We start from the raw sequence: 72,089 nt of genomic DNA, 5'->3' as shown, positions 1-72,089 counted from the left end.
TCTACCGGAGAATCACGACGAAAACGTGTGCCAACCCCTATGCATAGGTTCCCAATGTCACGAAACCCGCAAGTTGATCACCTTAACATACATCAAGTGGCACGGGGTATCCCATTGTCACCACAGATATTCACGGCAAGACATACATCAAGTGTTCTCAAATCTTTAAAGACTCAATCCGATAAGACTACTTCAAAGGGGAAACTCAATTCATTACAAGAGAGAAGAGGGGAGGAGAAACATAAGATCCAACTATAATAGCAAAGCTCGCGATACATCAAGATCGTATCATCTCAAGAACACGAGAGAGAGAGAGAGAGAGAGAGATCAAACACATAGCTACTGGTACATACCCTCAGCCCCGAGGGAGAACTACTCCCTCCTCATCATGGAGAGCACCGGGATGATGAAGATGGCCACCGGAGAGGGATTGCCCCCTCCGGCAGGGTGCCGGAACGGGTCTAGATTGGTTTTCGGTGGCTACAGAGGCTTCTGGCGGTGGAACTCCCGATCTATTGTTTTTTCTGGAAGTTTTAGGGTATATGGAGTTATATAGGCAGAAGAAGAACGTCAGGGGAGCCACGGGGGCCCCACGAGACAGGGGGCGCGCCCTAGGGGGTGGGCGCGGCCCCCACCCTCGTGGGCAGCTCCCGTATCTTCTGACGTGGGGTCCAAGTTCATCAGGTGTGTTTCCTTCCAAAAATAACTTCTCTAGTTGATTTTGTTCCGTTTCGACTCTGTCTGATATTCATTTTCTTCAAAACACTTAAATAGGCATAAAACAGCAAATCTGGGCTGGGCCTCCGGTTAATAGGTTAGTCCCAAAAATAATATAAAAGTGGACAATAAAGCCCAATATTGCCCAAAACAGTAGATAATATAGCATGGAGCAATCAAAAATTATAGATACGTTGGAGACGTATCAAGCATCCCCAAGCTTAATTCCTGCTCGTCCTCGAGTAGGTAAATGATAAAAAAGATAATTTTTGATGTGGAATGCTAGTTGGCATAATTTCAATGTAATTCTTCTTACTTGTGATATGAATATTCAGATCATAAAGATTCAAGACAAAAGTTCATATTGACATAAAAATAATAATACTTCAAGCATACTAACTAAGCAATTATGTCTTCTCAAAATAACATGGTTAAAGAAAGCTATCCCTACAAAATCATATAGTCTGGCTATGCCCATATTCACCACACAAAGTATTTAAATCATGCACAACCCCGATGACAAGCCAAGCAATTGTTTCATACTTTTGATGTTCTCAAACTTTTTCAATCTTCACACAATACATGAGCGTGAGCCATGGACATAGCACTATAGGTGGAATAGAGTGGTGGTTGTGGAGAGGACAAAAAGGGAGAAGATAGTCTCACATCGACTAGGCGTATCAACGGGCTATGGAGATGCCCATCAATAGATATCAATGTGAGTGAGTAGGGATTGCCATGCAACGGATGCACTAGAGCTATAAATGTATGAAAGCTCAACAAAAGAAACAAGTGGGTGTGCATCCCACTTGCTTGCTCACGAAGACCTAGGGCATTTTGAGGAAGCCCATCATTGGAATATACAAGCCAAGTTCTATAATGAAAAATTCCCACTAGTATATGAAAGTGACAGAACAAGAGACTTTCTATCATAAAGATCATGGTGCTACTTTGAAGCACAAGTCTGGTAAAAGGATAGTAGCATTGTCCCCTTTTTTGGCCTTTCTTTTTTTGGACTTTTTTATTGGGACAATGCTCTATTGAATGATGATCATCACACTTCTATTTATTTACAACTCAATGATTACAACTCGATACTAGAACAAAGTATGACTCTATATGAATGCCTCCGGCGGTGTACCGGGATGTGCAATGATGCATGAGTGACAGGTATGAAAGAATTATGAATGGTGGCTTTGCCACAAATACTATGTCAACTACATGATCATGCTAAGCGATATGACAATGATGGAGTGTGTCATAATAATGGAACGGTGGAAAGTTGCATGGCAATATATCTCAGATTGGCTATGGAAATGCCATAATAGGTAGGTATGGTGGCTGTTTTGAGGAAGGTATATGGTGGGTTTATGGTACCGGCGAAAGTTGCGCGGTACTAGAGAGGATAGCAAAGGTGGAAGGGTGAGAGTGTGTATAATCCATGGACTCAACATTAGTCATAAAGAACTCATATACTTATTGCAAAAATCTATTAGTTATCGAAACAAAGTACTACGCACATGCTCCTAGGGGGATAGATTGGTAGGAAAAGACCATCGCTCGTCCCCGACCGCCACTCATAAGGAAGGCAATCAATAAATAAATCATGCTCCGGCTTCATCACATAACGGTTCACCATATGTGCATGCTACGGGAATCACAAACTTCAACACAAGTATTTCTCAAATTCACAACTACTCAACTAGCATGACTCTAATATTACCATCCTCATATCTCAAAACAATCATCAAGTATCAAACTTCTCTTAGTATTCAACACACTCATAAGAGAATTTTATTACTAATCTTGTATACCTAGCATATTAGGACTTTAAGCAAATTACCATGCTATTTAAGACTCTCAAAATAATATAAGTGAAGCATGAGAGCAAATGACAAACTACTCCGAAAGATATAAGTGAAGATCAATGAGTAGTCGAATAATTATGCAACTATGTGAAGACTCTCTAACATTTAATAATTTCAGATCTTGGTATTTTATTCAAACAGCAAGCAAAGCAAAATAAAATGACATCTAAGAATAGCAAACATCATGTGAAGAAGCAAAAACTTAGGATCAACCGATACTAACCGATAGTTGTTGAAGAAGAAAGGTGGGATGCCAACCGGGGCATCCCCAAGCTTAGATGCTTGAGACTTATTGAAATATTATCTTGGGGTGCCTTGGGCATCCCCAATCTTGAGCTTTTGTGTCTCCTTAATTCCTCTCATATCAAGGTCTCCCTAAATCTCAAAAGCTCCATCCACACAAAACTCAACAAGGACTCGTGAGATAAGTTAGTATAAACCATTGCCAAAACCTTATCATATTCTACTGTATAAAATCACTAAAATTATTATTCAACATTGCATACTAAATGCCTCTGCATATTTAATAGTCCTATCCTCAAATAGAATCATTAGAGAAGCAAACAATGCAAACATAACAGCAATCTGCCTAAACAGGATAGTCTGTAAAGAATGCAGCAACATCCATACTTCCTAGCTCCAAAAATTATGAAAGAAAATTCCCACTGTAGTAAATTTATCAGATCTTAATATGCAAAAGGTTTCAACATTTTATCACATTCTGACTTTTCTAGGGAATTATTGCAACAGAGGTAAACTTTCTGTTTTCAAACAGCAACATGAAGACTTGTAACATAGGCATAGTAAAGGCTATCAATGACACTTTTATTGAAATAAAAGATGCAAAACATTGTTCTAAATAACAGAAAGCAAATCCTAACAAAATAAATTGACGCTCCAAGCAAAACACATATCATGTGGCGAATAAAAATATAGCTCCAAGTAAAGTTACCGATGAAGGAAGACGAAAGAGGGGATGCCTTCCGGGGCATCCCCAAGCTTAGGCTCTTGGATATCCTTGGATATTACCTTGTGGTGCCTTGGGCATCCCCAAGCTTAGGCTCTTCCCACTCCTTATTCCATAGTCCATCGAATCCTTACCCAAAACTTAAAACTTCAGAACACAAAACTTAACAGAAAACTCGTAAGCTCCGTTAGTATAAGAAAATACATCACCACTTCAAGGTACTGTAATGAACTCATTCTTTATTTATATTGGTGTTAAACCTACTATATTCCAACTTCTCTATGGATTATAAACTATTTTACTAGCCATAGATTCATCAAAATAAGTAAACAACACAATGAAAAACAGAATCTGTCAAAAACCGAACAGTCTGTAGTAATCTGAATCAAACGTATACTTATGGATCTCATAAAATTCTCAAATAAATTTCTGGACCTGAGTAATTTATCTATTAATCATCTTCAAAAAGAATTAACTAAATATCACTCTCCAAATAAAAATGGCAGCAATTCTCGTGATCGCTAAAGTTTCTGTTTTTTACAGCAAGCTTAACAAGACTTTCCCCAAGTCTTCCCAATGGTTCTACTTGGCGCAAACACTAATTAAAAGCATAAAACCACATCTAAAAAGAGGCTAGATGGATTATTTATTACTAATCAGGAGAAAAAAGCAAGGAACTAAAATAAAATTTGGTTTCCTCCCAACAAGCGCTATCGTTTAACGCCCCTAGCTAGGCATCATGATTTCAATGATGGTCACATAAAAGATAAGAATTGTAACATAAAGAGAGAATCATGAACAATATGACTAGCACATTTAAGTATAACATACTTCCTATGCATAGGGATTTTGTGAGCAAACAATTTATGGGAACAATAATAAACTAGCATAGGAAAGCAAAACAAGCATAACTTCAAAATTTTAAGCACATAGAGAGGAAACTTGATATTATTGCAATTCCTACAAGCATATATTCCTCCCTCATAATAATTTTCAGTAGCATCATGAATGAATTCAACAATATAACCAGCATCTAAAGCATTCTCTTCATGATCTATAAGCATAGAAATTTTATTACTCTCCACACAAGCAAATTTCTTCTCATGAATAGTAGTGGGAGCAAACTCAACAAAATAATTATCATGTGATTGAAAATTAAGATCAAGATGACAAGTTTCATGGTTATCATTATTCTTAATAGCATACAAGTCATCACAATAATCATCATAGATAGCAACTTTGTTCTCATAATCAATTGGAACCTCTTCCGGAATAGTGGATTCATCACAAAATAAAGTCATGACCTCTCGAAATCCACTTTTATCAATATAATCATCATAAATAGGTGGCATGCTTTCATCATAATAAATTTGCTCATCAAAACTTGGGGGACAAAAAATATCATCTTCATCAAACATAGCTTCCCCAAGCTTGTGGCTTTGCATATCATTAGCATCATGGATATTCAAGGAATTCATACTAACAACATTGCAATCATGCTCATCATTCAAATATTTAGTGCCAAACATTTTATAAATTTCTTCTTCTAGCACTTGAGCATCATTATCCTTTCCATCATACTCACGAAAGATATTAAAAAGGTGAAGCGTATGAGACAAACTCAATTCCATTTTTTTGTAATTTTCTTTTATAAACTAAACTAGTGATAAAACAAGAAACTAAAAGACTCGATTGCAAGATCTAAAGATATACCTTCAAGTGCTAACCTCCCCGGCAACGGCGCCAGAAAAGAGCTTGATGTCTACTACACAAACTTCTTCTTGTAGACGTTGTTGGGCCTCCAAGTGCAGAGGTTTGTAGGACAGTAGCAAATTTCCCTCGAGTGGATGACCTAAGGTTTATCAATCCGTAGGAGGCGTAGGATGAAGATGGTCTCTCTCAAGCAACCCTGCAACCAAATAACAAAGAGTCTCTTGTGTCCCCAACACACCCAATACAATGGCAAATTGTATAGGTGCACTAGTTCGGCGAAGAGATGGTGATACAAGTGGTATATGGATGGTAGATAAAGGTATTTGTAATCTGAAATTATAAAAACAGCAAGGTAACAAGTGATAAAAGTGAGCGTAAACGGTATTGCAATGTGTGGAAATAAGGCCTAGGGTTCATACTTTCGCTAGTGTAAGTTCCCTCAACAATACTAACATAATTGGATCACATAACTATCCCTCAACATGCAACAAAGAATCACTCCGAAGTCACTAATAGCGGAGAACAAACGAAGAGATTATGGTAGCGTACGAAACCACCTCAAAGTTATTCTTTCCAATCAATCCGTTGGGCTATTCCTATAAGTGTCACAAGCAGCCCTGGAGTTCGTACTAGAATAACACCTTAAGACACAAATCAACCAAAACCTTAATGTCACCTAGATACTCCAATGTCACCTCAAGTATCCGTGGGTATGATTATACGATATGCATCACACAATCTCAGATTCATCTATTCAACCAACACAAAGGACCTCAAAGAGTGCCCCAAAGTTCTACCGGAGAATCACGACGAAAACGTGTGCCAACCCCTATGCATAGGTTCCCAATGTCACGAAACCCGCAAGTTGATCACCAAAACATACATCAAGTGGATCATAGAATACCCCATTGTCACCACAGGTATCCCACGCAAGACATACATCAAGTGTTCTCAAATCCTTAAAGACTCAATCTGATAAGATAACTTCAAAGGGAAAACTCAATCCATTACAAGAGAGTAGAGGGGGAGAAACATCATAAGATCCAACTATAATAGCAAAGCTCGCGATACGTCAAGATCCTAACACCTCAAGAACACAAGAGAGAGAGAGAGAGAGATCAAACACATAGCTACTGGTACATACCCTCAGCCCCGAGGGAGAACTACTCCCTCCTCGTCATGGAGAGCACCGGGATGATGAAGATGGCCACCGGAGAGGGATTGCCCCCTCCGGCAGGGTGCCGGAACAGGTCTAGATTGGTTTTCGGTGGCTACAGAGGCTTCTGGCGGCGGAACTCCCGATCTATTGTTTTTTCTGGATGTTTTAGGGTATATGGAGTTATATAGGCAGAAGAAGCACATCAGGGGAGCCACGGGGGCCCCACGAGATAGGGGGCGCGCCCTAGGGGGGTGGGCGCGCCCCCCACCCTCGTGGGCAGCTTCCGTATCTTCTGACGTGGGGTCCAAGTCCATCGGGTGTGTTTCCTTCCAAAAATAACTTCTCTAGTTGATTTCATTTAGTTTCGACTCCGTCTGATATTCCTTTTCTTCAAAACTCTGAAATAGGCATAAAACAGCAAATCTGGGCTGGGCCTCCGGTTAATAGGTTAGTCCCAAAAATAAGATAAAAGTGGATAATAAAGCCCAATATTGCCCAAATTAGTAGATAATATAGCATGGAGCAATCAAAAATTATAGATACGTTGGAGACGTATCACCGCATCAAGTTGCCGCTTCAGCTCGGCAAACTCACCAGTCCGGCTAGCCACTGGACCTTCAGCCATCTGCACATAAAGGCAGCTTGATTATTACCTGGGACTATGATCCTCTGTTCGCCGCCGTTCTCGACGGCAACCAGAGTCTCAGGGGCTACTATCTGCATAGGGCACACCTAACGTGTGCGGTACTGTCAGAAACATACACTATTCCACGTACCTCAAAGCCTTTCAGCAGACTCATAAAAGCTTCATGCAACCCACTTTCGGCGGATGAAATCCTCTCAATCACCATACCCATTAGCGTACGATGCGCCTCTGAGATGGCCGCTTTCTCCAGAAGATCCTTCAGTGCGTCTGATCGCACACCGGACAGTTCCGGACTCTTTCTGTTGATCTCTTTAGGAGCCGAATACTGAGGACTTCGGGTGGCCGAAGGATTACCCTCTGTCCTTGGCGGATCAGGAGAAACCCTCCGCGACGACACTTCAGGGTCGCCCACCTCATGAGGCGGGGTGGCATGGGGAGGTGTTTCACTCTCCATCATCTCCGTAAGAAGATCCCCCGAAGACGAACTCTGTCGAGAAGGGCTATGATCCGAACTACAAGATATATGCTTAGGTTATTGTCTTCAGAAGTAATGCAGGATATTTTTACTATTAAAGCACTTTTTGTTTACTTACAGCTCGGTAGAGGCCTGACCCCCTTGTGGGCACTGTGCGGCAAGAGTACCCTCCGAGGCAGGACCCTCTGGCGAAGATTTCTTCCCCTGTTTGGAAACCTTTGTTTTCGGGTCTTCAGAGGTGGTCCTCTTCCTTCCTTGTGGAGAGGGAATTTCAGATTCCTCTCCCTGGTTATCCTCCTTCGCGGAGGCGCTAATTCCCCAGGTTTGGATGAATGGTGAGGGAGGCATGCTTTCAGCCTCTTTATTCCCCCCTTTATCTTCCCCTGACGGCGCCTGATAAGGCGCTGGCTCGAGCATTCTGGCTAGTACTGGATTGGCCGAGCCTTCAGGAAGGGGGGCTGAACACCTGATCATCTTCGCCTTTGTTACCCAGTCCTGGTCAAAGAGCGACTTTTCAGAATGATGTTGTGATAAATAAAAAGACAGCGTGTTCGGCCACGGGATTACTTACTTGGGTATCTGGGCGATTACAGCTCAGACCTGCATCCTCAGCGGTGTCCGGACACTTTATTTGTGGTCCGAAGAACAATTTGTACATCTCTTCGAGCGTCATGCCAAGGAAGTGCTGAATAGTTCGCGGTCCTTCCGGGTTGAATTCCCACATGCGGAGGGGTCGACGTTTGCAAGGCGGGACTTGATGAACTAGCATGACTTGCATTACCGTGGCCAGGCTGGCGTCTCTCTCTAAGAGATCTCGGATGCGACTCTGCAATATTGACACATCATTTACTGGCCCCCAGTCCAGCCCCTTGTTGATCCATGACGTCAGTTGTGGTGGGGGCCCGAGCGAAAGGCTGGGGCGGCTACCCACTTGGTACTCCGGGGAGCTGTGATATAAAACCACTCATGTTGCCATAAACTGGACACCTCAGGGAAGGAACCCTCTGGCCATGGAACATCAGCGCTTTTGCTTATTACGGCACCTCCGCACTCTGTGTGTCGCCCCTCGATCATATTCGGCTTCACATTGAAAGTCTTGAGCCACAGGCCGAAGTGTGGGATAATGCGGAGGAAGGCCTCATACACGACGATGAACGACGAGATGTGAAGGAGGGAATCCGGGGCCAGATCATGGAAATCCAGCCCATAATAGAAAATGAGCCCCTAACAAAGGGATCCAGAGCAAGGCCTAGCCCTCAGAGGAAGTGAGAGATGAACACAACACTCTCGTTTTGTTTGGGAGTGGGGATGACCTGCCCTCGGGCAGGCAGCCTGTGTGAGATTTCGGCGGTCAGATACCTGGCCTCTCTTAGCTTCTTGATGTCTTCCTCTGTGACAGAGGAAGGCATCCATCGACCTTGAAGGTTGGATCCGGACATGGTTGAAGGTCCAAAGCGCCTGACCTGAGCCTTGGGTGTTGGAACTCGAGGTGGGGGAAGGATTCGATTGAGTACGAGAGGGAAAAAAGGACGGGCCTTGGCCTCTTTATAAAGAGGGTGAATATCAAGCGTCCTCCTCGTGGCCGTTTGGGACTTGCCTAAAATCGAGGAGTCATACCAACGGGCACGATTGGGCTACCCACGTCCGTATTAATGAGAATCCCATAATAAGGGGGACAAGATCTCTACTTCGACAAGATGTGTCGAAAAAACTGCCTCGCGATATGTGCAGTGCTGGTTGAGAAAAGCGGTTCGAATAATGACCGGGCCGTGGTGTGATGTCATGCTGCCAAATGTGTCAGCAGATTAGATTTGTGGAAATATTATTCTCTCTACGGTGGTATGTGGAACTTGTTTTGCAGAGCCGGACACTATCCTTGTGTTCAAAATCTTCTATGGAGTATTCGGAGGAGGAACCCGCCTTGCAATGCCGAAGACAAATCTGCGCGCCGGACTCATCGTCATTGAAGCCTGGTTCAGGGGCTACTGAGGGAGTCCTAGATTAGGGGGTCTCCGGACAGCCTGACTATATCCTTTGGCCGGACTGTTGGACTATGAAGATACAAGATTGAAGACTTCGTCCCGTGTCCGGATGGGACTCTCTTTGGCGTGGAAGGCAAGCTTGGCAATACAGATATGTAGATCTCCTCCCTTGTAACCGACTTTGTGTAACCCTAGCCCCCTCCGGTGTCTATATAAACCGGAGGGTTTAGTCCGTAGGACAAGATACAATCATACCATAGGCTAGCTTCTAGGATTTAGCCTCTACGATCTCGTGGTAGATCAACTCTTGTAATACTCATATCATCAAGATCGATCGAGCATGACGTAGGGTATTACCTCCATCGAGAGGGCCCGAACCTGGGTAAACATTGTGTCCCCTGCCTCCTGTTACCATCCGCCTTAGACGCACAGTTCGAGACCCCCTACCCGAGATCCGCCGTTTTTGACACCGACAGGAAGGAAAGCAACCCGGGAGACTTGGAGTCCACGTCAAGGAAGCTTCGAGGAAGCCACGAGGTAGGGGACGCGCCCACCGCCCTGGGCGCGCCCTCCACCCTCGTGGGCCCCTCGTGGCTCCCCTGACGTATTTCTTCCGCCAATATATATCCATATACCCTAAAACTATCGGGGAGCACAATAGATCAGGAGTTCCACCGCCAGAAGCCTCCATAACCACCGAAAACCAATCTAGACCTGTTCCGGCACCCTACCGGAGGGGGCAATCCCTCTCCGGTGGCCATCTACATCATCCCGGTGCTCTCCATGACGAGGAGGGAGTAGTTCACCCTCGGGGCTGAGGGTATGTACCAGTAGCTATGTGTTTGATCTCTCTCTCTCTCTCTCTCGTGTTCTTGAGGTGTTAGGATCTTGACGTATCGCGAGCTTTGCTATTATAGTTGGATCTTATGATGTTTCTCCCCCTCTACTCTCTTGTAATGGATTGAGTTTTCCCTTTGAAGTTATCTTATCAGATTGAGTCTTTAAGGATTTGAGAACACTTGATGTATGTCTTGCGTGGGATACCTGTGGTGACAATGGGGTATTCTATGATCCACTTGATGTATGTTTTGGTGATCAACTTGCGGGTTCCATGACCTTGGGAATCTATGCATAGGGGTTGGCACACATTTTCGTCTTGACTCTCCGGTAGAAACTTTGGGGCACTCTTTGAGGTTCTATGTGTTGGTTGAATAGATGAATCTGAGATTGTGTGATGCATATCGTATAATCGTACCCACGGATACTTGAGGTGACATTGGAGTATCTAGGTGACATTAGGGTTTTGGTTGATTTGTGTCTTAAGGTGTTATTCTAGTATGAACTCTAGGGCTGTTTGTGACACTTATAGGAATAGCCCAACGGATTGATTGGAAAGAATAACTTTGAGGTGGTTTCGTACCCTACGATAATCTCTTCGTTTGTTCTCCGCTATTAGTGACTTTGGAGTGACTCTTTGATGCATGTTGAGAGATAGTTATGTGATCCAATTATGTTATTATTGTTGAGAGAACTTGCACTAGTGAAAGTATGAACCCTAGGCCTAGTTTTCTAGCATTGCAATACCGTTTGTGCTCACTTTTATCATTAGTTACCTTGCTGTTTTTATATTCTCATATTACAAAAACCTTTATCTACCATCCATATACCACTTGTATCACCATCTCTTCGCCGAACTAGTGCACCTATACAATTTACCATTGTATTGGGTGTGTTGGGGACACAAGAGACTCTTTGTTATTTCGTTGCAGGGTTGCTTGAGAGAGACCATCTTCATCCTACGCCTCCTATGGGTTGATAAACCTTAGGTCATCCACTTGAGGGAAATTTGCTACTGTCCTACAAACCTCTGCACTTGGAGGCCCAACAACGTCTACAAGAAGAAGGATGTGTAGTAGACATCAAGCTCATCACATAAAGCAAAGCATTCATGATCTTTAATCTTAATTTTAATAGTAGGTTCCCACTCATCATGAAGTTTTCTAGGGATAGAAACTTCCAATTCAAGCTTTTCTTCATAAGATTGCATTAAAGCATCAACGATATGTTTAGTAAAAGCTTTATTTTGACTATAAGCATGCGGATAATTTAGCACGGATTGCAACAAGGAAATACAATCTATCAAAGAGCAATTATCATAATTAAATTCCTTGAAATCCAAGATAGTGGGTTCATTGCTATTTAAAGTTTTAACCTCCCCAATCCCACTTTTATCAATTTTTGCATCAAGATCTAAAAACTCCAAATCATTGGGATGCCTTCTAACTAAATTTGACTCATCTCCGGTCCCATAATTATCAAGATTCATATTGTGAAACAAATATTTAATAGGGGACACATCAATAACTTTTAGATCTTCATCTTTATTATCATGGAAACTAGAAGAACACGCTTTCACAAAGCAATCTTTTTTAGCACGCATCCTAGCGGTTCTTTCTTTGCACTCGTCAATGAAAATTCTCATAGCTTTGAGAGACTCATTGATATCATTCTTAGGTGGAATAGATCTAAGTTTTAAAGAATCAACATCAAGAGAAATTCTATCCACTTTCATAGCCAACTCATCAATCTTAGACAATTTTTCTTCAATCAAAGCATTGAAACTCTTTCGCGAACTAATAAACTCTTAAATATTAGATTCAAAGTCAGAGGGCATCTTATTAAAATTTCCTTTTGAATTTTTGTAGGAATTACCATAATTATTAGAGGAATTACTAGGAAACGGCCTAGGATTAAAATTACCTCTATACGCGTTATTAACAAAATTGTTCCTACCAACAAAATTCACATCCATAGATTGATTATTATTCTCAATCAAAGTAGACAAAGGCATATCATTAGGATCAGAAGAAACACTTTTATTAGCAAACAATTTCATAAGTTCATCCATCTTTCCACTCCAAACATTGATTTCTTCTATAGCATGCACCTTTTTATTAGTAGATCTTTCAGTATGCCATTGAGAAGAAGGTAACCATAATATTATCTAGGGGTTTAGTTAGCTTCTCATAAAGTGATTTCCATAAAAGTGCCTCCTGCGGCCGAATCTAAAAGATTTCTAGAAGCAGAGTTCAATCCGGCATAAATTTTTTGTATAATCATCCAAAGATTCAAACCATGTGTAGGGTAATTACGTATCATTAATTTCATCCTCTCCCAAGCTTGTGCAACATGTTCATGATCAAGTTGCTTAAAATTTATAATATCGTTTCTAAGAGTGATGATCTTAGCGGGAGGAAAATACTTAGAGATAAAAGCATCTTTGCACTTATTCCATGAATCAATACTATTTTTAGGCAAAGATGAAAACCAAGTTTTAGCACGATCTCTAAGGGAAAACGGGAATAGCTTCAGTTTAACAATATCATTATCCACATCTTTCTTCTTTTGCATATCACACAAATCAACAAAGTTGTTTAGATGGGTAGCGGCATCTTCACTAGGAAGGCCAGAAAACGGATCTTTCATGACAAGATTTAGCAAGGCGGCATTAATTTCACAAGATTCAACATCGGTAAGAGGAGCAATCAGGGTGCTAATAAAATCCTTATTGTTGGTATTGGAAAAGTCACACAATTTAGTATTATCTTGATCCGTCGTGACAAGCAAGCAATCCAACACACAAGCAAACAAGAAACAAGCAAAAAGAGACGAACTAGAAAAGAGAAGATGAACGGAAAAGAGGGTGAATAAAACGGCAAGGGTGAAGTGGGGGAGAGGAAAACGAGAGGAAAATGGAAAATAATGTAATGCGAGGGATAAGAGTTTGTGATGGTATTTGGTATGTCTTGACTTGTGCGTAGAGTCCCCGGCAACAGCGCCAGAAATCCTTCTTGCTACCTCTTGAGCACTGGGTTGGTTTCCCTTGAAGAGGAAAGGGTGATGCGGCAAAGTAGCGTAAGTATTTCCCTCAGTTTTTGAGAACCAAGGTATCAATCCAGTAGGAGGCCACACGCAAGTCCCTCGTACCTACACAAACAAATAAGAACCTCGCAACCAACGCGATAAAGGGGTTGTCAATCCCTTCACGGTCACTTACGAGAGTGAGATCTAATAGAGATAATAATGGTAAGATAAATATTTTTGTTATTTTTATAATATAGATTGAAAGTAAAGATTGCAAAATAAAATAGATTGGAAACTTATATGATGGAAAATAGACCCGGGGGCATATGTTTCACTAGTGGCTTCTCTCAAGATAGCATAAGTATTATGGTGGGTGAACAAATTACTGTCGAGCAATTGATAGAAAAGCGAATAATTATGAGAATATCTAGGCATGATCATGTATATAGGCATCACGTCCGCGACAAGTAGACCGACTCCTGCCTGCATCTACTACTATTACTCCACACATCGACCGCTATCCAGCATGCATCTAGAGTATTAAGTTCATAAGAACAGAGTAACGCCTTAGGTAAGATGACATGATGTAGAGGGATAAACTCAAGAAATATGATATAAACCCCATCTTTTTTTATCCTCGATGGAAACAATACAATACGTGTCGTTTCCCTTTCTGACACTGGGATCGAGCACCGCAAGATTGAACCCAAAGCTAAGCACTTCTCCCATTGCAAGAAAGATCAATCTAGTAGGCCAAACCAAACTGATAATTCGAAGAGACTTGCAAAGATAACCAATCATGCATAAAAGATTCCAGAGAAGAATCAAATATTGTTCATAGATAGACTTGATCATAAACCCACAATTCATCGGATCTCGACAAACACACCGCAAAAAGAGTTACATCGAATAGATCTCCAAGAAGATCGAGGAGAACTTTGTATTGAGATCCAAAGAGAGAGAAGAAGCCATCTAGCTAATAGCTATGGAGTCGAAGGTCTGAAGTAAACTACTCACACATCATCGGAGGGACCATGGAGTTGAAGTAGAGGCCCTCCGTGATCAATGCCCCCTCCGACGGAGCTCTGAAAAAGGCCCCAAGATGGGATCTCTTGGGTACAGAAGGTTGCGGCGGTGGAAATAGGGTTTTGTGGTGCTCCCAGATGTTTTGGGGGTATGTGAACATAAATAGGAGGAAGAAGTAGGTCGGTTGAGCCACGAGGGGCCCACGAGGGGGGGAGGGCGCGCCCCCTGCCTCGTGGACACCTCGTCCGTTTCTTCACGTCCACTCCAAGTCCACTGGATAACGTTTGTTCCAAAAATCACGCTCTTGAAGGTTTCATTCCGTTTGGACTCCGTTTGATATTCCTTTTCTGCGAAACACCGAAATAGGCAAAAAACAGCAATTTTCACTGGGCCTTGGGTTAATAGGTTAGTCCTAAAAATAATATAAAAGTGTAAAATAAAGCCCATTAACATCCAAAACAGATAATATAATAGCATGGAACAATCAAAAATTATAGATACGTTGGAGACGTATCAGCAATCTATCCTAGCATTAACAGTATTCAAGAAGGGTTTACCAAATATAATGGGACAAAAGTCATCTTGTGGGGAACCAAGAACAAGAAACTCGGCAGGATATTTAACTTTCCCACACAAGACTTCAATATCTCTAACAATCCCAACTGGTGAAATAGTGTCTCTATTGGCAAGCTTAATTGTAACATCAATTTCCTCTATCTCAGCGGGTGCAATATCATGCATAATTTCTTTATATAAGGAATGAGGTATTGCACTTGCACTAGCACCCATATCACATAAGCCATGATAGCAATGATCTCCTATTTTAACAAAAATAACCGGCATGCCCACAACAGGTCTATGCTTATTTTTAGTATTAGGTCTAGCAATTCTAGCAGCTTCATCACAGAAGTAAATAACATGCCCATCAATATTATCAGCCAAGAGATCTTTAACCATAGCAATACTAGGTTCAACTTTAATTTGCTCAGAGGGTGTAGGTGTTCTAGTGTTACTCTTACGAACTACAGTTGAAGCTTTAGCATGATCCTTTATTCTAACAGGGAAAGGTGGTGTCTCAATATAAGTAGTAGGAACAATATGATCATTGTAAGTGATAGTCTTTTCTTCAACTTCAATAGGTGCAACTACTTTTACTTCAATGGGAGGATTATATTTAAACCACTTCTCCTTAGGGAGATCAACATGAGTAGCAAAGGATTCACAGAAAGAAGCTACTATCTCAGAGTCCATTCCATATTTAGTGTTGAATTCACAGAAAGCATCGGTATCCATAAAAGATTTAACACAATCAAACTTAGGTGTTATACCTGACTCCTTACCTTCTCAAGATCCTAATCTTCAGAGTTGCATTTAATTCTTTCCAATAGATCCCATTTGAATTCAATATTCTTCATCATAAAAGAGCCAGTACAAGAAGTATCAAGCATGGAGCGATTATCGAGAGAAAGCCGAGCATAAATTTTTTGAATAATAATTTCTCTTGAGAGCTCATGATTGGTGCATGAATATAACATTGACTTAAGCCTCCCAAAGCTTGAGCAATGCTTTCTCCTTCGCGAGGCCAAAAATTATATATATAATTACGATCACGATGTACAAGATGCATAGGATAAAACTTCTGATGAAATTCTAGTTTCAATCGGTTGTAGTTCCATGATCCCGTATCATCACGTAGCCTAAACCATGTCAATGCCTTTCCCTTCAAAGATAAAGGGAAGAACTTCTTCTTGATAACATCCTCGGGCATACCTACAAGCTTAAATAATCCACAAACTTCATCCACATAGATTAGGTGCAAATCGGGATGCAATGTTCCATCTCCTGTAAAAGGATTAGCTAGCAGTTTCTCTATCATATCCGAAGGAATTTCAAAGTAAACATTTTCAGTAGGTTCAGTAGGTTGAGGAGCAACTATTTGCTCTACTGGTTGTGGTAAAGATACCCCGAACAAGCCCCTCAAAGGATTATGTTCCATAGTAACAAGTGACAGTAAATTTCAGCACACTATATAAATTTTTCCTTACCAAATTCCACCTACCAAAGGCGCTTCACTCCCCGGCAACGGTGCCAGAAAAGAGTCTTGATGACCACAAGTATAGGGGATCTATCGTAGTCCTTTCGATAAGTAAGAGTGTCGAACCCAACGAGGAGCAGAAGGAAATGATAAGCAGTTTTCAGTAAGGTATTCTCTACAAGCACTAAAATTATCGGTAGCAGATAGTTTTGTGATAAGGTAATTTGTAACGAGTAACAAGTAATAAAATTAAATAAGGTGCATCAAGATGGCCCAATCCTTTTTGTAGCAAAGGACAAGCCTGGACAAACTCTTATATAAAGGAAAGCGCTCCCGAGGACACATGGGAATTATCATCAAGCTAGTTTTCATCACGTTCATATGATTCGCATTCGGTACTTTGATAATTTGCTATGTGGGTGGACCGGTGCTTGGGTACTGCCCTTCCTTGGACAAGCATCCCACTTATGATTAACCCCTATTGCAAGCATCTACAACTACACAAAAAGTATTAAGGTAAACCTAACCATAGCATGAAACATATGGATCCAAATCAGCCCCTTACGAAGCAACTCATAAACTAGGGTTTAAGCTTCTGTCACTCTAGCTACCCATCATCTACTTATTACTTCCCAATGCCTTCCTCTAGGCCCAAACAATGGTGAAGTGTCATGTAGTCGACGTTCACATGACACCACTAGAGGAAAGACAACATACGTCTCATCAAAATATCGAACGAATACCAAATTCACATGACTACTTATAGCAAGACTTCTCCCATGTCCTCGGGAACAAACGTAACTACTCACAAATCATATTCATGTTCATAATAAGAGGGGTATTAATATGAATAAATGATCTGAACATATGATCTTCCACCGAATAAACCAACTAGCATCAACTACAAGGAGTAATCAACACTAGTAGCAACCCACAGGTACCAATCTGAGGCATTGGGACAAAGATTGGATACAAGATATGAACTAGGGTTTGAGATGAGATGGTGCTGGTGAAGATGTTGATGGAGATTGACCCCCTCCCGATGAGAGGATCGATGGTGATGACGATGGTGATGATTTCCCCCTCCCGGAGGGAAGTTTCCCCGGCAGAACAGCTCCGCCGGAGCCCTAGATTGGTTCCGCCAAGGTTCCGCCTCATGGCGGCGGAGTTTCGTCCCGTAAGCTTGCTTATGATTTTTTCCAGGACGAAAGACTCCATATAGCCAAAGATGGGCATCAGAGGGCTGCCAGGGGCCCATGAGGCAGGGGGCGCGCCCAGGGGGTAGGGCGCGCCCCCACCCTCATGGACGGTGGGTGGCCCCCCTCTGGTACTTCTTTCACTCAATATTTTTATATATTCTGAAACGTGCTCCCGTGAAGTTTCGGGACTTTTGGAGTTGTGCATAATGGGTCTCTAATATTTGCTTCTTTTCTAGCCCAGAATTCCAGTTGTCGCCATTCCCCCTCTTCATGTAAACCTTGTAAAATAAAAGAGAATAGGCATAAGTATTGTGACATAATGTGTAATAACAGACAATAATGCAATAAATATCGATATAAAAGCATGATGCAAAATGGGCGTATCAATCTTCCACCAAGTGAACCAACTAGCGCCAACTACAAGATGTAATCAACACTACTAGCACCCCTAGGTACCAATATGAGGTTTGATACAAAGGTTAAGCACAAGAGATGAACTAGGGTTTGGAGATGAGATGGTGTAGGCGAAGATGTTCATGAAGATGAGGCCTCCCACGATGAGAGGGGCGCTGGTGATGACGATGGCTTCGATTTCCCCCTCCCAGAGGGAAATATCATCGGCGGAATCTCTCCGTCAGAGAGCAAAAGTGCTCCGCCTCTGGTTCCGCCTCAAGACGGCGGCCGCTGGTCCCGAAAGTGTTCTCTTATTTTGTTTCTAGGGTAAATGGCTTCATATTGGAGAAGCCTGTCAATAGTGGGCCTCTATTGGCCCCGCGGACCACTAGGGCGTGCCCAAGGGGTAGGACGCGCCCCATTCGTTTATGGGCTCACCGAGGGTCTTCTCCGGTACTTATTTATTCTAGTATTTTTTTATATTCCAAAATAAATCCCATAAATTTTCACGTCATTTTGAGCTTTGGTGAATTGCTATCTCTGTTCTAGCCTTTTCATATCAGAATTCCAACTCCAGAAAATCTCTCTCTTTTGATGTATCTTGCATTTTAAGAGAGAAAAGGCATTATAATTGCATAATAATATGGAATATAACTTTAAAACAATATAAATAACAATAGGAAACATGATGCAAAATGGATGTATCATCGGCCTATGCATAGTTCTCTTCAACATACAACTAACCCTAAAGTGCGATCCATATACGTGCGCGCTCATATGATGGGCACCAAAGGACAAAAAACATGCAATTCAAACCAATCACGATCACTAGTTAACACTACTCAAATATAATAGCGATGAGAAAAATCACTCGGTAATAATTTATAGCATCAAAAACCAGGTTCGAGTAGAGGATCACAGAGGTTTGCGGGAGAGTGGACCACTATATATAGAGGGATAAAGTTGATGAAGGTGTTGATGAAGATGATGGAATTGACGGAGATGATTGTCGTGACGATGATTCCCTCAACAGTGCTTTGGCGCCACCGGGAGAGAGGCACCATCCTTCTTCTTCTTTGCTTGGCCTTCATGGCCTCCAAGGGGCGAGAACTCGCTAAACTGGATCTTGGTTTTGGTGGGCAGTTCTTTTGGGCGCTGGAAATCAGATCCCCTTAACCTTTAAATAGGCCACGAGAGGTCTTCACAAAATCGCAAAAGTTTTATGCCGGTTCCACAAGTTTCGTCCCAAGATGCCCTCGAAAGCACACCTCAATCGAAGTTGAAGAACTATCCTTTTGTATTTTTCTTTTAGCCTTTTTTCTGAGCACAAAGAATCTGAGTCCCGTCACAATCATATTTGTTTTCTTATATCTCTGATGTCAGGAAAATTCTGAAAAATAGGGTTGGTTCTTGAAAGTGCAACTAATCCCCGGGTGGTTTTGGTAATTCATAACAACATATAGCTCATTGAACTAATATCCATTCAAGTTTAATATTTTAGAAAGTTCAATGAATGGCATGGCATGGGGAAGAGATGTGGACCCCTCAAAATGCTAAGGACACATATTGGCAAAAGCTCAAGACTCTTCATTTCTATTTTAGTGATCCAAGATCACATTGAGTCCATTGGAAAGCTAATACTATTAAAAGGGGATGAGGTGTTGCTTAATAGCTCAGTGATATTGCTCCAAATTCCTCAACCACTTTCTCATTCCAAATATGACAAAATCCCAAACTCCAACTCAGCCCCACCGATTCATTCCATCTAGAGCCACCAAGTTCATATGACATAGCCACTACCAGAAACCCTAGCAGTTCGGTCACACCGATACGGATCTTGGTCTCACCGAGATGGTCTTGCCAATGCTCTGTGACTTGTTGCATTTATTTCGGTCTCACCGAGTTATGCAATCGGTCTCACTGAGTTGGCTTGACATTTTCTCTGATGCCTTATTGCTTCACTTCGGTCTCACCGAGTTGATGCAATCGGTGCCACCAGTTGATGTTTGCCCTAAGCCATAGCACATCGGTCCCACCGAGATTCCTAACGTTCACATTTTGAACTAAATTGGTCTCGTCGAGTTCTTCTATTCGGTCTGATCGAGTTGGGTCAAATGTGTGTAACGGTTGGATTTTGTGTGGAGGCTATATATACCCCTCCATCCCCTTCTCCATATGTGAGAGAGCCATCAGAACATGCTTACACTTACAGCATACATTTTTTGAGAGAGAACTACCTACTCATGTGTTGAGATCAAGATATCCCAATCCTACCATAGGATTCCTGGTTTCTAGCCTTCCCCAAGTTGCTTTCCACTCAAATCATCTTTCCACCATATCCAAATCTGTGTGAGAGAGTTGAGTGTTGGGGAGACTATCATTTGAAGCACAAGAGCAAGGAGTTCATCATCAACACACCATCTATTACCTTTTGGAGAGTGGTGTCTCCTAGATTGGTTAGGTGTCGCTTGGGAGTCTTCGTCAAGATTGTGGAGTTGAACCAAGAAGTTTGTAAGGGCAAGGAGATCGCCTACTTCGTGAAGATCTACCCGGGTGAGGCAAGTCCTTCATGGACGATGGCCATGGTGGGATAGACAATGTTGCTTCTTCATGAACCCTTTGTGGGTGGAGCCCTCCGTGGACTCGCGCAACTGTTACCCTTTGTGGGTTGAAGTCTCCATCAACGTGGACATATGATAGCACCACCTATCAGAACCACGCAAAAAGTCTCCGTGTCTCCATTGCATTTGCACTCTCCAAACCCTTCCCTTTACCTTCATATGCAATGTTTTATTTTCCGCTGCTACACTCTTAGAATTGCATGTGTAGGTTGATTGCTTGATTTGTGTTAATTGCTAAAATTTGTCCACAACTAAAATTGGGAAAATGTTAGACTTTTATTTGGTCAAGTAGTCTAATCACCCCCTCTAGACCTATTTTCGATCATACAGTTCTCCAACTTTGCATCCAAGATACTCAAATAAATTTGTGAATCATTGGGCGCGTAAGGTAGGTAAACAAATTTGTACTTTCTGTCCTAAAAAATTCCCGTAAAGCACCAAAACAGTAGAAAATAGAAACTAACATTTGACACTGGATTAAGAGATTAGTCCAAATAAAAATAATATAAATTTTTGCCAGCATTATGTAAAAACGGTATGATAATAACATGAGACAATAAAAATTATATATACATCGGGGGCGTATCACCCCCTAACCCCAGAACTGGGCAGGCGCTAGCTCGTCAAGCATTACGCTCCCGGCTCAAGGCTGGGCGAGGTAGCCACTAGCACAATTGGCCCTGACACCATCACGAGGAGGACATCGACAGCAGCACCCCCAGTTGTGCCCTCGAATCGGCCTAGAGAGCCCCGTTGGTCCCAGATCTGAACTGCATTGAGCAGCCTGTTGGCGAGCTCCCATGTAAGGCGCGGTGCATCCCGATCATCCTAGCCACGAGCACCACCACCGGGGGCCACGAACTTCCATGAAATGACATGAAGGTCCCACCAGCGACACCCATGCCACCCGTAAGCCCCGGACAACCGGATCTAGCCCATCCAGATCGAAACCGCTATCGCTATGGGCGACCACACCACGCAGTCCACCGCGTACAGACTACCATTCGCGATCATGCCATTGCGTACCACGCCTGTGCGCGGCCACCACCTGACACCGCCAACCCACATGAGTCATCACCGAGCACGGGGAAAGGAGAACCCGGTGTGGCTGATGCCGGCCGGGCTTCGCCCGGAGGCGACGTGGAGAGGGAAGGGGACGGAGGCCGATGGCTCCGCGGCGCTAGGTTTTTCCCTCCTGGTCGCTCGCGGAAGCGTCGCACACTTCATACTTATAGTATAAAAATACCTTTAGGAAAATATTCTTTGCTTTTCCTAAGATACAACCAATGAACCAATTAGGGTCGGCCGGCAAAATCCGGGGCCCTGTGCGAAACTACGGAACAGGGCCCTATCACACTAAAAAAAATGAACTCACGAGCAGTTATAATGTATATATGTATCTCGCAAAATATATTTATAATATATAATTGTATATAATATAATGTTTCCAATCGAGGGGCTGCCAGAGGACTGTCGCCAAATCGCCGATCGATCTTCCTATAGGCTGTAGCAACGGCGACGTGATCGATGTTTTGCGATCGATCTGACTACCTATGTTAAACGGATACGGTAGGTATATTTATGGGTAGAGGATAAATAAAATGGTTCAACAGTGCATTAGAAACTAAATTAATAAATTACTTATGTCTTATAAATTTTCAGGAGCACTGAAAGTACGAACAACTTCCCTTATAGACTGTAGTTTCCCGTAAGTCCTGTGTAGTTGCATACTCCCTCCGTTCGAAAATACTTGTCATCAAAGTAGACAAAAAGGGATGTATCTAGAACTAAAATACATCTAAATACATCCCTTTTTATTCATTTTGATGACAAGTATTTCTGGACGGAGGGAGTACTAGTTTGTTTATGTTTTTTCTGTTGATGGATCTGAGTGTTCGTATGGAAGAAATCTGAATGCAAATTCTCCTCAATAGTTTCTCTCACATAAATCCCCAGCACTAGCAGCATGGATGGGGTACAAAATAAGAGCAAAGAGGATGGATCAATGGAGCTTACTTGTGATTGCGTGATGGATCGGCGAGACGCTGCGTCGCTGCCGGTGGCGCGGAGAGACCGGCAGATGGCAATGTGGCAACTGCCAGGTGACGGCGGCGCCGATATGTACCAGTTGTTGTGCGCGAGGGTTTGTGTTAGCGATCAGAATTGAAGCAATCAGACGGCGATAGACTCCTGTCGTGAAGATCCCGTTTTTCTTTTTCTTTTGAAGGTGGGACAAGGTTATGAACGAGCAGCGTGGGATCGCCTGAGATCGAGCAGCGACCTGGTTCGCGCGTAGACTCACGCGGAGTCGTGGACGCCAACGGCCCAGGCCCAGGAATAACATTTTTTCTGAGAAATATACATACTAGGCCTATAAAAATTTGGGGCCCCAAATTGTATGGGCCCTGTGCGGGCTGCACACTCTGTACCACTATGGGCCCGGCCCTGGAACCAATCAGACCAAAAATATGATGGTACTATATCGAAAATGCTGGAAATTAAAACCCTGCAGCCTTTCTATTTATGCGTTTTGGAATCTTCAAATGAAAGAGACCCTAGGTGTAGTGTGATTGGTGATGATAGAGCCGTTAATATCGGCAGCACTAGCAAAATTCTCCTGCTTTCAGAGGTCACCATCAGTAATGGAAAGTATCATATACTAATATCATGCATATGATACTAGTGTATGATACTACATCTGTAATGCATAGTATCATATGTTGGTATTATAGAGAACTACATTTATTGTCATGCATGACACAAAGTAGCACATCATTTAATATGATACGGTATCATGATATGATACTCAATCATCTTTTTCTTTATTTAATTCTATGCCACCTCATCAAAATTGCGTAGTTGGCATATATGATACTACATATGATACTCCCATTACGGACAGCCTCACACCACAGATGCATCCAAGGAGAGCGCGGGACCATTTTTGTGATCCCATCGCGCTGTCCGGCATGCAAGCCTCGCCACAGCGGCCCTTGCCTTACACGGCATCCTTATCCTCGAGAAATTTAACCACTTTCGGCTCATTGGTTCTCACCGGGGCCCGGGCAGATATTTCGGCGGCCCAGGTGCCGTACGTCCTAGCTGGAGCCCTCCGCTTCCACACACACGTTCCAATCCGACTCGGCCCTGGTTTTTCACAGCGTGGATAAGGATGGGTGCAGTGGTCGTGCAGGAATAGTAGTGTGGTGCACTGGCGCCCGCCCCTGTTTGTTTGAAAAGGCTAGTGGGGGCCAGGTTCACCCCCGGCATTCCTCATCTGGGATTTACCAAGTTTGAGCGGGGGTGCGGTCCAAGATCAACGAATTATATAAGTAAATCAGTGGCCTCATGGATTCTCTGGGTCGCCGTCTCCACGTTTTCTTTACGACCATTGGCGGCCACGGGGGAGGTGTACGGTGATTCGTCTCCCCGACGGACCCGTCCATCTCTTTCCCCCGCTCCCCTGAGCAGTGGAGTCCCCTCGCTCCGGCCACACTCTCTCTCCCTGACACCCTGACCCCTTTCCGTCCACCGAGATAAACGGTGAGAAGAGAGACACGACAGAAGCGGAGGAGAGGAGAAGGCTGGTGGGGATGGCGCGGCGCGGGCGTGTGGAGCTGCGGCGGATCGAGGACCGGACGAGCCGGCAGGTGCGCTTCTCCAAGCGCCGCGCGGGGCTCTTCAAGAAGGCCTTCGAGCTCGCGGTCCTCTGCGACGCCGAGGTCTCGCTGCTCGTCTTCTCCCCCGCCGGCAGGCTCTACGAGTACGCCTCCTCCAGGTGCATGCCGCTCGCCGACCCCCGCACTCTGTTTTGGTTACCTGCTCCAAGTACTTACTCCTCCGCAATTCCGCCCAGTAATTAGGATCGCTAGATTCGCTCCGATTCAAATGTTTGAATCCTTTCCCCCCCTTGGCTTCTCGTAATTAGTGAACCAAGGCTGCACGCCTACCGCCTTGCACGAACCTGCTTAGGATCTCTGGGTTGGTTTCTCACACTGCTAGTATCGGCACCACCACCTTGCAGTTGCACATGAGCAGGAGCTCTGCTTTTTAAGTACTAGTCCATGATAGCAGTAGTGTTTTTCTAGAAAGCAATAGAAGTAGTGTTTTTGGTTCGTTCGGGAGAAAACTAAGCGTGGTCTTGTACTGCTCCATGGAAGCTTCTCTAGTGGCGTTGACCCTGTGTCCGTATTGTTCCGCGTAGCATAGGAGACGGCAAGGACGCTTGAGCCCGTTGGCTTTCGCATCGGCACTTGCTCCACCGCGCTGCCTCTGTTCTAATAATATATGTTCGTTTTCTTAAAGTCAACATTTTTATGTTCGACTAAGTTCATAATAAAATATGTTAACATCTACAGTCCTAAATAAGTACTGTAAAAAATATTGACGAATCTCGCGATCATAGTATATTTTCTCTCTATGGACAAAACTAAGAAGTTTGACTTTTCAGAAAAATAATATACTGTACTTAATATTTGGACCGGTGCATATTTGATTGTCTGTGCTGAGTAAAAGAACCAACTATACGTTCTACTAAAACGACAACAATACTCTTTCGCTACATTGAGTCTACTCAATCGGCATATGAGATTAAGATAAGTAACTTGCACAAGTAAAAGAAATTAAGGATGTGTCTAGTTGAGTTGTGGATTCTGAGAAAGATGTTGTGAGCTAAGAATTATGACAAACATGGAAATTATTTTGGGGTTTCTTTCGCCCTCGGCGTCTACATCAAGCGATGCACAAAGTCATTTTTATTATAATATTATTCAACGGAGTTCAACAAAACAAATACATGGATCAACTTAATGCCACCTTTATGAAACCAATAGTTGCTACACCTATAAGCTTGATGATGTGCCTTGACCTTGATTCAACACACATCATCTAATCCGGCCTCATCAAGCCGCCCACCGGCAAGCCGAGAGCATCAATTGGTCAAGTGGACCCTCTGCGCGTACTGCATGCACACGCTCTAGAATAGGCCGCAACCATCTTCCGCCATCCCACCTTCAAGGGCGATCAACGTGTTCACCTTGCCAGTCCCGAAGGCATCTTCATCGTCCGATTCGAGAAACCCTAGGTTTCCCCCGGAGCAGTCGGAACGAGGTGGCGACGATTGCAACCGACGATGCCTTCAACAAGGAGATGATGGCCAAGATGTCGCCAACGTCAGCCATGGCCGAGGTCGACATGGTTTTCACCCGCATTTGTGCCACTCCGAACCAGTAGCTGCCCTAGTCCGCGTGCAGCTACCGAAACACCGGCAGGGAACCAGCATCCCTTGTCGACCCCTCCACCGACGACGGTTCTTGGCGGAGACCAGATCCACGGCCATCGTCGCGCCTTCCATCACCAGAGAACACCCGGGCTCCTGCGGGCCATGGAGGCGAACGCTGCCTCCGCACAACCATGGAATGTTGCCCTGGGAACCTCCATGAAAGAAATCGACACCATGGCCACAGGGGTGAGGCGCTACACCGATGTTGCGACAACCCTACAACCGGCCAAGTCACCCCATCTGATTGCAATGTTGTGCTCCAGTTGCCCACTGTTAGACGACCACAAGCCTGAAGATTGCATCCGAGATAGGTAGTTTTGGGACGACAAGGACAACTCCACAAGCTGCCGCTCAACACCAGAAACTGAAGATGAGAAACCTCTCCAATCCATTACCTTGGAGCAGGTCCTCATGATAGTTGGGCACAGGCAACACTAGCAATACCCCCACCCCCCCCCCCATCCTGTGCCACCTAGCCCAGTCGGTACGCCTCTCATCAGAAACCTCAGCAGGCCCGTTCCCACGAGCACCATCCCTCCAGCTATAAGTAACCCAGGATCTATCCCACCGGGCTCCACCACTAAGGGCTAATTTGGTAGCCTGGGATCCGGGGGGATCCCCACTTATTCCCTGGCCCGAGAAACCACGGGTCGGAGCAGCCCTGAAAAAATCCATCATGCCATTTGGGCACCCATGTGGGGGAGGGACCCTGACCCTTTTGACGTACTTTCCCCGGGAGAGAGTTCCAGACCTTTGTACATTGGATAGGAAAACCCTCGCTCAGTTGCTCTTGCGATCGAAAGGCAACGGCGCATCGGCGGCGCCTCTCGAGTTTCTCTCTCTAACGACCAGACCAACATGCCCCACTTCCCTCCGCATCGGCCCCTAATCTCTACACTTGCATGCTCCTCTGCTCTCCGGCGATGGTGGCACTTTCGACTCCGGCTTGGCGTTAGTGTTTCTCCTTCTCACAAGATAAACTACATTCAAATCTTTGTCCCGTCCGGCAACGACAATGACTGGCGTTCGTGTTCCTCTTCCTTCGACCAAGGTAAGCCCCCTCCTCCTCCTCCTCCTCCTCTTTCCCTCCCCTGCCCCTCTCCCATTTTTTGGTGTCCAAACTACAATGGGGAATTTACCTGTGGTGGTATGGGGATTCCAATTGAGCAGGGAAATCCTCCCTTTGGGGTTTCCTGCCCATGGTTTATCATAACCAAATGAGCCCTAAGGGTACGATCCCATCAGGCTCCACTCCTTAGGGCACGGTCCCTCCGTCCACCACTCCTTTGGGGTCTGGACCTCCCGGCTTCATAGCCTTGGGCACCGGCACCCTATACTTGACAGCGGTACCGGACCCTTGGGCTTCATGGCACCATCCGCACTAGTGTTTACGGAAACCGCACTCCACCTCCTCCATGTCTCTAGTTGGGGAAGACCCAACTACGAGGACCATGGAGGCCATCAGGAAAGCTACTATAGCCGCTCACTTGCAACTACAAAAAATTCGAGGCCACTGCATGGCAGGCCCAAATGATGGAAACCATGATGAAGGAACATCCTCGACGAGCGTGACACCAGTCCCTCGCCATGATGGCCGGCATCGCAGCGTGCGGACACAAGATGGACAACGACGGCGAGCCCGAGGTCATCCAGACTCCAGCTTGCAACTTACTGGCAACGCCAGCCCTTGCAGATTGACTGCGGGTCACGCCGGGTCTGTCGGGTGCGGACATCATCGTTCCTCTCCAAACCCTGCTGCACATCACCGTTGACCTCCTAGAGAACATAAGCAGATCGAGGCTTCGCCTCAGCAACACGGATAATGTACTTTCACTGCAGGTCACCCCTCGGAAGCTTAGAGCATCTCCAGCCGTTCGCCCCCCCACCCCCCAGGATGCATAAAAATCGCCTCCTGGGGGCGAGCCGGCGATACAATCGGCGCTGGGGGCGGTTTCACGCCCAGTCGTCGCCCCCAGCTCGCCCCCATGCGCCGATATTGGCCCACTTTTTAGCCCCATTTCGACGAATAGAGGGCCCATATGGGCGACAATAGGCCCATATTCAGCGTGGTTCGCCGTTGTTCGGCGTTCAATTATGCGCATAATTTTTTTATCACATATTTCATCACAGAAATATCAAATACTTCAACAAAATAGTACAACAACAAATAGTTCAATACAACTTATATATTTCAACAAATAAAAACTCATATTTCATCACATGTCGCGCCCGGCGTCGCCCTTGAGCCTCCATAGATGCTCTATCAGATCTTGCTGCAGTTGATGATGCACCTGTGGGTCTCGAATCTCCTGACGCATACTGAGATAGGCAGTCTAGGTTGCCGGTAGCTGGTGATCAACTTCGGCTAGAGGACCCTGCCTGTAGTATGGTTCAGTGTCAAACACTGGGTCTTCTTACTCGCTCTCGATGATCATGTTGTGCAAGATGACACAGCAAGTCATAATCTCCCACATTTGATCTTTCGACCAGGTCTGAGCGGGGTACCGGACAACAGCAAATCGAGATTGGAGCACACCAAATGCCCGCTCGACATCCTTCCTGCAAGCCTCCTGAACCTTCGCAAACCAGGCGTTCTTGCCTCCTGGCACAGGGTTTGAGATCGTCTTCACAAATGTCGACCATCTCGGATAGATGCCATCAGCTAGATAGTACCCCTTGTTGTAGTGCCGCCCATTGATCTCGAAGTTCACCGGAGGAGAATGACCTTCAACAAGCTTGGCAAAGACAGGGAGAGCACTACAGCATGTTGATGTCATTGTGAGTTCCTGGGATACCAAAGAAGGAGTGCCAAATCCAGAGGTCCTGTGTGGCCACCGCCTTTGGCGCCTTTGTACATCCCCTGCCAAGCAAATGGGCAATTCTTCCATTTCCAATGCATGCAGTCGATGCTTCCAAGCATCGCAGGAAATCCTCTTGCTGCATTCTGTGCTAGGATCCGAGCAGTGTCTTCCGCATTGGGTGTTCTCAAGTATTACGGTCCAAACACGGCCACCACTACCCGACAGAACTTGTAGAAACACTCTATGCTGGTGGACTCGGCCATGCGCCCATAGTCGTCGAGTGAATCACCGGGAGCTCCGTATGCAAGCATCCTCATCGCTGTCGTGCACTTCTGGATGGAGGTGAATCCAAGGGCGCCGGTGCAATCCATCTTGCACTTGAAGTAGTTGTCGAACTCCCGGATGGAATTCACAATCCTGAGAAAGAGCTTTCGGCTCATCCGATAACGGCGCCGAAATGTTTTCTCGCCGTGAAGTGGAGCATCGGCGAAGTAGTCGGAGTAGAGCATGCATTAGCCTTCGAGACGATGCCGGTTCTTTGCTTTCACCCGCCCCGACGCCGAGCCACCTCGCCGCGGCTTTTCATTGCTCGCCAACAGCTGGGCGAGGGCGGCGAGCACCATGAGATGCTCTTCTTCCTGGACGTCGGCCTCGGCTTCCTCCTCCAGCAGCGCGGCGAGCGCTTCCTCGTCATCCGAGTCCATCGCCGAGGCAGGCAAATCGCCGAACACCTTGTGCCTGGTGGGCGTGTACCCGCCGCTAAACTGCCCCTCTGCGGGCGGAAACGGCGGCCAAAAACGCCCAGCTGCTGTTGGAGGGGCTGCCGCGGCGAAGCTCTGCTATTTTTTCGGCGTGGAATGGCTATCTAGTGGTGAAAGGCGGCGGGCGGCGCCGGGATATAGCTACTAGCGGCCGAGAGCGCGGGGGGTGGGAGGCGAGTCGGGGAAGAAAACCTTGACTTTTCCCTTGACGGCGTGGGCCAGCCGCGCTTTTTCCTTGCGCCGGAGCCCCCAACTGCCCCCCAATGCGTCGGGTTTGGCCTGTGACCGCTGGGCGGAAAAAAGGGCCGAACCGGCGTTTTTCGGCGTCCTGTGGGCGCGATTGGGGCGTTTTTTTGGCGCCGGCGCCGAAAAAGTGGCCTTGGGGGCCTGTTGGGGGCGCGGCTGGAGATGCTCTTAGTCACCATGGCTCCCAGCTTGGTAACCTGCGTAAGCCAATATCGGCCATTACCGACCAAAATCCACTACCCCCACCCCGGCCTCCCCTGTGCATGGATGTCTCAGACATCAACCCGAGCTCCGTGATCACACGCGGGCCTGGGAAAGGAGAGATATGGCTAGAACTATGAACTAGTAGCAGTGATATCAACTCCCCTCACCATAGCCATCGCCCCACCATGCTTGCCTATGAAGTAATTAAGCATCCCTTCCCAAAGTCGTTCATCGTGCGCGTCGACAAATACTCCGGGGACTAAAGCTGGATCATTGCCTTAGTGGTTACCTGACGATGGTGGACATGGCAAGAGGTGATATTTGCAACCCCTCGGATACATGCCTCTCTGTCTGGCGGGGTCAGTGAGGACATGGCTCATCAGGCATCCCCCAAACACAAGTTGCCAGCAGTCGCACTTCGAGCATGCCTTCATCAACAACTTTGAAGGGACATATCATCGATAGTGCGTACAACCTCCATAACTGCATCCAAGGTGACAAAAGAGTTCGTCCATGATTTCATCGCTTGTCGGCTCAAGAAATGTAACTCGTTATCCAACATTTCAGAGAAGCCAACTATCCAAATGTTTATCAATGGTGCAGGACCCATTCTCACGTTACGAACTTGACAAAAAGCAAGCATATGTAAGGCTCACCACCATGGGGTGACTCATGAAGGTTGCAGATGACTAAGCAACTGATGATGAGACAGTTCGCGTAGGCCGTCGTCAGATGGCAGCTCCAGATAGCCACAAGTCACCTAATGCAAAAGCCAGAAGAAACAAGAATCACATCCGAAACAAAGGCCGCAAGACGAGGGAGGCCGAGCCGACCTCGTAGTAGCCACCAACGAAGCCGGATCCAACGGCTTCAAGAGGTAGAAGTGGGATAAGAAAACTAAGCGGGCGGGGCACACTTTTGAGGAGATCGTGAGTGGTGCCTTACCTCTTATCTCTAAAAGGAATTATTATTATTTAAAGAACTAAAAGAATTAATGGTTCTAAAGGAGGAATAGATAAGGCTTCATGTATAATCAAGCATACATGTATTCAAGCATGACCACTTGTTCGAACAACGTGCTAGACTATTTTTCTAGATACAATATCTCCAACCATCCCATCAATATATCACAATTATGTTACATCAACTGAGTTATCCTTATTCATTCCTCGCGTCATAATATCATTAAAGTGTCTTTTAGTTTAGTTATGGTTCTAATTTAACAAATATAAGAACCACACGGAAGTCATTTCATATATAACATGGAAATACGAGTGAACCATGTATGTCCTCCATGTAGATGTTATGAGTACTGGCAACAATTGCAAACAAAATGTCAGTGGAATGCACAAATGTTCTAACATCGGGATTTTTCAAGTCAACACCCATTGTTGTTTGTGTCAACATATCGTCATACGGACAACTAGCACATCCCTCAATGTGCAACATCATTATCAAACGTTAATCAAGCGGTTCATGCAATTAACTAGGCCATGCTTGTGTCTTACTCATATCAAAATAAAACGAAGCATGGTATCATTCATGTTGTTGTTGTGGAAACATCAAAAGATTAGGGGGTATCTGAGTAACATGATCGCAACAGAGATTTGCATCAACAAATTGAATATGTCCAATCCCCTCAACCTAGCATAGTCTAGTACTATGTTACAAAGGTTTCAAGGGAGGCTTGGTCGTAGATTGGAGTCGTTCGAGATTCCTTGGCACCCTCTCCAAACTCATATGTCTTGATGTTGCTCCAAGTTATATGAGACTCCTTGGATTGGACACTAGGCTCCTGGCGAGTCATGGAACTCTGATGCGTTTTGCTTGATCCTATTCAAGTGAGAGTGAAGTGGGTACATCCTATGGGGTGCTTATATGTGCTAGGGGTTCTTTGACAAATGACCAAGGCTACCCTTGAGACAATGGAAGGGGGGTTAGTGGAGGTGATGTTTGCTCAATGGTGGAGAAGGGGAGAGGATCAGTTCATATCCCATGTGTAACACCTTGACCACAACCACTGGTTCTCGATCGTTATGCCTAGCGGGGTCTAGACCGGCGCCACATACCAACACTACTCTTTCTTGCGCACTTTTCCTCACTCATGTGCGCCCAAGATTAACTTCCTAGTCGTTCACCCATCCTCAAATTGCTCCAAGCCAAGCTCGCTTAACTTTGAGGTTCCTTGTGAATGGGCTCCCAGGAAACAAGGAATTCCTTGTTGATATGAGTATCGTTCCTATTAACCTAGGGTGTCACACCATGGTGGGTCATTCCCTCTCACTCCTCCATCGTGGGGGGATTCTCTTCTCGGGCTCCCTTCTTGATGTGTGCCTGTTTACTCTTAACTGCTCCTTTGAATTGGTCTTCTTATCTTTTTCACTCTGTTGACTTATTGACCATGTTAGGTTTATTTCAATTTTATTGTCATGCTAAGCGTCTTTGACGGACTAAGTATGACCCATAGGTGGAATTAATTATTATAATAAAGTTGTCGCCTAGAAACCCTAGACACCGACTAAGAAAATTGATGAGGACAAAGACCCACGAGCCCCTTAGCACTCCCGCATAGGATGCAACTGAGATGGTGTCGGGGTGGGGAAGCTTTTCTTAACACAACACCATCGGCACAATCTCTGACTAGACTAACCTAAAATCGTGTTTTTAAGGCGCCCATAAGGCATTGCGTAGGCGACGGTTAGGCGTCAGGGCGCCCTCCAAGCTCAAAGCATCGAGCTTGCCTCAGATAGCTGCATAAGATGTCCACCTTAACCTTTAGAGTGTTTGATGCACCCTCTTAGGCGTCCAGGTTTGTACTCTCGTACATATTGGACTCCTTGAGCTTGCTAGACAAGAGAGCAATTTTCCCAGGTAGGAAATTGAGTCTTTGCTAGAAACAGAGGAGGATGTCGGTGCCAACATGTAAGAGGGGGGAGATAGAGGGAGAGATAATCTTCAATCCACACACTCCCCCCTCCTCTCAAGTGGCTGCTCTCCAGCAGATCTGTTGCCTCTCCTCTCAAGCAGATCCTCTTCGACAACTCCTCCTCTCTAGTACAATAGCAACCAACAATAGGCAATGGCAAGGAACCAAGGATACAAAGTGCCAACTGCCAGCGTATGCCTCACCCATCCTCTACCCTCTCCAACCCCTTCCCCTCCACCCTCCTTTGCTCTCTTTCGTCCATGTCTAGTTGTTCACTGCTTGCTGCTTTGTTGGTTGCTCACGGCCTCTCTGCAACCAACATCAATTGCAAGGTGTGTATGCCTAGTTGCCTACCAAATTCTACTCTATTCTGCTGATTAGAACTCTCTAAGGCGTCGTATGGCCTTATGGCTTAGTGCTTAGGTGGTGAAGCGCCCCTAGCACCTTGCCTCAGCTTACCACCTTACAAACATTGCGTAAAACTATGTATTTGCTTGATGTGGGGAGGCAGAGTTCCCACCCCTTCCTGCAGGCAAAGCATCAGATGGATGGGAAGGAGCTCACAAGCTTGCCTACGGCTAAAAGTGTGATTGGGTTCGCCCTCTATCCGCCTCCTGAGAACCACTACCTTTCTATTTATGTCGTACACCTCCTGCCTTTCCCTTAGCTTCATATTACTTATTCTATTCATCATTAGCAAAACTCGCACACATTCATGTCCTTAAGTAGAAGAACAATTAAGAAAATTAGTGCATCATAATGTGTTAGAAAATTCCTTTTACGTGAGCAAATTCCTTTTACTTAGCTAGCCGCAAATAACTAGATGTACCTAAGTAGAAAACACTTACTGTACTCCGTGGATTCAAACCACTTCAGTAAAACAAAACCACTCCATAGAACCACTTCAATAAAACTAAACCACTTAGAAAATTCGGGCCTAAGTATAAGACATTTATTGTATAAGACATTTCGGTACTTTAATTGAACTGCCAAAAAGGCTTATATTTAGGAACATAGGGTGTAGAAAAGACTCATATTGTACTCATTGTTTAATTGAATACAATCCATAACTACATGATAGCTATTTATACTATTTAATATCCCTTATATATGTCACTAACAAATACGATTGTTGCCATCCACCCTAGTGTTGTGTGACCGGGCTTAGTCCAAGGTCCATGCCCATCCATGACAATACTTAAAGCCAATAAATTTTCATCTACATGTAAACCCTTCTCGGAGCCTGTGTGTGTCTTTGTTGATTAGAGGAAACATTTATTGTATGCCTATCCATATTAATGCGATATTAAAATTTCAGAAATACGAAATCATGGTTGTATCACATTGGACACTACAACGACAATAACAAAGCATTTTGTCCCAAGCAAGTTGGGATAGACTAGAGATGAAATCCATTAGAAACATGTGATAACCCAAAAGAGAATAGTGAAAGTACAAGTAAACAAAATGAAGGCAAGTAATTAAGGGCCGGATACATGGATTGTTGACTTCCATGCAGTATTGTCAAGAGTCAAATACCCAGGTACAGTCCAAACCTTCAAGTTTCTTTTTACATCCTCCTCCCATGTCAGCTTTTGTCACCCTACCCCTTATAGTATCGCCACTCTTCAAAATTCCACTATCAAGTGGTGCTTCTGCATGCCTTCGTTGGATATTTCCAAACCACCTTAGTCGGAGTTCAACAAGCTTCTCTTTATCAACACCACCCCTACGTCATCATGTATTCACTCATTCATAATTGAATCCTTTATTGTATGGCCACACATACACCGTAGCATGTGCATCTTAGTGACACATTTATTGGATGTCTTGTCTCTTAGTAGCCCAACACTGTGCTCCATATAGCATCACAGGTTTGTTCAATGTCCTAAATAAATTACCTTTTAACTTTTTTCGGACCTTCTTATGATAGAGAATGCCAAATGTTTGCTACCACTTCATCCACCTGGTTTGTTTTTGGCTGACATCCTCATCGATAGCACCATAGTTTTGCAACATTGACCCCCAAGTATCGAAATGTTCCCCTCTCAGGCACTACATGTCCTTCTAAAATAAGCTCTCCCTCATTGAACATAACACCTAAAGTCACACCTCATACACTTGGTCTTGGTCCTACTAAGCTTAAACCACTTGGACTCTAAAAGACTATCTCCATAACTCTAAGTTCAGGATGACGACCAACCTACTTACTTCAACTAAGACCACATCATCAATAGAGAAGATACACCAAGGGTATGTCCTTGTATATCCTTTGTGACATTGTTGATCACTAAGCAATATATGGGCTCAAGGTTGATCCTTGGTGTAGTCCTATTGTAATTGGGAAGGTAGCATCTTTCTATCACCTACCCGAGCACTTGTCACATCGTTATCGTACATATCATCAATGAGGGTAATGTATATTGTTGGGACTTAATGTTTCTCTAGCACCCACCACATGACTATCTTTGGTATTGTCAAGGGAAGTGGATTTCTAGACTTCTACGTGTTGCACCTCCCGTATCCAGGTCATTAAAGCCCCACATTGGTAGAGCGAGAGGGGCACACCCCCGAGCCATCGACTTCCATCTACGTGGCATCCTAGGTTTCCTTGCAAAGGGAGATTCAAAGCATCCATGACTCCAAAAGGGGGGACAAAGGAGACCAAAGCGGCAACGGACTAAGCCACCAACCAAGACCCCAGTAAATAGGCATCCACCCAACGGGAGTAAGGACATCTTCGGTTGACGCCAAGATCTACATAAGCCCAAGATTCGTCAGGTTAGCTAGCCAAGAATATCTAATCTAGACATCCCATCTAGATCATCCACCCCAACTCGATGTGTTGACCCCAACCTGTCGAACACCATCCGTACTCAATCATTGTAATCATTTGCCATGTAATTCTAGACAAAGAAAAGTAGGGTGGTGACAGCTTGAGGAGGATGCAACTCTCCTTGTGTCCCTCACATGAGTTCTCTTATAACAAGAGGAGGGACCGAGGAGTCACACCCCACAGAATGTCACACGTCAGACCTTACACGACGTTCTAGAGCGACGGTGTGGCATCCCATGCTAGTCACACCTCCCTCCTTTCAACTGATCGCTTGCTACAACACATCATCATTACGACTCATAGGGAACTAGCATGAGTTTAACCAACATAAGCTTCCCCTACCATCGGCCAATAAGCGAGCAAGAGGGAGATAGTGGAGATCCCTCCTGCCCCACAGTTGTTTGACCAATGACCACCAGCATGGCTCGACGCTTCACCCCTAGCGCTTGATCAAAGCGACGCAACTAAGGACTCATCCGGAGTTATAGGCGTTTTCGCCCTATCTCATACATCAGATTGTGATCGAGCATGGCTCGATGCTTCACCCCTAGCACCCGACCAAAGCGGCGCAACCAAGGACTCATCTGGAGTTGCAGGCGTTTTCGCCCTCTCTTATACATCACATTGTGATCGAACATACTCGAACCAAGGACACCCGTGCGTGCCCCCGGCATGCCACAAGTCAAGAACCAAAATTTTCAAATACATTCTTGTCTTAAGCGTCATCTACCAAAACTCTGCCTCCTCACAAGCGCTCGCACGCTCCCCTTGATAGAACATTAGTTAGGGGCGACCCTCTCGGGGCCGCCAGACATCGTTGGGGAGACTACCGGATCCCCTCGCGTGATGAACAGTTTTAGAGCCACGTGACCTTGTTTTCTCTTTGTATTCTTTGTAGAGATTTCACGCACGGCCTCCCAGCAGATAAGTTGTGCGACACTCGGGGGTACTAGGGAGGATATGATACCCGAGCATGCTTGCAAGGTCATGCCCAGATGCGTCCCCTACCCAGGCATTAAGTCACCCTCTTGAGCCCAATTGCCAGCAAGGTGCTCATCGACTTGGGAGGCTAGGAAGTGCAAGGCTACCCACACACAACATGGTTTGGCGGGACCAATGGGCACGAGCCCACCAATGATACGACCCTAGCCATGTAACCATAGCTCAACCAGGTATATAAGGCGAGTTAGGGGCCTTCTTGGGTATCCAAGGCATTCTCATGCCTCCATCTTGATTTGTCGCTGCCCCCTCCAAACAAATATGTCGTCGCTCGACGCCACTACTGGTCTTAGGAACTCTAACACTATTATCATAACTCTTTTACACAAAACAAGGGAGAGGATGAGACCCTCTACTTCGTGTGCTCATTCTCAATCATCATCTTCTCGGCGGCCAAAGCGTTCATCGATGACACGAGGACAGGACCGGTAGCCTTGACGAAGATAACAACCCTTTCTCGGCAGGTCTTAACAATGACATACTCCACATAAAGAACTTTGGATCTTCGTTCATCAGCTTCCTATATAACCCGTGTAGGAACGTCGGCAACGATACCATTGACTCGCGCCATGGCGGCAATAACTGCGCCTATAGCTATTCCTTGAACCTGAAAAGCAGAGTTGGCTTTAGATCCAAAGAAGAGCTCGAGCACTAGCTTGGACAGCCTCTCCAAGATGCTAGGAAGCTCCAGATGAAGCAACTTCCTAACCTCCAACACAAACAAAGTCCAGTCGGGTGATACACGTCGAAGCGAAGGACCACATGATGAGCCTTTGCCAATAGGAAGAAGAGAGGTCGCGCTCAAGGCGAGCTCGAATTTTGCTTTCTCCGCCTTCTGTGTCACCTCCCAAAGCCTCCTTTCCACCTCAATGGTTTCAGCATGGATGCGAGCACATGCGACCCAAACTTCATAGGGCCATGATGAAGGAGGTATTTAACCCCCTTCACCTCATACATTGCTGCGTGATGGACCTCAAGTGACTGATGCAAAATAACATAAGAGTCACAAGGGCATAACTTGCATCAATACATGCTCAACCGAAGGAGAATATTGCCATACCCAAAGACATCACTTAGTCGTATCCAATTACGCGCCGATATCCGCCACCACAACGGAAGAACCATCCCCCTACACTGGCATCCCAGCAGCCGGCAAGGATGAGAATGGTATAGCATGGTGTGAACCTTTGTGGCATGAACACATGTTCTTAAATGAAGTACTTGCAGTAGGTTCACCTCCTTTCCGTCCTCTGGCCCTGGGGGAGCCACTACATCAACATAAGCAAACCAAGGATAAATGTCGAAAGGAGCAACTCCAGATGCTCGACGACTCAACTCAGCTCATCAACATGTCGTCGTCATTTCCAAAGTGCCTCCCAGGTGAGACCACATCGATTTCACTTCCCCCTAGGACAAGTGTGGCACCCCATTTCCTGAAGGCAAGAGCGATCTTATGCAAAACTGAAAATACGTCATCGGAGTTCAAATAGAGGGGAAAAGATTAACGGGGCCTCGAAGCGCTTGCACTTCCTCGGAACTCAATGACCTCGACAACGCCAAGTGTCTACTCATAGAAGTGCCATCAACCTCGGAGCACGCAAAGGAACCAATGCCTGTAGCACAGGTAGCTTCGATCAAGGAAGTTGCCTCGTCATGTATGAAACACTCCGAGAGAGGCCACCTCCTCCATGAAAGTCGAGAATCAACAAAGACGACTCTGACCCAAAGAAAGACATAAGGAAACCCCCTGAACTCCAAGCAAAGATAGGAAGAGTAACCACACTACTAAGAAAGTAAAATGAGCCATATTATCATGGTCCTCAACTGGGAACATGAATCTAACATAAAGGATAAGTAGAGCTGGACCCTAAATCTCCAACTCCCCTCCTGAAAGAGACGATTGGGGTATGATTCCACCTCAGAGTCCTCCATCAAGGTACATGCGTTGAGCAAGTTGAATGGAAATTTTATGAACTAGATGAAAATTCACCACCAAGTCTTGGGCAGGAAAAGAGCCAAGGAAAACTCACACCCGAATGAATGTCAGGGTCACAACCGTCATCCTGCCAAAGCAAATGCCCTGCCCTTGAGTTATGATAAGAGACACCTCATGAAGTCTTCGACAATGTGGGGTAAAGACAACCCATCCATGGCAAGACAGTAAAAGGCCATCGCCATAAACAAAAATGACTTATTCATAGATAGAGGTGCCCTCCATCTCCTCCTGCTCTTAGCGACTAGGTTGCAAAATGATAGAACCACTACATCTGCTGAGAAGAAAAACCAACATTTTATGATCCCATCATAGATCTAAGGAAGAGTACAAGGGGGAGCAAGACCGAAACCCTAGGGTGATGGGAGAAAAGGCAGAAGCGGGGATCAAATTTGGCTCCCCCACTTCCTAGGGAAAAGCTTAAAGAAATGCAGAAGACACCGAGCTCCATTGGGTGGTCAAGAAACGCCTCACGCATATGAACAAACCATGCAAAGCAGTTATGAAAGGAGGCATCACATGCGCCAACTGAATCTAGTAGAAACAAAGCAATTTCTCCATAAAGTCCAAGAGGAGAAAGCCAAGCCCGCCAGCAAAATGTTCCAGTATCACCACCGTCTCTCTCGACATTGGGAGGGCAATATTATCGGTAGGATTAGGTAGGCCTACCACATGGGGAGTAAACCTTAATGACGAAGCCAATGTTACCTTGATGAACTCGTGATTTGGGCCACAACGAGACTAGAGGAGAAAGAAGGGTGTGGCTGCCTGAGCTTCGTCTGCCCATGGATCCAAAAACCAACAAGAAGGCACAAGGAGGTTGAGAGCAGCGAGCCCCAAGGAAATGAAAGAAGAAAGGGAAAGGAGAGGATATGATACCTTCAGTGTTATCCACTAGGGATCTATTCATCCCATAACAAAGTAGTAAAAGTGGTTGAACCACCAAGCAATCACCCGAATCGAGGCATCAAGAAGGTGTCCCAACGTGGTCGCATGTATTGTGGCATGGGGAGGCATTTGAAAAACAATCCTCGGCCAATGGGTCGCCCGAATCCGAGTGGGCACGATACCTATGCGATATTACATCAGCATCTGCAATTCGCGCTAGCATCCCATGCAAGGCATGTCACATGTTAAAACTAGAGCACCGAGGATTAGGGCAGGTGATGACCCAACAAAACATGGTACACCACGGTCTAATGCGTTCGAACGATTTCAACACGACATCAAACTATCAAGGGAACACACCCATGACTTCATTTCATATGCTGATGGGGGCTTGTCTGAGGGAAGTGTATTTCCCCACTTCTCTGTGGCGTGCCTCCATTATTCGAGGAGTAATAGCCCATTTTGGTACAACTGGAGGGTCCACGCCTGGCTCACCAACTTCCACCGATGTCTTACCCCATGTTCCTTTGTAAAGGGGGATTCAAGGCATTTAGGACTCTAAAAATGGGTCGAAGAAGATCAAGGTGGTGACAAGCAAAGCCATCGACTTCCATATGTACGGCAACCCATGTTTCCTTCAAAGGGAGATTCAAGGCGTTCAGGGCACTTAAGACAAGACAAAGGAGACCCAGGTGGTCATGGGCTCAGCCACCGACCAAGACCCCAATAAATAGGATCCACCTAAAGGGGGCAAGGACATCTTCAATCCACGATAAGATCTCCAGAAGCCCAAAATTCACCAGATTAGACTAGTCAAACATATATGATCTAGACATCCCACCCATATCATCCACCCCCAGCTCGGCAAGTTGACCCTGACTTGAATGCTCTTTGTACTCAACTATTGTAATATTTTTGTCATATAATTCCACACAAGTAGCAATAGGGTTATTACTCACCGCATGAGGGCCCGAACCTGGGTAAAATTCATGCCCTGTGTCCATCAGGATAAGGTGATGTCCCACTATCGTACAAATTATGTGTGGTTATGGTTGTTGTTTGGTATTTTGCCGAAAAACACCTTGAGAGCTATCTTGTCATATGCCTTCTCCAAGTCTATGGAAACCATGTGTGGATCCTTCTTATGCTCCTATATCTTTGCATAAGTTGACGTAGAAGGAAAATCACCTCTATAGTCGATCTCCCGAGCATAAAGCCAAATTTGTTTTTTGTGGCAGTTCTCTCACTTCTAAAGTGATGCTAAATCACTCTCTCCCAAAGTTTCATGGTATGAATGATAAGCTTAACTCATTTATAATAAGTACAACTTTGAATGTCTCTTTTATTCTACAAATAGGTAGTAGTGTACTCTTCCTCCACACTTGGGGCATATTGTTTCACCAAAAAGAGGGTTAAATAGATTAATAGCCATACTACTACCACATACCTAAGACACCTCCACACCTTAATAGGAAAATCATCTGGCCTCAAATCCTTTCCTCATTTCATCATTTTTAGTGCCTTCTTAAACTCGAGGTCATGAACCGCCTCCCAAACCGCCTATTGGTGTCATCAAAGGAGTCATCTAGCTCAAGCATAACGTTCATTCCCACCATCGAACAACTAGTTCATGTATTCTCTCCATTTGTTCTTGTTCTCATCATCTTTCACTATGGGTCGATTTGCCTCCTCCTTGATGCTTATAGCTTGGTTGAGGTCCCTTGTCTACCTCTCATGAATTTTTGCCATCTTGTAAACTTCATTTTCTCCATCCTTTGTGCTAGCCGCTGGTATACCTCATCATAGGCTTGCCTCCATACTTCACTTACAACTCACATTGGTTTCTTCTTGACCTCTTTGTATTTATGCATGATCCTTGTGCTTCTATCATGGTGCCAACTCTTGCAACACTCCTCATTGATTTCCTTTTGGACATCCTCATTCCACCACCACGTGTTCTTAGGTTCTTATTTCTTACCGTCTGTCACCCCAAACGCCTCCCTGTCTACCTATAATGAGCGTCCTAATTACAGCATCAACTAACTCCTGCAGCCTCCCTATCAAGGATCCTACATTCCAACTACTCACCTGAATCATATTTTTCCTCAATTAGATTCCTTACCCTTCGCGTACGTAGAGTGGAATGGGTTACGAAATAGAAGTCGCTAAGATGGCTACGCCCCAAAAAATTTCTATTGGGTTTCATAACCTTAAGCATTGCTGATTTTTACATAGGCTCACCAAGCGTAACACAACCCTCCTCCTTTACTCGAGCTTGGAACCGGCTATGCTTAAAATATATAAGGGGTTCATTTTGGACGCTAACATGTGAAACAAATGGCATGTAGATGCACACATAATTTAGTATAGTTATGTAAATTATTTGAAAGTAAGCAGACTTGGTTTAATACATTTTTTGGGTGAACTAAATGCATTATGGATTTGAAATGAGAAAATCTACAAGAAAGCTATTTCAACTTAGTTAAACTAATTTGACCATGGTAGAATATTATATTTATGTAACGATCGAACTAGTAAGTTATTCTTTGATGGGCCGCCCATCTTTATCTGTTTACCCATACAGATTGTGCTTTTCTGTTGATGCATGAGCTTTCCCAACTACCTCTTTTCTGTAATTAGGTAAGGCAACCTCTTGCTAGATCCTCCTTCCTATTACACTAAGTCAAATATAAAAAAGCTATCTTCTATGCTTGTGAATGCTTTGTTTCTTAGTCATTTTATTGTTGAGTTATCTTCTATGCTTTCAATATTTTTAGTTTCTCAGTCATTTTATTTTTGCACAATATACTACTTTGGTGTGCTTGTTCTCACAGTATCCTAAGGAAAATTTCGCAATGTCATGCAAACTGCGCTTTTGACAATATTGTGTTGTGATATGGTATCTAGGGCTATTGCTCATTAGTGGTGATTTTTATGCACATTTATGATCATTCCATGGTACTTGTGATTTCTATAGTTTGATGATTCATTTGCAATTCTCTGACTAACTTGGTTTTAGAAGATGTGCATAGGAATTTCTACTTCGATAAAAAATGCTCTCGGGTGGGCATTGCTGCAACAACAAGATTTGCAAGAATATTCCTTTATATGGTTTTGATGGTGCCTATAGTGATAAACAATTATTACATTTTGATAATATTATTGTTCGTATGATTGTTCGGTTTTTGTAAACTTGTATATCACATGAATATTGTTTTGGTACTTCACCGCGAAACTCCTTCCCTATTTTAAGTATTAACGTCATAAGATTTAGTTAGTTTTATAATTTTCAAGGTACCTTTAGTAACGAAAGTTAAAAAATCATATATTATTCCTCTTATGAAGAGTAGCCTTTAGTCCCAAATTAGTTGGGGTAGACTAGAGATGAAACCAATAAGATCTCGCGACCAACTCATAGTGCTGGCACATGGATAGCAAGCTTCCACGCACCCCTGTCCATGGCTAGTTCTTTAGTTATACTCCAATCCTTCGTATCTCTCTTTACGGACTCCTCTCATGTTAAATTCGGTCTACCCCGAGCTCTCTTGACATTATCCGCACGCTTTAGCCGTCCGCTATGCACTGGAGCTTCTGGAGGCCTGCACTGAATATGCCCAAACTAACTCAGACAATGTTGGACAAGCTTCTCTTCAATTGGTGCTACCCCAACTCTATCTCAGATATCATCATTCAGTACTCGATCCTTCCTCGTGTGGCCACACATCCATCTCAACATGTGCATCTCCGACACACCTAACTGTTGAACATGTTGTCTTTTAGTCAGCCAACACTCATCGCAATACAACAATAGTCAGTTTTAGTGCTTTTTTAAGAATTGTGTTCCAAAAAATATATTTTAAATGCATTAATTTTCAAGGTTAAAATCATTGTTCCTCTTGTTTCATTTTTTGTTGGGGATTTCCATCAAGTCTACAACTTCAAAACTAAACTTGTATTTTATATGGAGAAAATATACTCCTAGGATGTGTTCTTGTGATGGCATGTTAAGGTTTACCTTACAAATGCTAGTGAATATATTCTTATAATCAACATGTAAACTCTCATATTAACTTCAACTGATAATTTGATGAGACATTGCAATGTTTGCGAAGGTGCAGTTTTGATCATTGATTTAGGTTATTTAGTTCGACTTGTATCTCGTAGTGTCACTTTATATCATGTCTTGACTTTTTTTCTTTGACCCGTATCTCATGGGGTCACTTCAATCTTGGACCTCGCGCCCTCTATGAAATGATTTTATCTAGAAGTAGGACCAGTTGTCACATCTCTTTCTTGGTTCTTATTCATTGCCTCTTAGCACTATCTTGTCTTCCATACCACAACCACCTTTAATTGTCGATGCTTGTGGTGTCCATAAATCTATGTCAAAACACTATGAAGGTCCATGAGTCCCAACCATTAGCCTCATCGTGGTGTCCTCCTCCTCTCCACTCGCCTAGTGTGGCTATTGCCCATGTTGTTATGCATTCCTCCCGTCTTCTTCAATCCAAGCAACACACAATGGCATTGAGTACAATGTGCCACTAAATTTGTTTTGTTCAGATAACAACAATTTTGACACTTACATTCCGGCCTTATGTGCTATCTTCACATGTAGTAGGTTGGTGGTAGGAGTTGAAGCTCCCACATGACTAGTGATAAAAATGAATATATGAATGCTCAATAATCCTTGATAGTCGGTATTACATGGTTTAGCCTCCCATAACATTCTTCGACTCATTTTTCTCCCTCTATCTTAAAGTTCTAACATCACCACTATTTGCATTTGATTGTTCTCCTTGTCATCTCCCTTGTGAGGAAAGACACAATGGAGCAAGGGTGATGATGGAGCCATGAGTAGAGTTTTACTTGACAGAGGGAGGAGTCAAAAAGTATAGGGAGATGGAAGAGCAAAAGAGAAACATGAGGGAGAGTCCACTAATAGATGGGGATACTACCAAATTCTAGGGTTTATCCCCTATGATGTTCCTTGAGTGCCTTATAGGCCGAAACTGAAGGCATTAAGAATTTTGGGAATGAAAAATTTGCTTGGCAAATGATGCTAAGACGATACTGGAGTTGGGATTGCAAATTGAATCAAAGGAATGAGCTGAGGTGCCAAACATAGACTTTGGGTGCGAAATGGAAAAGGGGAATCAAGATTTTAAAGCACACCAGAGCACAGAGTTGAGGGTCTAATAGCCGATTTTATCGTAACGGTTGCATTCACACTTAACAGGTCATTGTAGCATAGTGGATTTAGGAGCCCTCTTTTTGCATTGGCATGGGTTCCAATTATTAGATAATAGCAGGTAGGCCTTGGGTTGGTTCTCTGTTCTAGTGTGATGAGACAGATTGGTGTCTTTTATTCACATGCATAAAGGTAATGACTGACAATGGTCGTAACACACTTGTTTTGCACGAGGACTGGTTACCTAGTGGCCTTTTGAATGATTATTCCCCTAGATTGTTCAAGATTGCCAACAGGAACCGAAGAGCTGTTGAGCAAGAATCCAAGAATAATGACCTGATCCATTCTTTGCCAGGATTACTAAAGTGGCTCAGTTGAAAAGATTTTTTTTCATATTTGGGAGGCACCACAAGATGTAGCCCTTTTGTTGTACTAGGTTTACCCTATCTGATTGGTTTGTTCCTCATATGGGGTGTATTCGACAAAATCAACCTATTTAGTGTAGTTTTTTTAGTTCTCTTCTCCTTTTGAGGTCCTAAGTTTTGGAAGGCCAAGATTGAGCCAAAGTATCAATTCTTTCCATGGTTAGTGTTAGTTCATGTTACGGTATATCCCTCGATAAGGTGTCGTGACTAGCCGGATGGCACATATGGGGAACAGGAGGCAGGAGTTACCCATGTTCAGGCCCTCGCGGTGAAGGTCAACCCTACTTCCTACTCTGTCATATTGATGGATGGGGTGTACATAGTACAAAGGTTGCGATCTCGAGGATCACGTATGTATATTGAGGGTTTGATAGTGGATTGTGTTGCCTCTATCAACTAGCCCAGTGTTGCCTTATAAAGGTTGATGAGGCATAGGTTTAAATGATTTCCTAGTTGACTACGGCGGCCAGGAGTCCTTGCATGGTCTCCTAGTAGGCTTGACTTGGACGCCAGGTTGATTCATTCCTTCTTGGGAGGCCGTGGGTAGGGTAGCAGCCTGGGGCCTATCGCGGCTTGGTTGGCCGACTTCCAGAGGCCTAAGGTACCCCCGGTACATGGCACCGTCAATTAGCTATTCATAATCATGTCGTTACCTTTGACAACCTTGAAAGGCGTGGTTGGCCCTACGAGCAAATTTGTGTGCTTTGTGGTTTGGGCCGGAGATATTCATCACCTTTGATTAAGATGCTACTTTAGCCATGAGGAGTTGTTGTTAGTGAAGAGTTGGAATGGCATCCATGTTGCCAACCATAGCATGAGTGTCCTCTATATGGCTTCGTGGGACCTTCTCTTAGCGGCCAATATCAAAGAGTCGTGGAGACGTTATAACTAATTGATCAGTTATGCTTTCTAGAATATATTAGAGGAACATAATCGGCTCATTTTTTCAAATATCACACTCTGTCCAAGTATAGCCCTCCTTGCTCATGAATATTCCACCCAATGTGGTTTGTGTTCATCAATGGATAATTCCTTGACATTTCCTATGTGGTGGGTGCTATGGTTGAGGAGGGGTCTTAGTGTTAAGTTTGTTTTTTATCCTACGGTAATCAGTGTTCTTGTGCTTCATGCTTGATGTAAGCAAGCTCCTATAAACATAAAACTCTCTTCAGTTTGATGGGAGGGTAGCGTTCCTGGCCGTTTTCTCAAGAAAAAACTTTAGCATTAGAGTGAATGATGTGTTGCTAGAGGATTTCATGTGTTGTATATTTTAAACTAGATAATGAGAGATTTGATAAAAAAGGTATATTGTATTGATGTTTTTCTTTACCCTTTTGCTAATTACTTATGCAAATGTTTGCTATTCTACTTACGCAAATGTTCTAGACCACCAAGGCATATCTAGTTAAGGGAACTAGTCAAATTTCTCGCCAAAAGCACACGTGAGGACCAAAGGGGCAAGGGAAGCAAAAGTTCATAGAACATGAGGGCCATGGACAGTGATATATCTTCTATAGGGTACTTGGGTTTACCCTAGAATGGTATCCCCTCATGGGTCCCACTTTATGAGGGCTAAGCCAACTCCCAAGTCCTAATGGGTATGGATATTGACATAATGCTACTTTGATCCTTTCCCGAAGAAAAAGTTACCTATTAGCATCTCAATGTACAAATACACGAGATACCTGGCGGTGTACATCAAACTTGTTATGTTTCTTTGCTACATATGGACACTACCTTGGTTCATGAGCATTTCCCAACTTAAACCTTGCTCCACTCAAACAGCTTGTGTAGCACTAACATTAATGTTTGGGGTGTATAGAAGTTTTCTTTGTACAAATTTTGATGCCATTTATTCTCTTGTATGTGTTCTACCATAGAATAGCATGTTGGAGACAAGTAAAAGATAATTAGGATTTATCTACCACTAATATGGCCCTCCCATAGAAAAACATGGTGATCCCAGTTCTAGAGCTAAACATAACATGTGCAGTACTTGGGTATTCAATATCAGGTATGGGGATTGCATTGATGTTGTTCACCACTTGGGCAAAGTCCTAAGATTGTATGACACCATAATCCCATAGATCAAGAAGGAACACAAAAGTTTGCAAGGGCATATAAATACCTCCACTTCGGGGGTGGGGGTGTCACCAAGTTGAATGTTGAACTCATCATCTACCTAATGACATAAGAATCCAACCCAAGGATGGCATGCCATGCCTAAATACATCAATGTAAGCTTTAATGGAGAAGATATCAACCACATCCCATTTCCAATTATTTCCCTTCGATGTCGCAATTAAACCTATATTCTGCTCCTTAAGAGGTGTTACTGAAGGAACTTCCTAATACATGTATTGTCAGATTCTATAAGCCGCGTTGCTTCAAACCTCATGCCAAGGGGCGAAAACACATGTTTTTGTCGCTTACCCCTTTGCCACGGATAAGAAAAGGAACCACACCATTCCATTTGAGGGGAATCATCTTAGACACCATTAAAGTTATTAGACATAACACTCTTTCGCAGATGGATATATGATATAGAAAGTCCACTAACTATAAGACCAGAATGGATAGTTGCCAGATGTCAAATAATTGGACCACTTCGAAGCTTTATAATGGAGCACCTTAATAACACATGGATAGCCCAGCACACCACCACATTTATGCAAGCACCACAATTATGCCTCGAAAAAGGGACCAAGACGGCGCCTCTTGGTGCCATCGAGCACGAAGTCGAAAGGTGCTAATGCTTTGTCAAAGGCATTCAAAGTCTTCCTCACCAGTCTTTCCCATTGAGTCATGGTTTGTGATGTGGGCACTTGAGCTTCGAGAATCAAGTAAGCCCATTGCATGGGAGATCTATGTAAGGTATAAGTTCAGTTTTTCTAGCATGCTCCATTATTGCTCTCATCAAAGATCTAGCCTAAAGCATTTGGTCAAAGGTTTGTCCCACATTTCCTATGTGTGTCCATGATGATGGTCTAAGGATAAAGGTTTATGCTGGAGCCAAATGTTAATGCTTGAAGACCAATCTGCCAACTCACTTTGAGAGTCTGTTCAACGTTGGACAAAAAAACGTGAGATAGGGAGGGGATAACTTCTATTCTAGATGAACATTGATCTCGCAAAATAGATAAATTGTCATGGCATGCTTATAAACTTTGGGGCAAAACAAATTTTGCTTCCAATTTCTTCAAATATTCTCCATGAAATCTTCAAGCATTACTTGGTTGGATAATGATCCCTTGAGGGGCTTTGTCCTGGATGGTCTTTAGTTTTGGAACGGGGTAGTAGGATAGTTCCTAAGGTTCCTTACCTCCCACCAATCTCAAAAGGTGCCTCGAATGAAACATGCCCTTGATCAACTTCCTCAATGAGGGTTCAATATGAAAATACTCTAATGCAATTGTTCCCACAAGTCCGCTTACCCTATTCCAGGATTGAAAAAGTCAGCCTTGCATGTATAGAAATTACATGCTCCACCTTGAAGATTGGTTGACCCCTTTAAAGTATGAAGTCACCACCCACAAATCTTGTCCTTTTACATCTCCCTTGAGGTTATTCTTAGAGACTCATTTGATAGGATGTTCTATGTGTTAGGAAATATGCAATTATATTTTTGGGGGGCCAATGGCTAGTATATATATACATGACATGTGGTAAATATGCAGGAAACCCCTCATAGGACGAAAAAATATACAAGCTATACTTGAAACATAATATAACTCTAACACTCCCCTAAAACACAGGGTGGATCCACAACACTAAGTTTGGGGAGATAAAATCCAAGCTGCATTCTGATGCCATGTAGAGTTGCATGCACCAGCCATTTCACCCAAAATCTCAAACCGGTGCCAAGTAGCAGAGCTCATCAGCCTTGGAGTCACCCTGCTGAAGAGCATGCTCATGGCGAATCACAAACTGGTATGACGCATCACCAGAGGGATGATAGCGATGCTCAAGATGGGTCCACATCAAATATAATAGCGATGCTCAAGATGGGTCCACATCTCAAATATAATAGCGAGGCCCATAAACTCAGATGCAAACCGAGGCAAAACACTAAGTGAGAACAGCCACAATACACATCATCATCAAACTACTAAGTGTAAGCAAAGTGAACCTCATGGTAAGTGGCAAGACCTCCCCATAGGCCAAAACCTCTTGATCATAAGCACAAACTGCATCCTCGTCAGCAAGCTTAACCGCACCCTTAGCAGCTCGAGGAGCATTCGCAGGAAGAGACGGTGGCATCGGTGAGGTAGGAGCCACAAGAGTAACCGTATGTGGCAGACAGAGGGCGCCAGAAAGAACACCAAGAGACACATCCACACATCTGAATGCGCATAAAGGCAACGAACTAGGTGGAATTAGAACCCTAAAAAATTACAAACCACCGAGGAATGGTGACATAACTTGATGATGAAGACATTGCACCTCTTTTTTTAGAACTTTTTTACTCTTCTTTTGGACCGATGCCCAACTCAACAGGCAACCAAATTGATTCAGCGGTAGACGTGCTCATGGAGGGGCCGGACCGGCGGTCATGTAGGAGGCCAGTAGACCAAATCACGGCCTTATCGACCACTCAGTCCGGCAACGGACCAACGGGGCGTAGGAAGTCAGCAGCTCGGCCAGGTGGACGTCTGGGGCGGGCATGCAGGCACACATCCGAATCGAGTTGATGGCAGGCGGGCCAATCAGGCGACAATGCGGCCAAATCGAGCTGGTGATACAACCGACGGGCGACGGCAGACTAGGAGAGGCAGCGAGCGGTTTGAATTGACCCAATGTTGACCAGATCGAACGGGGTCAAAGCGACGCAGGTGCTGCGAAGCAGTCGGGCGTGTGTGGACCAATAAGAACAACAATGTTGACCAACAATGAATTGATCGGATCTTTATAGGTCAACTCAGATCGGAGATAGCAACTGGGAGAGAGTTGATGGTGGCAAGAGAGACAAGGCAGGGTTGACTAGAGAGAGAATGATGGTGCGTGATGGTGGATCAATATCATGAGTTGTACGTGCCAAAAAAAACTAGGCTCTGATACCATGTCAGGAATATGCAACTTGTGTGTCAGGAATATGCAACTTGTGTTTCCTAAGGGCCAGTGACCAGCATATATATTCATGTATAGGTGATAAGTATGACAAAAACCTCATACAATGGGGAAGATATACATGCTATACATATAACATAAGATAACTCTAACACTATGGACCATCACGCTGATGATGCTTCCATTACGTGGCAATAGATATAGGAGTCTTTCCTTCCGTTCTTAAAGCACCTTCACGTGGGCCTATTGCTCTTGCGCTCATCTTCATCAGAAATTTGCACAGTTAAATAATATAGCGTGATCTTGTAACCGACCTAATCTAATGCATATGTTGCCCAATAGTAGTAGTTGCTTGTGTGATGGAGTGCGCACATCCAGGGAATAGCTCTGGCATGAACCTTCCTCAAAAGTCTTGCTTACCCTTTTGTGTTTCCTTAAGTCGAGGCTCAGAACTTAAGTAAGATTTCTTGTTTATTGGCGACACAAGATGTTTGAGGATTTGAAAGAACACCAATAGGGCATACGGCTTTGCAGGAAGAAGCGTGGTGCAAAGCACCCCCATATCATATGTTTTCTTTTTTGCTAGCAAATAGGGTGCAACCCCTCATGATGATCCTAGTAGGTTGTGGATCAAGAGATATACTCCCTCATACCCCGGTCTCATGTGAGTAGTTCTTCGATATTGCCTTCTAAATGTGTGATGGAAGGGGGATATATACATGAGTGATATTGTATGCCTTTATTCACTTCATGATCGAGTGAGGCCTTCCTATTTTGCCTAAGGTTTCCAGTATGCTCCAGATGAGGAGGTACTTCAAGCTCTACCATACTATTCTCCTATGTTGAGGTTCTTCATGGTGATAGCCTTCATATGCTGAAGGTTGAAGGATGTTGGTGTGCTACTTTTCAAGGTTCATTATAGTGAGGGCCTCCATATGTCGAAGGTTGAAGGACACTGGCATGCTCCATCGAGCAAGAAGACCCTAGGATGCCATGTTCTTATAGTATCCCAACTTTACGATACCATTTTAGAACAAGGGCTTGAAGGGAAGCTCCTTAGCTACATCATCGTCACCTTCATGGACAATATCATCATTTGTTATCTTTGACCCACACCTTTTGTTAAGGCTTAAGATCCACCTCTTTGATCCTTCTAGGATGTTCTTGCTCAAATTGATGGCCCAAAGGGTTTAAATTGTGCCACAAAAGCAAACTAAAATCCTTGAACAAGATCTTGTATGGTACCTTCGGTAATGGCAGAACTCCTAACCCTTATGTGCATCTTTCTTTACATGTTTGCTTCCTCGAGCTCTTTGCAAGGTAAGAAAAATTGCTAGGGAAGTTCTCTTGTTTCTAGTTGTTAAACGGCGAGAACATTAGCAGCTGGACTTTTTGTGCCGAAATTAATGACTTATGGATTACGTCATCTGTGGATCTTTGAAGGATGCCTTCTTTTGCAAGAACCTATACATGACCTTTCAGGATAGCGAAGATGGGGTATGCTAAAGCTCTAGAGGGCAACACGCAATGTTGTGTGCATGACCTTGTAAGGTTTGTTGGACTCTATGAGCTTCCCCTGCGATGAAAGTGCCTAAAAGGTCATTGGGGCCATCTCGGTGGCCCATTTCTTCTGAGGCAACTTAAGTAGGAAAACTGAGGAAAGATGCCAATGTTCGCGACTGGATAATCGATATGATGTGTCTTGAAGTAGTAACATCAATTTCAGGAGGCCATTGTCATCGTGTTCTTGAGCTATGTAGGGGCTTTCCTGCATGTCATATATTGTTCATTATGCTTCTTTTAGGAAAAGTGAATTGGGCCATGATCATGGTCTACACAAAAATATTGGGCTCTTCCATTCAGTAAGGAGTTAAAGGCTTCTTGAACTTTCAATGGGAACCTTCCCAAATCAACCACCTCTTAGGCAGTTAATAGGTCGGTCTTGTTCAGGCCCCTAGCCCTTTTCTTTCTAATTACTCCATCCTTTCTCCAAAAATTAGTGCAAACTATGATCGAAACAAAATAATCTATATGCAGGTAAAGTCATACTACCTGAAATTGAACTCAGTAATCCCTAATTTGTAGGTTGTATAAGCTTGGTGAAGTCACTTCTAAAATTCTTATCTTCATAAAATCTCTATTTGCATATGCTCTCCAAAATTATTGTTATTGCAAGTTCTGAATAAAAAGGTGGTACAAAAGCTTCTGAAATTACACTAGGTAGATATTGTTTCTGCAGGTAGAGACATAACCTATATTCAGGTAAGACAGAGAGATATGATTTCTATTTTACTGTTTTCTCATAGTACTTAGAACTGTGTTTAAAATTGCCAGCCATAGCCTAAAGCTTGAAAGTGCAGTTTCCAAACGTTAATGTTATCCATTTATTTTCAGCATAGAAGGTACATATGACCGCTATCAGGCATTTGCAAGAGCCGGAAAGGACGTGAATGAACCTGGTGCAAGTAACAACAATGTACATTAATCACTATAGCTTTTCTTATTGCATAGCTTAGATCTAGTTTATGTGTGGAACATTCAGCTGCCAAGCATCATACTGTGGATTTTATAAGTCTGTATTTCTGAATTTATCATGGAAATGCACTATGCATGATGAAGTGTTTGTTATCAAGAATTATGTTGCCTATGCACAGGACCAGCAAAATGAGTTAAATATGATTATTTTTATAATCTAAGTCTAGGTTGTAATCATGCCATTTTGTATCCAGGATAGCCAAATTGTATAGTTGTTTATATACTCTTTTTAAGCAAGATTGTCTGTATCCCCACATATCTCTGACATGATATGTTGATTCTGAACCAGGATGGAGATCCTTCAAATATACAGTCAAGGCTTAAAGAGATTACTTCCTGGTAGCCCTTGAGGCTTTACACCATATCTCCTACAGTAGTATGTTATTTACCGCGTTTAGTGCAATGCTGATGATGTGCAATCCTGAAAGGTCTCTTCAAAACAATGCTGATGACTCAGATGCTAATGAGCTAGAGAAACTGGAGAAACTACTGACAGATGCTTTGAAGAATACAAGATCCAAGAAGGTACACCTAAATGATTCTGTTGATATTTGTAACCAACTTTCGTAGCAAGGAATCAAGTTTCTGGTTCCTGTTGCCCCCTTGCACCATCAGAAAATGCTCTGTTTTCAGCCATTTTCATTAATTAGGCAGTTCACAGTTTTAGCATGATCTTAGTTGCTCCAGTCTCGCTCTTGACACTCCAACTAGACATAAGCAATCCATGGTTCCTTACCAAAAAAATCTCCTACCTGATGGTGTACGGCATATATTTTTCATTTGGATTGACTATTCTCAAGCACAACAGACAGTTCAATGATGTAGTTGCATCTAGACTCTTAATGGTCCTGAACGTGTCAGTTCCTATATCTTGGTAAATGATAGGTAAAATACATTGAAAAAAGAACTCATTGGCTAATTCACAATACATGTGGCTGTGTTTGATAGTTTCACTGTTTCAGCACAACTCAGAGGAAGTAAGCTGCTAGTACATTTTCTAAATTCAGCAATAAAGGTAGATGTGCTACTGTGCTATAGACCTGTATTGTGTAGAACTGTACTTGGATGAACTGTCCTGTGATGTGAAGTCAAAGATGTTCTGGCTATACAAGAATCAGGCTACCATTGATGTTTACCATAAGACAGCGACAAGTTGGTTCTGTTGTCATTTTTCTGAGTATTGTGTAGCTTATTCCAGGGCATTAGTAAGCCTGTTTGTATTGCAGGCTGCCTGAAATGACAGACAAAATGGAGACATCAGAATATATCCTGTCAGTTACCTGCAAACAGGAAATTAAAATTTTGAAATAGAGCCTGGCATGAGAGTTCAGTCAACACAAAGACTATTGCAAGGCTATTTCGCGTGTAAATTAAAACGGGGTATTGCTGTATTATCTGAGTCCATGTGGAAAGACTTATTTACAAGCTTTGCTTTGTTGCCACTGGAGTGCAGATGTTGGCGCAACGAAATAGCGGTGCGGGAACGAGTGCAAGCGGCGAGAACTCCGGTCGTCCTAGGGGACAGAAGGAAGGAAGGACTTGAGCAGCCATATGATGTGCATGCATTTGGTACAAGGAAAGCTCTGCTGCTGATGCCAATCTCTTCCCCAGCTATTGGTTATGAAAGAGTTGTGAAGGCTGCTGCTTGTAAGGTCCAGCAGGGAAATTTCAATAAAAGGGTGGTGGGTTAACACCAGCAATGTCCATGTTAAGTTATTTGATGTTCTTATTAACCTATCAGTCTGTTGTCAGTCTTCTCCACACAGATTATACGCAGCTGAGTGAGAAATCAGTTTATGTGGACACACCTTATATAACCTGACGAGAGCAGATGCTACCTCTAAGACTGGTTTTTCATTCCATCCCATGCTGCTGATTTTTTTATACGTATCTTTCTCAGAGTAGTATAATTTTTCATTCTGTGGCCCTAAATAAAAATCTTGAGAGAAAATAGAAATATATTGTGATGGTATAAGTTGGCTGTGTTGCCATCATGGGGTGGAGTAAGAACATGGCACATAGTTGAAAACAGCAAGCAAAGACCTGAACCAGTCAGGCATTCAGTAGGCAGAGTTTGCTAATCGACCCACCTTATAACTGTAATCTCACCAATCAGTCCGGAACCGCAGGAATCTTGGCATGCACACATTTCCCTGCGATGGAAACAGCACCGACGAGAGATGTCAAACACAAGCCTCAAGAAAATTTAGAACAGCGAGGGACGAGTACGGGACGACAGCAGGAAGAAACCACACCTGAGATGTAACACCGGCGCCGCGGACGCCCAGCCAGCCTCCGGCAATGGCGGCACACGAGGTCACCAGCCGCGGATGCATGCCTGAGATGAATGTAATCAGTCTGAATCAACTAAATATAAATCGACCCATCGATCCGCCGTTGGCCGGCGCTCGCCGGAGCGGGCCACCGCCACACGGCGCTAGCGGCGGCGTACACAGCTCGGACAAACACCAGGAAGGGGGAAGGCGTCGTCCGTCCACTTCTACCCTCTCTCCGGACGGAGACGTCACGCTGCCTACGTCATATCACCCGCGGTCATTGCCTAAAAGAAAAAAATATCACTGTGCTACGCCCCATATCGGGCATATCCTCTCCTCGGGCCAGTCAATGGCTCGCCTTTTCGGCCAGTCCGTTGCAGAGCCATGGCGGCGGCCGGGCGGCCGGGCGCCCCTTGGAGATGTGCTGGGGGTCAAAGCGGGCTGGAAAAGTCTAGAGGATGGGAGAAACGGGCGGTAACAGCTTTGGCATGCATACGTTTTGCAGGAATCTCGGAGCGGTAGAAAACGACGCACCTGGTGGACAAGCAAAGCATCATGCACCGCGACCTGCCGCCTGCGGACGGACGAACGGAGGCTAGGCGAGGCATTGGTGTCCGGCTCGGCGGCTGGAACGCGCGTGCGGCGCCGGCCGGACCGGACACCACTGCCGACCCTGGCATGGCGCCCGGTTCTGACTGGCGCGCCGGCCGGCACTACATCAACAATGTCTGCTCCGCCATCCAGCCGGCAGCGCTCGCCCGACGACGACGGACGCCCATCCCTGCGCCTCTCCCGGGGCCTCCACCTATCGGACGCCCATGTACCCAAATCTGTGTTGGGTAATCCGTGTACACGCGACGCAGAGAGCCGGCTTCAGTTTTGTTGGCAAAAACCTGGCCGACATCTAGACCAGCGAGGCCATGTAGTCACGTACGAACGACGGACCATGGGACGAAACACGATCTCTCCAAACGATGCAAAGCAAGTTGAACACAGAACGCATCGAGGCAGCAGCAGAGCAAACAGACATGGGAGGAGGAAGGTGACAAAAAGAAACAGGAAGGAAACACATCAGCAGGGAGGAGAAGATATTTTGCTTACCACATAGCCGGCGACGCCTGGACGAACGAAGGGAGTGGAGGCGAGCGTCGCCATTTGGCTGCCTCCCGGCCGCTACCTCCAACTAGAGAGGCAGGCTTCGGCGTTTCGCCGCGTTTTATGCTTGGCCCCTCCGCCGACCACAGGTCCGGCAGAAGAGCAGCAACGCCGTGTCGACGGGCCATTGGCCGGAGCTCCTGGAGGCTGTCCTTTTTGCTCCTGTCACCGCGTACGGCGCCTTGTGCACGCTCGCGAGGGCGCGGATCGACCGCCGCGTATACAGCTTTGGGGTTTGGTCCAGCCGGAGTACAGGGGCACGCGTCGGCTCGCTGCGGCGAGCACGTAGGGCGCTCCGTGGCAGTTAGTGGCCGGGGCCGGCGCAGGAAGAACGTCACAGACCTGCTGTGTCCCACTCTCCCAAAGGCATCTTCAGCCGTTGGCCCATCAGAGGCGTCTAAAAGTGCCGCCTGGGGTGAGCCGGCGTAAAAAATAGTTCTGGGGCGAGTCGGTTCTCAGCCGTCGGCCCCCAGGACCGCCTCCAGGCGCGTATTAAAAAGAAAAAGACTGTTCAGCGAAGTTATGATAAAAAATAGTTAAATTTTGGCCATATATAGCAAATTTCGATGAAATTCGCGCATTTTCATTACACTAACCTAATCTAAAAAAGAAAAGGGCTGAAGTCGTCGCCGCCGTCGCCGCCATCGTTGTTGTTGGCCTTCTCCTCCTTGACGCGGGCGCCCCTACTGGACCCCTGTCCGGCGTCACCATGGCGGACTGGCGGCGGCGCGTCGTCGTCGTCGTCGCTGTCGCATAAGACGACGACCCCGTCTTCAACGCGGCCGCGTCGGCACTCCTCGAAGCGGCGCAGGGCGGCGCGCTGGCGCTCCTTCTCCTTCTCCCGGCGCGCCTTCTCCATCGCAATGGAGTCCTGGCGCGCCCATTCTAGGATCGCGTCGTCGTCGTCGAACTCCGCCTCCACCGGCGCCAGCCCCGGCTCCGTCTTCGGCTTGACGAAGTGCGGAGGAGCCAACGAGGAGGGGGCGCGCCGGCCGCCCTCGTTGATGACGATGCCGATGCTGCGAGTGCGCCGATCGATTGGCGTCTCCGCCGCGGGCTCGGCCTTGACGCCGAGAAGCGCCGGAGAACCGGAGGAGTGGGAAGATGAGCGAGAGGAGGAAGACGAGGAGGAGGCGAACCTCCTTGGCGCCCATGTGCGTCGGAGTTGCGACGGGGCGGCCCCCGTCGCAGGATAGGTCAACGGCGGGTTGTTGCCGCCGTCGAGGTGCGTCAGCACGCCCTCCAGCGTGCAGCCCGGGACGCCCCACCACAGGTGGCGCCCCACGCTGTTCTTCACGCCGCCGACCACCGGCGCGTCATTGGTGGAGGCCAGGCGCTGCTGCTGGCGGCGCTGGAAGTACGCCGCCCAAGCCGCGTGATTGCCGGCGGCGTACTGGGGGAGGGAGCGCTCGTCGTCGGTCAGGGAGGTGCGCGCGACCTCGACCTCCTCGGCGAAGTACGTGGGCTTCGCCACGGCGTCGGGTAACGGGGGAACGGGAACTCCCCCGTCGCTGAGCCGCCACCCCGTCGGCCCGGCGCGCATGTCCGGCGGCGCCGGGATGTTCGCCTGGAACAGGAGGTAGGACTCCTGTTCGCGGAGCGAACGCCGGCCGAAGCCGTTCGCCGCCGCCTCGTCTCCGGGGAAGCGCTCTGCCATGGCGACGGGCTCGGTGGTGGTAGAGAGGGAGAGAGAGGGGCTGCCGGTGGCGCTCGGGAGAGGAAGACGGCGACGGAGAGAGAGGGGCTGGGCGGCGGCGAGGGGCGAGTCTGATGTGAGCACCGGCGAGAACCGCCGACTTTTATAGCCGCTCTGCGCCGTGTGTACGCGTGCGAGGGAGGGGGGCGTCGGCGCGCCGTCCCGAGACGCGCCGCCCGTGAGGAATCAATGGCAAGGCTGACTGGCAACAGCCTTGCCAGTGATTCCCCGCGGGAACCGAGGTAGTTGGGGGGAAGACGAGCCGCCGTGTCCCTGACGCGGCTGGCCCGCGGCTTTTTCGCGCCAAAACAGTTCGCCCCGGCGCCTCCGGGCGCCCCCCAGCGCGCCGGGTTCAGCCTGGGTCCGCCGCCGCTGTTTTTGGCCCAGGCCGGCGAAAATCGGTCTCTTGGGGACGCGACTGGACCGTTTTTTAAGCGCCAGCGCAAAAAAAAACGTCTGAGGAGGTTTTCCTGGGGCGCGACTAGAAATGCCCTAAGAACATGATTAGGGTCACCCACAACCGTTTAGACCACGCTATTTTGATATGTTTTATCATCCAACATGATTTTGTATTGATCCTTTGATTGTTCGGATGCATTCTCGTAAATTAGAGACAAGCTGAGACTTTGCGGTGTCTGGAGCGTTGTCACCCTGTGTGTGACTAACCTAGCCCATCAAAAAATTATTTCACGCATCCATGCGTTTTCCCATAAAAAGCCAAAATGCCCACATTCATGTCGGTCCAGAATGGACACGACTGCTCACTGGAGCCAGCATTGAAACGGATCGCCGGTTGAGAGCGCCGCTTGCTACTCGCCGACTACGCACGCCTTATCTCCCTATTAAAACGACATCCGCTCGCCCGCCCGCCTACCTTCATTAAACTTACATGTGTGCCGAGGAACCTACTCCGGCACTCCGAGCGCCACACGTTGTTATCGTACCGACCCGCATTAAACACCTCTCCGTCTGGCTCCTCGCATTTGTCCGCTATATAAATGCGTCTAGGCGCCGGGCAAGAACTGCATCTTATGTCTGATCTCTCTATCTCCTCGTTGTACAACACTCGTCATGGCCTCCAATGAACAGAAGAATGAGTTCTCCGACATTGCAGTTGTCTGGGTTTGCCGGCAAGCCAGGCTGATACTGGTTGGCTTGCCAACAAACCCTCTGGATCTGGCGCCACCACCATCGCCATCACCACCCATCCTCGCCCATCCAGGCTAGACAACATCGTCTCCCGTCAAATCCGTCACGAGTAATGGTGGCAACGCGTCGGGCAGGTGGGGAAAGAAGCCATGTCGATGGAGGCCTACACGTCCACGACCACCGCAGACAGCGAAAAAAAGTAGATCATGGGAGGCCACCGCCGTTTAGTTCCCACGAAGGCCACCGCCATCACATAGCCGCTGTCTTGCCCGATGAGCGCGGGCGTAGACCACGGCGACCGTCTTCCCCCACCCAAAAATCAACCTTGGTCAGTGCTTCACGCAAGCGGAGAATGACTATTCTTCCCCTCTCGCTGAAGCATATCCCTCAAAGGTTCCCAACAGTTTGATGAGCAAGCCGCTGGACATAGGGAAGACATGTCATGGAAGTAGAGATCCGCCGCGGCCGACGTAGAGTAGTTTACCGTAGCCAGATATAGTTTAGTTAAAATATGCCTGAAACATAAATGTTTTCATCCAGTTTGAATGAAAATCATCCGCGTTGCATGTAATTTGTCTGGTTTGTTTAAAGCCGATTTGAAATGTATGCGGATAGCTTTGGATGACCGTCTACCGCATCCGTATTCATGGATTGATCCCCCTATCCGCGGACGGATGCAATGTCCGGTTTGCAGGTCAGCATTGAAGATGCCCTTAAGAATATAGTCAACAGCTGGCCATATGATATTGTCATATCATTTATAGTCAGCTATATAGCAAGGTTGGCTATAAGTCTAGTTTCTTTCATCAGTTTAGCTATATATAATATAACAGTTTCTTCTTTTGGTTTAGTCGGGTTTTTTTACCTCCAAACATGCATGTGTGTATTGTGTGATGATGATTGTCAGTTGGTTAGCTTTGGGCGCGTTGTATGAAGCGATGCCATGCCTGTATACGCTGCATCTTTTATTTTCATTTTTGTGGGCGTTAGTCTTTTTATGCATGCGTGTGTGTTGTGTGTGCGTTCGTTGTGAGACAAAGATGGACCTCCGATATGAGACATAGTCCACATTAATATTCGACATTTGTATGTGTTTCTGATTTTAGTTTTCTTTCTTTTTGTCATTTTTATATGAGTATTTTTGGATGTTGGTGAGTATAAATGTATAGACAATACCAATGCTACTATTTTCTTCAAAAAAATATTCTTATTTAGTTTCTGGTTTTACTTGATTTTCTTCTTCTTTAAGAGTAAAAGCAACACCAATAACTAATTCCTTCTTAAGAAACTTATTTATTGCGAAAATTTCACTATTATAAGTTTATTTCTGCATATTATAAAAAACATATTTTTTGTGAAAACTATTTTCCAATTTTTTTATTTGTTTTCTTTTCATTTTCTTACATCTGGATGGATAACACTAATATCACTAATTCATTATTTCTTAGAAAACTTCATTATTTTGATTTTGTTATAGTTTTCATTTCTTTTCTATATTCTCTAAGGATAATACCAATGCCCTTAATCCATGCCTCCTTAGAAAGTTTCACGAAAATTTCACAATTATATACTTATTCTTGCATATTATGAAAAAAGCGCAATTTCGGCATAATTTGTGTGCATTGTTTTCATTATCGGTTCTTTTAATTTCCTTTCTTTTAAAGGGCAATACCAATGCCACTAATCCATTCTTCCATAGAAAAACTTCATTCTTTTGATTTTGTTTTAATTTTTGTTTCATTTTATTTCTTATTTAAGGGAAATGTTGTTAATTCATTCATTGTTTTATAATGTAAGCACCCACATACTACACAATATGTGTACAAATTATAGCCGAGTGCAAAATTTGAATTATTATGTGCCAGGGGGCCCACGAGCTCACAGGGCGTGCCCAGGGGGTGGGCGCACCCCCTAAGCTCGTCGCTCCCTGGTGCCCCCTCGGTAATTCTTCTTCCAGTATTTTTTATATGTTTCAAAATAATTCTCTACAAATTTTCAGGTCATTTGGAGTTGTGCATAATAGTTATCTCTGATGTAGCCTTTTTCAGGTCCTGAATTCTAGTTGTCGGCAATCCCCCTCCTCATGTAAAACTTGCAAATAAGATAGAAAAGGCATTAGAATTGCATCATAAAGTGAAATATCAATCCAAAAATAATAAATAATAGTAGGAAAACATGATGCAAAATGAACGTATCAATTGATGTGTCTCCATCGTATCTACTTTTCAAACAGTTTTGCTCTTGTCTTGCCCCTTAATATGCATGATTTGATTGAAACTAATCCGGGCTGGAGCTGTTTTCAGCAGAACTACCTTGGGTTGTTTTTTATGCAAAAATAAAAAGTTCTCGTAATTGGAAGAAACTTTGCGAAGAATGATTTTGGAATAAATAAAAATACTAGAGCAAGAAACTAACGAAGAGGGGCCAAGGGGTGGCCACATGGACAGGTGGCGCGACCACCCCCTAGGCCATGCCACGTGTCCATGTGGGCCCCCTAAGCGCCCTCTTGGCCTAATTCCAAGGCTATAAATTCACTCTTAAGTTTCGTCACATTTTATGATATGAAGCCGTCGCCACTTCCTATTCTTCATCGAGAGCCCTAATCAGGAGTCCGTTCGTGGCTCCGAAGAGAGGGATTTGTCGCTGTCATCATCCTCTAGTAGAAAACAGGGTTTTGGTCCAGGCCGGGCCAGCCCATTAGTCACGGTTCAGTCACGAACCGGGACCCCATGTGGGCAACGGTCCCGGTTCGTGAGGCTAGGGGGCCGGGCAGGCCTCGTGGGGCATTGGTCCCGGTTCGTCTGGACCCTTTGGTCTCGGTTCCAAACACGAATCGGGGCCAATGGGCCTCGCTCCGGGCTCACAACCATTGGTCCCCGTTCATGGCTGCAACCGAGACCAAAGGGGGTCCTTTAGTCCCGGTTCCAGCCACGAACCGGGACCAAAGAGGGTCCTTTAGTCCCGGTTCCAGCCACGAACCGGGACCAATGAGATGCCTATATATACCCCTCGCCCGTGAGCAGATCACTCCACTGCTCTGTTTTCTGACCGGTCGTTGGAGAGCTTTGTGGTGCTCTAGCTCACCTCCTATGCACATGAGGTGTTCTATGAAATGCCCAAGCCATACTTAAGCTTTCTCCTCTCGAAGCTCCTTGTCCAAGCTCCATTTTCCTCGAGATTTGTCTAGGTTTGGCGGTCCATACTTTCCCGTCCCCATCCTCACCGCCGTCGATCGCTCGCGCCGATCTCGTCGCCGGAACCACCGTGGTGAGCCTCTTGGTCTTATCTTCTTTCTAAAAGAAAAAAGTTCTTACTTGTATGATTTAGATAGATACTTGTGTAATTTTCTTACTTTTATTATTGTTTGTTATTATATAGTGCGATGGTTTTGGTATCCGCCTCCGTCGGCCCTCGTCCTGTCTATGATTCGGATTCAGATGTGGTATATATTATGTTTTATAACTATTTGGTTCATTTATTGTTTATGACAATTATGCCGACCAACATGACATAGATTTTTTTATCTAGGAGGTATGTGAACTAGAAATTCCAACCGACCCTATTGTCGAGAGATTAAATTTAGTTGAAGAAGAAAACAATTACTTGAAGGAAAAATAAAAAAAATGAGGAGGAGAAGATGATATTGGAGTTGCATGTTGCGGATGTCGTCGATGATCACAGGATCAAGATGGATGCAATGCACTTGAAGATTAGAAAGATTAGAAAATATGCCATTCATACCGAGGCTTGGTATCATTATGCCGTTGGATCAATTGTTACCTTGGTTGTGATTATGATCGCATTTGTTGTTGCATTGAAATGTTTTAGATAGTTTCAACGTATGGTTTAATTAGATGCTCTAGAGAGCTATATGTTGTTCAATGAGAACTATGTATGTACTTTTGTTTTAATGTGATGATGAACTTCTATTAATTTGGTCACTTATCTATTCTTGATGTTCTGTAATGGTTTTTGACACACTTAATTATATATAATGCACGCAGATGAACCGGCAATAGATGTACGGTAACAGACGCACCTCCGAGTACATTGAGGGCGTGCATAATTTTCTCGCAGTGGCTGAGGCAAACAAGCAGAATGGTTTTATGTGTTGTCCATGCCCTAGTTGTGGGAATACAAGGTCTTACTCTGACTCGAAAACCCTTCACACCCACCTGCTTTATAAGGGTTTTGTGCCACACTATAATGTTTGGACTAAGCACGGAGAAAGAGGGGTTATGATGGAAGACAACGAAAAATAAGAGGATGATGACAACTATGTGCCCCCTGAATACGGTGATGCTACAATGGGGGAAGCTGAAGATCAAGAGGAACTAGACGATGTGCCCAATGATGATCTCCGCCGTGTCATTGTTGATGCAAAGAGACAGTGCGAAAGTGAAAAGGAGAAGCTGAAGTTCAATCACATGTTAGAGGATCACAAAAAAGGGTTGTACCCCAATTGCGAAGATGGCAAATCAAAGCTCGGTACCGTACTGGAATTGCTGCAGTGGAAGGCAGAGAATGGTGTACCTGACAAAGGATTTGAGAATCTACTGAAAATATTGAAGAAGAAGCTTCCAAAGGATAACGAATTACCCGACAATACGTACGCAGCAAAGAAGGTTGTATGCCCCCTAGGATTGGAGGTGCAGAAGATACATGCATGCCCTAATGACTGCATCCTCTACCGCGGTGTGTACGACGATTTGAACGGAGGCCCGGTATGCGGTGCATTGCGGTATAAGATCAAAGGAGATGACCCTGGTGATGTTGACGGCAAGCGCCCCAGGAAGAGGGTTCCTGCCAAGGTGATGTGGTATGCTCTGGTGACCCACAAGTATACGGGATCTATAGTAGTCCTTTCGATAAGTAAGAGTGTCGAACCCAACGAGGAGCAGAAGGAAATGACAAGCGGTTTTCAGTAAGGTATTCTCTGCAAGCACTGAAATTATCAGTAATAGATAGTTTTGTGATAAGGTAATTTGTACCGGGTAACAAGTAACAAAAGTAAACAAGGTGCAGCAAGGTGTCTCAATACATTTTGTAGCAAAGGACAAGCCTGGAAAAACTCTTATATAAAGGAAAATGCTCCCGAGGACACATGGGAATTATCGTCAATCTAGTTTTCACCACGCTCATATGATTCGCGTTCGGTACTTTGATAATTTGATATGTGGGTGGACCGGTGCTTGGGTACATCCCTTCCTTGGACAAGCATCGCGCTTATGATTAACCCCTCTTGCAAGCATCCGCAAGTACAAAAGAAGTATTAAGGTAAACCTAACCATAGCATGAAGCATATGGATCCAAATCAGCCCCTTACGAAGCAACGCATAAACTAGGGTTTAAGCTTCTGTCACTCTAGCAACCCATCATCTACTTATTACTTCCCAATGCCTTCCCCTAGGCCCAAATAATGCTGAAGTGTCATGTAGTCAATGTTCACATGACACCACTAGAGGAGAGACAACATACATCTCATCAAAATATCGAACGAATACCAAATTCACATGACTACTTATAGCAAGACTTCTCCCATGTCCTCAGGAAAAAATGTAACTACTCACAAATAAGATTCATGTTCATAATTAGAGGGGTATTAATATGCATAAAGGATCTGAATATATGATCTTCCATCGAATAAACCAACTAGCATCAACTACAAGGAGTAATCAACACTACTAGCAACCCACAGGTACCAATCTGAGGTTTTGGGATAGAGATTGGATACAAGAGATGAACTAGGGTTTGAGAGGAGATGGTGCTGGTGAAGATGTTGATGGAGATTGATCCCCTCCTGATGAGAGGATCGATGGTGATGATTTCCCCCTCCCGGAGGGATGCTTTCCTGACAGAACAGCTCTGCTGGAGCCCTAGATTGGTCCCGCCAAGGTTTCGCCTCATGGCGGCGGTGTTTCGTCCTGAAAGCTTGCTGATGATTTTTTCCAGGGTGAAAGACTTCATATAGCAAAAGATGGGCACCGGAGGCCTGCCAGGGGGCCCACGAGATAGGGGGCGCGCCCAGGGGGTATGGCGCGCCCCCACACTCGTGGACGGTGGATGGCCCCCCTCTGGTGCTTTCTTCGCCCAATATTTTTTATATATTCCAAAACTGACTTTCGTGGAGTTTTAGGACTTTTGAAGTTGTGCAGGATAGGTCTCTAATACTTGCACCTTTTCCAGCCCAAAATTCCAGCGGCCGGCATTCTCCCTCTTCGTGTAAACCTTGTAAAAATAAGAGAGAATAGGCATAAGTATTGTGACATAATGTGTAATAACAGCCCATAATACAATAATTATCGATATAAAAGCATGATGCAAAATGGACGTATCAACTTCCTGTTGACGCACGAACACGTCACGTGTACCCTCGACGTCGGGGGTGATGCACCGCAGCTCACGTCGAAGGAGACCCGACCGACAGCATGATACGCAAGACAGTCAGCGGGCGCTTTTGAAGACCCGAAACCCCACACGCCCGGGAGGGACCCCGTTAGGGAGTCCGGCGGCTATGGGCTGCCCTAGGTCGATTCGGTCGCCCCTAGAGCCTCGTGGATCACTGCCCTCCAACGCGAAGAACGAATGAATAACGAGAAAGAAAGATGCAAGGGTAGGGGATAAATATAGATGAACACAAAATTGTAATAGATTGATTGGTTCGATTGGTGTTCATCGTTAACTGAACTGTGTTCAACCATATTACTTTGTTCTTGATGCTCATCAATATCTTTAGCACGAAACTCATAAGGTAGCATGTAAGCTCCCTTACATCCAGAAAAATCGAGCACAACCAATTTGTTACGTTTGTCGTTCCTTTGCTCAGCCAAGCTTGCATCTTCTATTTTGGTACACGAGGCAATAGTTGGCTTGATGCACTCGGCTTTAGCTGGTGATGCACTCATCTGGAACGATGCACTCGGCTGGCACGATGCAACGCACTCGGCCTTAAACATCCCGTTGCTCAATCCGGTTTCAACCGAATCCACTATATTAGCCGAGTGAATCCTTTTTTGCTGGTTTGCTCGCAAAGCTTCTTTTTTATCTTGCCTCAACAGTGTAGAAGGGCCAACATGGTTGCTACATGGAGGAAGGCACTTGACGTATTCTTGCAAATATCCCTCTCCACGCTTCTTCTTGAGTGCTTCGTAGGCCTGTCGATATTCTGCTGGTAATTCCTCAAGGGTAGGTGTAGTAAATTCGTTGACTCTATTCCCTGTGAGCTTTGGCTTGATCTTGTCCACTTGGGCCAGATATTTTTCTTTAAACTCAACCCTGCTTGGATCGGCTTGCCCCCCAATACTTTTAGGATCTTTCGGCAATGAATTGATGTTGGCAAAATTTTGCGCTTGTATAGGGGGTGTATAACATGTTGCAATGATAGGTGAAGGCATGTGCATCGTTGTTGAATATTTTCTCTCAACAATTTGATCAATCAGCAACACTTGGTCTTCTTTCAAAACCCTAGCTCTTATTGCCTCATAATCAGGAACCAATCCCTTGTCGTGTTGCTCAAGGCAAATAGCACTAATCTTCTTATTTTGGGCTAAAATTTTTAATGCAGCCAGAGCCACCTCATCTCCTGCAATATTAGGCACACATGCTCCTATAGAATCTCCATTCACTCGGCCATGACCGTGAAGGTGAGCCAAGTCATGAATATTTTTAGTTTCATACACCACTGAACAATTAATCTGATGAGGTGTAGTATATGATGTTTGAGGATAACCGACCAAATAGCTAACAGAAGCATGACCGATTCCCCCATTCATCGGCATGTTTGGGGATGAACCCGCATATTGCGAGTCGGCTGCTGATGGATAAAACTTTGAGATGCCCTCCTGTACATGAGGTGTCCTATATTGATCACTCGAACAAATCATGTTGTTCACCGGCATATTGAAAGATGTTGCCGTTGCACGAAAGATCAGATTCATAAGTTGCATGTCACGATTCTGTAAATTCCAAGTTTCTCCAATGGAATAACTAGTCGGCCTTTGCTCATTAGGGCTGGCCAATATCACATGTCCGTTGAAAGATCTAGCAACATCAACATAATGGATATTTGCATCTACGCAAGGATATTGATGATACATGTTACCGTTGTAGATTGCAGCCGCTTGATGACTCTCTCCTCATAGCAAGAACAGCCTGGAGACTGTTCAAAGCTTCTTCCCCAGCGGAGTCGCCAAAAAGTGTGTTGACACACGAACACGTCACGTGTACCCTCGACGCCGGGGGTGATGCACCGTAGCTCACGTCGAAGGAGACCCGACCGACAGCGTGATACGCAAGACAGTCAGCGGGCGCTTTTGAAGACCCGAAATCCCACACGCCCGGGAGGGACCCCGTCAGGGAGTGCGGCGGCTATGGGCTGCCCTAGGTCGATTCGGTCGCCCCTAGAGCCTCGTGGATCGCTGCCCTCCAACGCGAAGAACGAATGAATAACGAGAAAGAAAGATACAAGGGTAGGGGATAAAGATAGATGAACACAAAAGTGCAATAGATTGATTGGTTCGATTGATGTTCATCGTTAACTGAACTGTGTTCAACCATATTACTTTGTTCTTGATGCTCATCAATATCTTTAGCACGAAACTCATAAGGTAGCATGTAAGCTCCCTTACATCCAGAAAAATCGAGCACAACCAATTTGTTGCGTTTGTCGTTCCTTTGCTCAGCCAAGCTTGCATCTTCTATTTTGGTACACGAGGCAATAGTTGGCTTGATGCACTCGGCTTTAGCTGGTGATGCACTCATCTGGAACGATGCACTCGGCTGGCACGATGCAACACACTCGGCCTTAAACATCCCGTTGCTCAATCCGGTTTCAACCGAATCCACTATATTAGCCGAGTGAATCCTTTTTTGCTGGTTTGCTCGCAAAGCTTCTTTTTTATCTTGCCTCAACAGTGTAGAAGGGCCAACATGGTTGCTACATGGAGGAAGGCACTTGACGTATTCTTGCAAATATCCCTCTCCACGCTTCTTCTTGAGTGCTTCATAGGCCTGTCGATATTCTGCTGGTAATTCCTCAAGGGTAGGTGTAGTAAATTCGTTGACTCTATTCCCTGTGAGCTTTGGCTTGATCTTGTCCACTTGGGCCAGATATTTTTCTTTAAACTCAACCCTGCTTGGATCGGCTTGCCCCCCAGTACTTTTAGGATCTTTTGGCAATGAATTGATGTTGGCGAAATTTTGCGCTTGTATAGGGGGTGTATAACATGTTGCAATGATAGGTGAAGGCATGTGCATCGTTGTTGAATATTTTCTCTCAACAATTTGATCAATCAGCAACACTTGGTCTTCTTTCAAAACCCTAGCTCTTATTGCCTCATAATCAGGAACCAATCCCTTGTCGTGTTGCTCAAGGCAAATAGCACTAATCTTCTTATTTTGGGCTAAAATTTTTAATGCAGCCAGAGCCACCTCATCTCCTGCAATATTAGGCACACATGCTCCTATAGAATCTCCATTCACTCGGCCATGACCGTGAAGGTGAGCCAAGTCATGAATATTTTTAGTTTCATACACCACTGAACAATTAATCTGATGAGGTGTAGTATATGATGTTTGAGGATAACCGACCAAATAGCTAACAGAAGCATGACCGATTCCCCCATTCATCGGCATGTTTGGGGATGAACCCGCATATTGCGAGTCGGCTGCCGATGGATAAAACTTTGAGATGCCCTCCTGTACATGAGGTGTCCTATATTGATCACTCGAACAAATCGTGTTGTTCACCGGCATATTGAAAGATGTTGCCGTTGCACGAAAGATCAGATTCATAAGTTGCATGTCACGATTCTGTAAATTCCAAGTTTCTCCAATGGAATAACTAGTCGGCCTTTGCTCATTAGGGCTGGCCGACATCACATGTCCATTGAAAGATCTAGCAACATTAACATAATGGATATTTGCATCTACGCAAGGATATTGATGATACATGTTACCGTTGTAGATTGCAGCCGCTTGATAACTCTCTCCTCATAGCAAGAACAGCCTGGAGACTGTTCAAAGCTTCTTCCCCAGCGGAGTCGCCAAAAAGTGTGTTGACACACGAACACGTCACGTGTACCCTCGACGCCGGGGGTGATGCACCGTAGCTCACGTCGAAGGAGACCCGACCGACAGCGTGATACGCAAGACAGTCAGCGGGCGCTTTTGAAGACCCGAAATCCCACACGCCCGGGAGGGACCCCGTCAGGGAGTGCGGCGGCTATGGGCTGCCCTAGGTCGATTCGCTCACCCCTAGAGCCTCGTGGATCGCTGCCCTCTAACGCGAAGAACGAACGAATAACGAGAAAGAAAGATACAAGGGTAGGGGATAAAGATAGATGAACACAAAAGTGTAATAGATTGATTGGTTCGATTGGTGTTGTTCAATCGGCCGTCACCCTCAACATATATAAGAGGCGGTTGGACTTCTCGTACAAGAAAATGATTCATCCAGGCTTTCCTTACAAGAAAATTACATCAATTCACGACCTAGAGTCTTAGTTCTGGTCCCACTTAGATTCAGCCCGAATCTGATCCAATCTTCTGTCTTGCTCCTTGCACGGGCCATGGAATCTGCATATGACTTCCGATGGAGACGGTTCAAATATGAATTTTGTACGCTTCGATGAGACCAACAATCCGTATGTTGATCACTTTTCCAAATAAGGCCATCTTGAATACTCCACGGGGTCATCTTTAATTTCGAGTCGGACTCGGTCATATAGCTGACTGGACCGTCCGACTCTTGTAGCGTCTCTGCAGGTCGTATACTACGTCGGATGATGATGACCCCAAAAGCAAAGTTGACTATTTCGATGTTACGAATAACTTTCATGTTGAACACTTGTTCATCTGAGTCCATCCAGATAATCATTTGAGCCCATCTTCAGCTTCTGGTCGGATTGGCCTTGACAGTTTCCACCCCAGCAAGCTTTTTCCCGGCAAGCTTTTCAGCCCCGGCAAGGTCTTCGCCCGGCAAGCTTTTCCTCCGGCAAGCTTTCCTCCCCGGCAAGGTCTTCGCCCGGCAAGCTTTTCCCCCGGCAAGCTTTCCTCCCCGGCAAGGTCTTTGCCCGGCAAGCTTTTCACCCGGCAATCTTTCCAAAATGGTTAAAACTGGCTGCATCTTGTAGGGTTTTTTTGTGGTAGTAAATTACCTCGGATGAAAATGCGCCCAAAAGCACTTTTACTTGTTTCGACGAGACGAACAACTTTCATGTTGAACGTTTTTCGATTCAAGGCCGTCTTGATGGCCGAATTACTCGCGCAACCTATCAGACAAGTGTCTGGCACCTCGCGCCATATTTCCGTTGAGGTTCGGTCTGCAGTGTATTGCCTCTAACTTTTGCATATGAACTCGGATTGAGATGATTTATATATCAAAATCGATTGCCTCGACGAGACAAAGACAATTTCTTAAGAGTGCTACTTCATCCGAGGTCATCTTGAAGACGTGATTGGCCAAAAACCACTCGGAACATTGAATTATGCCACTCGGAGTATAGTTTCGGTCTGTAAGATAAAGTCAAATGAATATAACCGAAACATCAAAGTGATTCCACTCGGCGACGTGAATCTTTTCATGCTGAAAACCTGTTCACTCAAGGCCATCTTCATTGCAATCTGTATCTTGGCAAAATCAGGTGTCAACACTTCCCCAAGCTTAGACCTCACTTGTCCTCAAGCGGAAGTCGATATCGAAAAATATGTCCACGTGTTTAGAGATAGAGGTGTCAATAAAATAAAATACGGACATGAGGGCATCATGATCATTCTTATAACATCAATATATATATATATATATTTTTTCATATGATTTCTTATGCTAAAGTAACAATTTATTCACAATGTGAAGTATGAATCAGAAACTTCATTGAAAACTAATAAACTATAATCTTAGTCACTGAAGCAATTGCAATTTGTCATAACATCGGAAAGAGTCAATATAAGAGCTTTTCAGCAAGTCCACATACTCAACTATCATTTAGTCTTTCACAATTGCTAACACTCACGCAATACTTATGGGTATGAAGTTTTAATCGGACACAGAGAAAAATAGGGGCTTATAGTTTTGCCTCCCAACCTTTTACCTCAAGGGTAATGTCAACAATAATAGTTTATGAAAACCCACATCCAATTAGCTATATATATCAGGATCTTTCCAACACACAGTGCTTGCAAAAGGATAAAATGTAAAAAGGAAAGGTGAAGATCACCATGACTCTTGTATAAAGTATAGGAAAAAAATATAGGCGCTTCGCAGAGGGAAGCAGAGGTTGTCATGTGTTTTTATGGTTGGATGCATGAAATCTTAATGCAAAAGAACGTCACTTCATATTGCCACTTGTGATATGTACCTTTATTATGCAGTCCGTCCCTTTTATTTCTTCCACATCACAAGATCGTATAAAACTTATTTTCTTCACACTAATAAATCATACATATTTAGAGAGCAATTTTTATTGCTTGCAACAATGACAACTTACTTCAAGGATCTTACTCAATCCATAGGTAGATATGGTGGACTCTCATGGCAAAACTGGGTTTAAGGATATTTGGAAGCACAAGTAGTATCTCTACTTGGTGCAAAGAATTTGGCTAGCATGAGGGGGAAAGGCAAGCTCAACATGTTGGATGATCCATGACAATATAATTTATTTCAGATGTAAGAAAACATAACCCATTACGTTGTCTTCCTTGTCCGACATCAACTTTTTAGCATATCATATTTTAATGAGTGCTCACAATCATAAAAGATGTTCAAGATAGTATATTTATATGTGAAAACCCCTCTTTCTTTATTACTTCTTATTAATTGCAACGATGACCAAAACTATGTTTGTCAACTCTCAACAACTTTTATTCATCATAATCTTTATATGTGAAGTCATTACTCTCCATAAGATCAATATGATATTTTTATTTCTTTTCATTCTTTATTTTATTCCCTCAAGATCAAAGCAAGGTAATCAAGCCCTCGACTCAAAACTAATATT

General features: G+C 44.9%; 2 protein-coding genes and 1 pseudogene across 6 annotated transcripts; 2 read left to right on the top strand and 1 right to left on the bottom strand.

The window, feature by feature from the left end:
* Positions 1 to 17,254: 17,254 nt before the first annotated feature.
* On the bottom strand, positions 17,255 to 56,591 carry LOC125545788 (uncharacterized). 5 transcript variants are annotated; one of them, XM_087513821.1, is made up of 5 exons: positions 56,196 to 56,591; positions 55,074 to 55,156; positions 54,909 to 54,951; positions 53,955 to 54,049; positions 17,255 to 17,929 (listed from the first exon to the last, which is right to left on the bottom strand). In XM_087513821.1, the coding sequence occupies exons 1-5, from the start codon at positions 56,375 to 56,377 to the stop codon at positions 17,802 to 17,804; spliced, it is 531 nt and encodes a 176-aa protein (XP_087369947.1). In that variant the 5' UTR covers positions 56,378 to 56,591; the 3' UTR covers positions 17,255 to 17,801. The 5 variants fall into 5 exon arrangements, 2 of the variants coding, with proteins under 2 accessions (XP_087369947.1, XP_087369948.1); XM_087513822.1 differs by lacking the exon at positions 56,196 to 56,591 and adding an exon at positions 55,629 to 56,186; XR_007300229.2 differs by lacking the exon at positions 17,255 to 17,929 and having other exon boundaries at positions 53,351 to 54,049; positions 54,909 to 54,971.
* LOC125545787 (MADS-box transcription factor 51) lies at positions 24,016 to 54,680 on the top strand. The gene is made up of 5 exons (XM_048709822.2): positions 24,016 to 24,443; positions 52,678 to 52,759; positions 53,108 to 53,157; positions 53,247 to 53,343; positions 54,272 to 54,680. Exons 1-5 carry the CDS (start codon positions 24,259 to 24,261, stop codon positions 54,359 to 54,361), a joined length of 504 nt encoding a protein of 167 aa, XP_048565779.1. The 5' UTR covers positions 24,016 to 24,258; the 3' UTR covers positions 54,362 to 54,680.
* On the top strand, positions 29,032 to 42,613 carry LOC147981127 (uncharacterized; annotated as a pseudogene).
* Positions 56,592 to 72,089: the final 15,498 nt, after the last annotated feature.

Source organism: Triticum urartu, chromosome 3A (genome assembly GCF_056163025.1).
Source record: "Triticum urartu cultivar PI428250 chromosome 3A, HENAU_Tu73, whole genome shotgun sequence".
NCBI lineage: Eukaryota > Viridiplantae > Streptophyta > Magnoliopsida > Poales > Poaceae > Triticum > Triticum urartu.
This window is presented reverse-complemented; position numbering and strand designations above follow the sequence as displayed.

What these genes read in the sequence shown, in the direction of transcription:
- LOC125545787 (XM_048709822.2), top strand. Translation starts at nt 24,259, where the DNA reads ATGGCGCGGCGCGGGCGTGTGGAGCTGCGGCGGATCGAGGACCGGACG. An exon ending in CTGGTGCAAGTAACAACAAT is followed by an intron (nt 52,760 to 53,107) that starts GTACATTAATCA and finishes ATTCTGAACCAG; the next exon opens with GATGGAGATCCTTCAAATAT. An exon ending in CTTAAAGAGATTACTTCCTG is followed by an intron (nt 53,158 to 53,246) that starts GTAGCCCTTGAG and finishes CAATCCTGAAAG; the next exon opens with GTCTCTTCAAAACAATGCTG.
- LOC125545788 (XM_087513821.1), bottom strand. Translation starts at nt 56,377, where the DNA reads ATGGCCCGTCGACACGGCGTTGCTGCTCTTCTGCCGGACCTGTGGTCG. An exon ending in GGTGAGATTACAGTTATAAG is followed by an intron (nt 54,050 to 54,908) that starts GTGGGTCGATTA and finishes CTGTCATTTCAG; the next exon opens with GCAGCCTGCAATACAAACAG. An exon ending in CAACTTGTCGCTGTCTTATG is followed by an intron (nt 17,930 to 53,954) that starts GTAAACATCAAT and finishes TTATTTTACAAG; the next exon opens with GTTTACATGAAGAGGGGGAA.